At 39.2% G+C, this 53,924-nt stretch overlaps 1 protein-coding gene across 3 annotated transcripts; it reads left to right on the forward strand.

Moving 5' to 3' along the window:
- Window positions 1-2,375: 2,375 nt before the first annotated feature.
- dock5 (dedicator of cytokinesis 5) lies at window positions 2,376-51,995 on the forward strand. Of its 3 annotated transcripts, none has more exons than XM_042487931.2 (51): window positions 2,376-2,560; window positions 12,458-12,541; window positions 12,782-12,822; window positions 12,905-12,960; window positions 13,235-13,331; window positions 13,481-13,629; window positions 13,771-13,906; window positions 15,137-15,294; window positions 17,435-17,516; window positions 18,109-18,238; window positions 19,442-19,514; window positions 24,711-24,826; window positions 24,990-25,115; window positions 25,252-25,376; window positions 27,130-27,228; window positions 27,435-27,507; window positions 27,609-27,712; window positions 27,940-28,120; window positions 28,438-28,535; window positions 28,644-28,733; window positions 30,164-30,264; window positions 30,408-30,542; window positions 30,628-30,739; window positions 31,169-31,239; window positions 31,474-31,580; window positions 31,754-31,890; window positions 33,670-33,765; window positions 33,977-34,075; window positions 35,945-36,115; window positions 36,240-36,340; window positions 36,425-36,483; window positions 36,738-36,892; window positions 37,022-37,107; window positions 37,493-37,649; window positions 37,784-37,824; window positions 37,909-37,999; window positions 39,489-39,608; window positions 39,948-40,037; window positions 40,575-40,679; window positions 40,940-41,081; window positions 43,327-43,408; window positions 43,521-43,605; window positions 43,793-43,879; window positions 43,989-44,165; window positions 46,073-46,156; window positions 46,244-46,381; window positions 46,615-46,787; window positions 46,951-47,095; window positions 48,512-48,671; window positions 48,923-49,041; window positions 49,163-51,995. In XM_042487931.2, the coding sequence occupies exons 1-51, from the start codon at window positions 2,518-2,520 to the stop codon at window positions 49,262-49,264; spliced, it is 5,589 nt and encodes a 1,862-aa protein (XP_042343865.1). In that variant the 5' UTR covers window positions 2,376-2,517; the 3' UTR covers window positions 49,265-51,995. The 3 variants fall into 3 exon arrangements, with proteins under 3 accessions (XP_042343865.1, XP_087933194.1, XP_087933195.1); XM_088077068.1 differs by having other exon boundaries at window positions 46,972-47,095; XM_088077069.1 differs by lacking the exon at window positions 2,376-2,560 and having other exon boundaries at window positions 12,526-12,541; window positions 13,239-13,331.
- The last annotated feature ends 1,929 nt before the right edge of the window (window positions 51,996-53,924 follow it).

Consider the following 53,924-nt stretch of genomic DNA (forward strand, 5'->3'; position numbering starts at 1 on the left):
GGACTACCAGATCTCAGCCAGCAGCTGTAAATTACTTTACTGGGAAGGGGAGGTGGGTGGTGGGCGTTATTTGTGATATACTGGCTGTGCTGAAATGACTTGTAATTGAAGTCAGTAGCCTCAATGAAGGACAAGTTTAATACATTGTTTAGATCAGACTTCCATTTTCCTGTCTAAACAATTATAGTATACGCAGTTATTTCAAACATAACCTTATGTCAGTATATAGTCCTAACTCCCAGCTCTAGTCCATTTATGACTCAGACCAGGGTGAAGTTGGGTAATGTGCAGCATCAGGTAAAGTGGGACAAATAAGGTTTTACATCTGGGGTTCTTTATTAAATAACAGCAGACAATCATCAAACTTAGTGAAACATTGTTGCTACTAATGTATTTTTCACATAACTTTGATTGGTCTAAAACAACCTAGGATGGGTAAAGCAAATATATATAAAAAAATATGCTGGTCCTAGAACTTGCAAGGTAAAACGTGAGGCATGATTTTTTCATTTTTGCAATAATACTGTAATATTACTATAAGCAAAAAAAGTGTAAGGGGCAATTAAGTCAATTAAATAAGGGGCATTTAATTAACTGTTTCATATATTATCAAAATATTTTCACAAAACATTTGAAAATTTTATGAAAAGAGGTTTTGGGTGAGTAGCCTCCTAAAAGTATTTAGGTAAAATGGGACAAAAAAAGAAAGCTAAATGGGGCTTTTTTCTAAAGCAATTCTGAAACTAGCACGTTTTAGGCTACCATGTGCCATAAGATCATGACTTATGCTATTGTGTGCCATGCGGTCGTATTATTAAAATATTTTTAGTATTTTTGTCACTTAAAAAAATATTAAAAATGATACAGTGAGTCCATCATAGCCACAGTAGTCCAAAATTAGCCATCATTGCACTGAAACATGCAGGAAAAGAACAGGGAACCAAGGCAGAAAAGTTGGACCATATTTTTGAATGAATCATAAGGTTACATTTATGATCTAATGACTAAATTGATAAATGGATTTAATCATTTAAAAAACAAACATGACTATCCTGCTTTGCCTGAAGATAGCATTGGAGGGGAAATTTGAGGTACCTTTACTTTATTTGAGTATTTTAATCTCATGCCACTTTTTACTTCTGTATGTTTAACTTCACTTTAATTAGTCGATAACTTCAGTTGCTACTTTATTACTACTTTATTTTTTCACACAAACCATATGAAATGCACAAGTGAAGCTCAAACTATAGTCGATTGATTAGAAAATGAACTGGCATTGGTAAAAATGTCAGGGTTACTGCTCCTCAGATATAACTCGCTGCTTTTCCTTTTAATTAATTAGATTTATTAAATTGATCAAATTCTTTCTGCATCTAGTACTTTAACTTTTAATGCTTTCATTTTCCTGATTGTAGGCTACGTACATACTTGAGTTAAGTCATATTTTCAATGCAGGCATTTTTCTATTTTTTTTTTTTTTTTACATTGTGGTAGCCTATTAGTACTTTTACTTAATAAACAGATCTACCACCATTGGTTTTAAGGTCCAAAGTATTTTACATGATGATGATGATGACACAGCAGATACATAACACACCTTTAAACTAACACTTGAGCTTCAGAATTGTTAATGTGTAATTTTTTTATGTGTTAATAATGTGTGTGTTTTAACGTTGTGTGTATTTTAGTGTGTATTTTGTGCACTGTATTTTCTGATCTTATGTAAAGTGTCTTGGAGCAGGCCTACCATTAAAAGCACTAATAAATAAGATGTATTATTATTATGATTATCGTTGTTATTATATTATATTATATTATATTATATTACGTTGTTAATTATTATTATTATTATTACTTGAGCTTCAGAATTGTTGTTTTTTTCCTGGTAATCCACCAAAAAAGTCCCACTTCACCTGACTTCACCCTAATGTAGTTCTCATTTAAACCAGCTAATGTGAGCAGCAGCATGGAGTTTGCAATTCAATCTCATTTTAAATTAAAAACAATAACCTGGTGATAATTTATTTATAACACGCCGGTGATTTATAACTCTGGTCTCAATTAATTATTCTCCTCTAGATTGTCAAACTGTGTGCCGGTGGTTCTTAAACTGAGAGTGCAGACACCATCAGGAGTCCTTGAAGCCAAACGAGGGACAGGTCAGTCTCATTATAATTTCCCTCAATTCAATTTGACTTCATTTGAGGATTTATGGGGAATGGCTACAGTTATCGACTGACTGATGTCTGGGGCTCCTCGGACGAGGTTCCTGGAGAGGAAAAGAGTATCTGTGGTGCAGTGTGGACTTGTTGTTGTTGTGGGGGTAGTTTGGGAAGGTTCACGCCTCTCCTCCACTCTTCTCTCCCAGCAGTGTGTGCCCTCCTCTCCCCTCCCCGTTTACAAGTCATGATGGCGGAACTGTAGAGCTCGGGACGAGCAGGAGTGCACCGCCCGTCCTCGTTTACCACTTGTATATAGTTATTTATTTATTCAGCCAACTCCACGTCTTCCCCCGAAATGACCCGCTGGATTCCTACTAAAAAAGAGAAGTACGGAGTCGGTAAGTTCGTAAATAAACGTAGCTACGTGTGTTTTGCTAGTGGAAAACTCACCGAGTGAACTCCCAGCTAAGTTCAAGGGAAAAGGGACTGAAGTTGGGAAACACAAATTATTGGCGACTTTGTTGTTGTTGGTACATGGCGGGAGTTGGCACCATAACCCAATGAGGTTCCACAAGCTTTTTTTTTTTTGTTTACACAGTGCTCGATATTTCCCCTCCTTTTTACTCTTGATATTTGGTTGCAGTAAGAAATTACTCGTATAACTGTCCATACTAGGTGGTGAGGAAGGAATGGAAAAGAGCCAAGAGTTCAATGAGCATACCAGTCATTCTTGTACTTAACCTCGCTGAGCTGACGTGTGGAAGTTGCAGTGAACTTAAATGAATCCTCATTTTGCTGAAAGGTCCCTTGAAGCCCCCCTCAAGGACTCCTGTAGGGCCCCACATGGGAGCTGTGACTGTACAGTATGCATGTCAGATAAGAGAGAAGAATTTGCATAGACACTGGATTTGTCTGTGTGACTTGGCTACACTTAACCTAGCTATAGGGCTTAAGTGTGTCTGCCTTTTGAGGCTATTCAGCACTCTGCTGTGTTTCTTTCAACTTCATTGTTTGGACTGCAGTGGCTTACAGCAAGGTGTGGTCCTGTCAGGGATAGGCTACATGTGTGTGTTTGCGGGCTTACTGTGCATGCATGTTCATGCTATCAAGTCCACACCCTCAAGGTAAATCAGGATTACTACACTGAAAAATCTTAAGACTTGATTCAGCAACTTCGGTAAACCAAGTATAAATAACTGTATTAATTCTATTTATGAATTAAGCTAGTCAGTTGTATTTGTATATGCTTAAACATGTTAAGAAAACAGAACTCGCAGATTATCATTTGCTAAATCCTCTTTGTCATGATCAAGTTAAGTCAGATTTACCTGGTTCATTGAAGTTGCTAACACAAGGTAATCTCACTTTCACTCTCAAGTAAATAATTAAAGTAATCAAGTAAATGCAGCTAAATTTGAGTAAACTTAACAATTAGACATAAAGATAAGATAAATTAAGATTGGTAGTTATATTTATTTTGTTTCTAATGTTTCTAAGATTATTTTATGTAAGATTAACTTGTCAGATTTAACAGTGTAGTAGGATACATGAGACATTTCTTTGATGTTAAATGTAATAGCTTAATTGTCAGCACAGGTTGGCTGGTCATTGCTACTGACTCACTGCTAAATCTTTATTTTTTTCAATGTTTATTTTACTGTCATCACATCATTTTATGTATCTTACTCATCACACAGCTCATGTATTGATGAGATTTCTTTTTTTTAATGAAAAATGATGTGAATAGGTGTGTCACCCAGTGGTACATTAGAATAACAAAAAAAAAATCTCTATATAAAGATAAATAATGACAGAAGTTACAGTGCAAGTTTACTTTTTTTTAGAGTGTGATTTTGAAATCGGAAAAAAAATATCTCTGATCCCATTCTATATTTAAAATTCTGCCTGCTATTTCATAAGTCCATTTTTTTTTTCTCTATCATAATTTCAACCTCCCTGTACAGCGACGAAGGGTTAAAAAAAAAAGACAAACAAAACAGAACAAGTAGTAGGAATCACGGGAAATTCCTCTCAGCCTTACTGTAAAGGCTTAATTGTCTGCACAGGTTGGCTGGCCATTGGTACTGACTCAGTGCTAAATCTGTGCTGAAGGCTACAGACACTTTTGCAGACAGTCGTGTGCGGCAGATGTGTTACACAAGAGGAAAACCCTGCTTGTGTGCACAGTGAATACCCCGAGTCTATAGCCTCTCTGTGTGAATCATATCCCAGGACTGAAAATACCTAACCTGGATCCTCTCACCGATTTTTATCTTTAGAGAAAGTGTGTTCTGTTGCTGTTGCGACTAAAAACATTTTTAAGCCACAAACGCAGGTGGGAACGCTCTGCTGCATAAACACTACACACTTGGTTATATATGACCTTGTTTTAGCAGCTGATGTTGAGGAATTTTTTTTGTGTGTTAATCCTTTTAGATCCCAGTATGGCGTTCAAAAGTGTTGCTCTGCGTGATTGTGTAGATGGTGCCATTCTCCTGCCATTCGCCTCAGAGACGGGGCAGGAGTCACTAACACTGTACTTAATCCTTAAAATGCCATCGGACCCTGTACAAGGTTTTACAGTTTTAATCCGATTAGTCAACCCAGGCTGTGCCCCAATACAGGCAACTACATTTTGAGATGAAAGAGGAGTCGCAAGGTTTCTGATAATATCTATTATATCATGCTAGCTAACAGGAAAATGTGGATAATATGGGGCTTAAGATATCACCATCTTTAATGGTGAATTTGTGACAACATCATTATGGGGTAGCTCCTTAATTTTTATATCCTGAAGAAGAGCACCGCGCTGGAGACTCAAATGAAGGATGGGGATCAGCAGGGGAAGAGCATGTTAGTTAAATTCTAACATGCTGTCTCTGTTTTGACATTATTTGCATCCATAATGACATCCCTTGGCTTTATTAGATTTCAGGGCGAGTGAACGATCACATAAATGTGTGCCAGACAGTGCTGGCTGTTTTCATTGACACCCTCCATGAAAATCATTACACATTTGTGGCCAGCTGATGCCGTTGCTGAATTACAGTAATCCAGGAAGTTAAAGGGGAACTTCACTGTTTTTACACACTGGTCATGTCTGTCAACAGGTGTTGCGAAACTCGGGTGTGGTAAATTATATGTGTGAGAAAAGCTGTGTAAAGCTTTTAAAGGCTGCAAAGGGAGCTGCACAAAATCTGATGAATCGCCTCAAGTGATGTCATTATAGGAAGGCAGTGTTATATGCAGGAAATCAAATATATCACAATATTTTGGAAAAGATACCTTGATGTCGATATTGAAACAATATTGTTGGGTTGACTGTTGGTGCTTTCTCAAAGACTTAACACAATGAGATTTTTGATAAATAATCATCAGTAAAGTGGATATAGTGACTAAGTGAGTAAAGGCAAATAATAGAACAGGTAACAGTGTGGTGAATAGAAAAAATACATTAATTTACTGTTCTGCAGCCTTTAAAACCTGAAAAAGACAACACTTCCGATATAACGATATCTAAGTTCAAAGGAAATATCTAGTCTCGTATTACAATAAAGATATAATGACACTATATTGCCCACCACTACATTAGAGTCAACATTGGCTGGTGCTGAAGACTACAAGTGTGAGAATGAAAGCGATTGTGGGACACACCGTGGTTAACAGACCTCTTTAGTCTCATTCTCACTCTCACGTTTAAGGCTACCCTATATGCAACTAGAATAACACACCCAAAACTCTTACGTAACTGACAGGGGTTAAGTTGCAATGTGGGTAATGTAGGCACCAGATTTTGTCGAGGAGGAATAATACGCAGAATGAAAAAGAAAATATCTGTGGTTGTGCTGCAGAGATTTTGATTCTGCTTTTCTTCTCTTTAAAGACAATCTTCTAAAATATTTGAATGTATATTAAAAAGCAATGTTTTGGAGAATAATTTGTCTGTAATAAAAAAAAATCAAACGTCAAAAATGCAGCTTTTTCTTCCCTGAAAACTCCATATCTTGAATTTGCAATTATGTTTCATTTTTAAAGTTAAGCAGCTGGATGCATAATGTCTCCTGGTTGCCTGACAAGCACACTCTCAGTATACCTGCACTGGAGACGTCAGGTGTCCACATCACACTTTTGTAACTTGCATATTGGGCCATGATTCGCTTCCAAACAAGTTGTGTCATAAATCATGTATGTGCACTTTATGATGTCAGATCCAAGGTGAGCACGCTGTGAAAACAGCCTTCTAGTGTCAGACATAGCACAGTAAAGCTCAGACATCCAAGTTAAGTAACAATAAGCAAAAGACATTTTTGAGTGGAGGGGGACTTTAATATATGTCATTTGTTATGATGACTACACTTGGTCCATTGCAGCAAGCCCCTGGAGTAAACGTGTTGCGCATTCTTATAAATATTATATAATAATGCGGCCATACTGATTATAATGCCTTACAATTGCTTACAAGCTGCACTACTCGCTTCTATAATTACCTTGAGTATTCTTTAGGGAACTGCCATTCAAGCGACTGAAGTCATAAAGAGCGACTTATGTTTGCACTCACTGTGGTCGTGTGAAAAGAGAGTACTACTCAGCCACAAGCTCCACTTGGTAATATTATGCAATAAATAAATAAGTTTCCTCAAAATGCTCAAGAGCTAAAAGTTGTTTGCTCTGCTGGTGTTATGTGTCGCGTGGGCGTTTTATGAGCAAAACAAATTTACATCTGCCTCCATAGATTGCAATCAAAACATCACAGTTTGCTCATCCCGCAGTGTCAAACCTGATTACTGCCGGTCAGATGAGTGTTGACCTTGTTCTCAGTTTTGATGGACTGACCAGCTGGTTGGACGGTCAGTCCTGACTTTTATAACTCTGAAATGATTTTAGAGTAGCTCTTGAGAAACCTGGAGAAAGACATTGGTGCTTTTTTTCTCCATCAGAGAAAGCAATTGTAATTTTCTTTGAAGCAGAGTATTCAACCAGAATTAAAAAAATGAACCCATAGTGGTTTAATTCTATCCCTTTTTTCGCTATTTGCTTTGAACTCCAGAATTAGATTTCTGATTTATGGATAACCTAACAGGACTTATTAGCTGAAGCACAGTTTTTAGAGACACAGATCGTCTCTGGCTGTCTAGACGGTAGGCAGGAGGCAAAAGGGTTTTCTACCGAGGCCTTGATGTTTTGAAACATCCTGCCTGAAGAGAATTGGCTCAAAAACAAACTTTAATAGACTTGCTTTTACCTAATGACTTCTTGTAGATATACTGTATCTCTCCCTACTTTGGTAGCTTTTTGAAATATGTACGCTTGAATACAAGTTTTAGAAGAGATTAATGATACATCAAGGAATGGAAGCTAAGACCTTTGCAAATTCCTAGCTTACTAATTAGGAGTGTAATGCTACACAGAAGTCACTGTTCGGTTCATATGTACGGTTTAGGAGTCACAGTTCGGTCCAAGTTCAGTACAGCAGAAAAAAAATCCCCCCATGAATAAGGATTTGTTTATTTTCATTTATCTTGGACAGTAGTGCAAGTGTCAAAGACAGACACAATCCTCCTGCTGGGGACTGAGGTAACATTTTGCCCGCTGGCATTTTTGTTCAAATGTTTTCATTATAAAATAAGAAACATTTCAAACACTTCTGTGTCACACTGTACAAAAACAGATCAAACACTTTCCCAGAAGACAACAGGTCGCAATAGCTACAAGACTGAAAAGCAGCTCTTATGCTATGAAATTGGGAAAAAACAAAACAAAACCCAGGAATAATAAAAAGTAAAATTTGTGCATTTGTAGAAGAGATTCAGTTAGTTCCACCATGGCTATATTTAAATATTCAAAGGACCCAAACATTTATCATCCCAGCGATTGGCACATGTTGATGATGCTGTCCAATATGCCTCAGCATGTTGAATGTGTTTCCATTCACTCTCTCCGTTGCTGTTTTTGCTGACCGGGAACCCGCAGGCGGGTCATCTAGCTCTGCATTTCATTTGCACTTGTCACAGTGTGACTGATTTGCATGGCAATCACTTGTTGAAAATACTTTAATATATTGTACGTTGCCAACAATGTGTGGCATAAAACCTTTTGGAGGCACTCGTATTTGTGAACTTTGGTTCTACAAAAAGTGCATTAATCTATGCATTAATCTGTATTCTGCATGCACTGAACCGTGATCTACGTAACATGAGCGAATCTTTTTTTCCCAGGATGGCAAAGGCGTGATCTGCCCTACTCTGCCTCTGATTAGGCTGTAGGCTGCCATGACATCCTTACTTTAACACTAACCAGCCATGGCTTAACCTAACCAATCCAGCCAACGAAAGAAGCCACTCACGGAGAAATTACATGCCTTCGCCATCCCAGGAAAAAAGACCGTGTCGGTTTGGTACAAATACATGAATCGTCACAAACCTGTAATACATATTTAATCTTATTCCTTTTTCAGCACTTAAAAGCTAAAATACTACCTTTTCAATTGTGATGATTCTTTTATTATATCTTTTATTTTATATATTTTGCATACAAGCTCTTCTGTACAAGTTAAAGTGATGGTTTTTATTTTTGTCAAAGTCAGTGTGTCGAGCATGACTTTCGTCTGGTCCTTTTCTGTCTTTGTGATTTCATTTTTTTCCCCTGTGTTTGATTGAAGGATTTTCCTGCTGAGAGTCAGAATGAATTCAGTGGACCTGCCTATCTGTATGTTCAAGGATTGATTGCCAGACTCTTGTATCTTGCCTCATATTTTTTTGTCTATGTGTGTGTGTGTGTGTTTTTTTTTTTTATTAGGGCCATAGCTTGCAATAGTTTCACGCCCAGTCAGTGACGAGAACGATGGATTCTCACTGAAACGTGGTAACTGTGGTGAGCTGCCAGCAGCTGCTCAGACTGTTCAGCCGTGGTGTTCTTTAATTGTTGGCTAATCCACTTCTATGATAAATCATTTAGAGTGAATCAGGCCGACTTTGATTTAACATTAGTATGCACATTAACTTGAACCTACACAGATTGAGGCTTTATTGGAATTTACTACAGCAGCTTCAGGCTAAGCATTTCAAGTTAAAGAGGAGGAGAGTGTGTCTCAGAGTTGTACAGATGAGCCGTGCTGCCAGGGCCCAGACTGTTGCCTTTACTTTAGACAGTGTGGCATCACAACACGCTCAGCTGGGCTCCTGCCACTGGCACACCGCCATGCTGTTGCCAGGCCTGGACACTGTGTCAAGTTGGTGAATGGACCATTGTCACTCTCAGCATGACCAGAGGCAGATGTCATTTCTTTAGTGCGCATTTCATTTGATATTGTTCTGACTGCACAAATAATTTCCTCGTGAAAACAAATACCCTTTTTTCATGAAAATTCACAGCGTGTCAGTAACTTCTTTTTGAATAAAAAAGCACAGCATGTTACTGGTCTAATGGCCTGAGCTTTTTGCTCATAATATGAGACATTCCAAAAACTATGATGTGAGGAAATGGAAATTTTGATTTAAAGGTACCGTGTTATGCATATTTTTCAGGTACCTTGGCCTTGTACCAGAACACGTTTACATGCTTCAATGTAAAAAAAAAAAAAAACAACACAGTTTTTTTCATACCGGGCTTTGATACCTGTCTCTATGAGACAGTCTTCTGAAAAATCCCAGTCTGCTCTGATTGGTCAGTGCTTCCAAGTATTCTGCTTCTCAGCTCTTGGCATCTCTGCACTGTCATTGCAGCAGAATTGGCCATAACAGCGCTGTAGCGGCACTTTTACCCATATGGAAGAAATCACAATGTTTATATACAATAACTTTAAGGTAGAAAGTCCATAAGTGCATAAACTCAAACGGTGTAGAGCAAACTCTGCCTCGGTTGGTTAGTTTTTATCCACCTAAAAAAAGGCCTATCAAAAAAATCTCTATCAGTTTAAGTGTATGTTATATTTAGAACATTTTCACCGCTTCACCTTGCCGTCAGACAGCCGTACCCAACAGGGAATGGAAGTCATTATATCAAAGCCACCGGATATTGATTTTTTTTTAAGGTGTTTGAAATATGTTTTGCCACAGCCCCTATTCACAGCAGTAAATTGTTTTGCTTCCGAGCTGGTAGATTTGGTTTATCAAGAAAATAGAAAAGCAGTTTAACTACATATCTTTCCGAACTAGTAATCAGTTGCCAATTTTCTACCAGGAAGTGATTGTTGTTGTTAGCGAAACGTCATGGTGATTTGGTCTATAGCGCAATGCATCATACCCCTGAAACCACACCCACATGTGGGGAAAACTCTCAGCGCCACAGTATGCAAACAAGGGCTGAAATGCTAACAAAATGCCTGTAGCTAGCTAGAAACATCAGATATCAGCATGGCAAATGTATATTTTGATACCTTATGTCTCCCAGAGAGAGAGAGCAACAGTTAGCTTCAACCTCTACAGTTTGTGTGGTCAGATTAGCAAATTAGTTACTGCTCACGGTACACTAGGTGTCAGGATCCCACACTTGGGTCCCTTTCTCTCAACTGATCCCTCATGTGGATCCAATTTTGTCCTTTTAACCAAAAGCTCAGTTTTTCAGTTCGGCAGCTTGTCAAAACATAGTTCTGGGTTCTTTACGTTGTTTGCAGTGCATGGCATCACACAGCAGCTTTTAGGTATTTTTATGTCGTTATCTAGCAGATGGAAAAGACACGGAGGCACCTTCACTCAATACAAAGTCAATGGAGAGCGATTGTTTTCCTACCTGGTGGGGGCGGGACCTAAATGCACTCTGTCACTATATTATAGTTGTGACATCAAAACTGTACAGCAGTCCTAATGGCTCGTTTAAAGGCCTAGTTTCTGAAAAAGGACTGTGCATTTCTCTGTGGACTGAGTATTTTTTTTTGTTGTTCATTTTTTTTTTACATTATTTATATAACACCTTTGCCTGCTTTATAAAAAAAAAGACATGGAAATCATTTTTTTTGCAATGTTGGACCTTTGAGGTGGAAAAAAAAGTAAGAAAAATGCAGTGTTTCTGAACTCAGCTGGGTTTCACTGTTTGTTTTCCTTTTTGATGACCGGATGAGGGATCTCACTGTGTGGCGCCATTCATGTTAACCTGTGCAGGGGATAGCCGGCATGGGTCTGACCTAATATTTTAAGAGCTCATGAGCTGGTTACACAAACACAGCCTTAACCTAAAAACTGATTCCCTGTGGAGATGTCAGTTTGGACAAATGTGTGCAAATATCTATCAGTAAGAAGGATGTCATGGAGAGAGAAGGGTAGCCACATTCACTGTTTCGTCAAGTTTTGGTATTCAGACTGAGGTGTGATAAGCCGAGCCAGTTGAAGCGTGCTGTGAAATCTAGCCTCCAGCAACAAGCATTATCACCATGCAAGTCAGGGCACAGCTCGGCTCATAGTTCCTCTATCTGACTATAAGAGCGACTGCTCACTATTGCAGCTCCCTCAAGTCATGACAAAGACCTTTGCTACAGTACTGTTTGCCAAGGTTTCTCTTTTGCAACTCCTGTCTGATTTTGTGTGTGTGTATGTATGTGCACGTGCATGTGTGCGCGCGTCAGGATGTGTTGTTCTTGTGTGATGTCTCCGTTGGTGTCCTGGTTGGAGAGGTAAAAAGGAAAGACAGGAGTCCCCTCCAGGAAAGCTGTTAGGTTAATAAACTGACTGAAGGGAAGGGCAGGGCTCATAGGTGAGTCAGTTGGCTGACGCTCAACCTGCAGAATTTAACTATTGACCAAAGGCCAAAGTGGTACAATGATATCAGAAAACTATAGAGGATGTAATGCCATCACCATTTTTTTTCTTTAGCTCCACTCGTATTTTCTTTAAACTCTGAGGATACCTGCCCCAGCACAGTCCATTTCCTGGAACGTTAAACACAGCCTCAGGGAATCTGTTTCAATTAAGAATAGTCAAAAAGCTTTAAAGGTTTGAGTCACACACAGGCCTGCTGCACAACCATACAGCCCGCTGGTAGAAAGAGCAGTAAGATGAGGAATAAATCAAAGATCAAGATACTCTATGCTTGCGAATCCAAGTTCTGCAACAAGGAGGGTGAATTGGTTTCTTTTTCCTGGGAGAAACTGCAAACCTCTGATCCAGAACTTTTTTTTAAAAAACAGACTTTCTCCACTGTGCAATGAGTGATTGAAAAGGGATTTGGGGTTTTTCTTAATCCACTGGACCTTGAGTAGGAACAAAACTTGTCAGTCAAACTGTCGGCCCTTTAGATCTTTTCTTTGTTAACATTATTTATTAAATGTTGTGTTCCTCATAATGAGACCCTCTTTTGTCCTTTAGCAATCTACAACTATGAGCCCAGTGGAGAGCAGGAGCTGTGTCTACAGGTGGGGGACACGGTGCACATACTTGAGAAATTGGAAGGTGAGCGAGCTCCAACGCACAACAGGCCCTGACACATCCCTCTCTCCCTTCTCTAAAGCAAGCTGACACAGGAACTTAAATGAAATGTTGAACTAAGCTGGCGCTCGATATGCTATGCATAATAATGTAAACCACTCTAGCACATTGTCCTCCTGACAGGGTGGACTGTCATCACTCCTGTCTCATCCACTGCCTCTCCCTCACTGTAACACGTTTCTCTGTTAATTAATATTTCCCCAGGCTGGTATAGGGGCTACACGCTTCGCAAGAAATCCCAGAAGGTAAGAGCATCATTAGCACTCTATTACCCTATAACCAATGCTGTGATGTATATATGCTGATTTTACCTCATTGTTTCCTCAGGGCATTTTCCCAGCCTCCTACATCCACTTAAAGGAGGCTACGGTTGAGGGACTAGGGTGAGATCACATATCAGTAAACATATCATCATGATGATAATACACTTTGCTTTTAGTTTGCCGCCCTGCCTTGTCATTTGCCAATAACATATCAGTGCACTTGTAATTAGCATAAGTGAAGATTCAGTAATGCTTCTCTTGGCTGCGTAAGGAAACCATCCGACTATTTATCATGTATAGAAATGCACTTGAGTCTGTCCGAATTATGTGGCATGATCTGTGAGTGATGAGCCACTTTTCCAATATCTTATTCTTCTCTCCTTGTGGCTGGTAGCCAGCAAGAAATAATTATTCCGGCAGATTTACCCCTGGTGCTGGAGCTCGGGGCGACTCTGAGGGAATGGGCACAGATATGGCACAAGCTCTACGTGGTACGTGCAGATTGCCTCTCTCTTATCGGCCTCTCTGTTTCTAGCACACACAGTGCTACTGTGATTCACACCACTTTGACTCTCTTTTTGTTTTGTTTCATACCTCTGCAGGATGTGTTGTTATAAGTGTATACATCTTTATCTGACAGGCGAACAAGACAACTTTGTTCAGAGGTGTTCAGCAGATGGCGTACAGCCTCATCGAGTATCGATCTCAGATAGTGTCGGGAACGCTGCCTAAGGATGACCTTGTGGAACTCAAAAAGAAAGTCACAGCAAAGATTGATTATGGGAACCGGTATGAGTCCTGCTGCCTTTTTGTACTGCAATGAATTGCCTTGTGACATGAACACCACTGTAAAGTTTTATGCTTTAGTCATAGCTTTCAGATTGTTTCTGTAAACTCAGCTGGTGCTGTGTGATTCTCTGTGCTGTTCAGGATTCTGGGGTTGGACTTGGTGGTACGAGATGAAGCAGGGAACACTCTGGATCCTGACTGGACCAGTACAGTCAGTCTGTTCCGGGCACATGAGACTGCTTCCCGCAGTGTTGACGACAGGATACAAGAGGAAAAGGCAAGATTTAAAACTGTTTATCCCATCATTTCCTTTTTTCCACAGTCGATGTACATTAGGGTTGGGTCGGTGTAAAAATGTCGGTTTGATATTAAGCCAAACACAGGACAGGACTGTTATACTGAATGATACCACAAGGTGTCGCTGTTTGCTTACCAGCAATTCCTGAATGGAAAATAATGATAGTGTGTTCTAACCACAGGCAAGCATCCGATTATCACGTAGGATCGCAAAACACCGGAGCTCTCTGTTCAAAATATGCACGTTTGTGACTTCATGTAAACAAAAAACACATAAACTACTCTTAGCTTTGCACTTGAAATCAGACAGACATAACCGTTTAAAAGCTGGGTCTAACTAAAACTGTCTATCTAACTACATTTGAACTTTTTATAAGGAAGAAAGAAAATACACATTTTGTACCATAATACTTTCTGGAACTTAAATACAGTATTGCCAAAAGCAAGTAGGTTGTTATGAGCGATGATCATTTATCAGAAATGTTATGCTCCTTGGCGATCTTTCTTCAGCCAGCAGCCACCATATTTTTTGTTTTTTTTTTACAGTGAAATAAGAAGAAATCATATATGTAAATCCTCATTTCAACTACATCAATCAGCCATTCCTTTATCCATTGCGACACTGAAAAAGAAATTGACAGGAAAAAATAGAAACAGGGAATCTAACAAAAGTTCAGCTCAAAACGGCAGGCGCAAAACCACCTCTTTTGTCAGCTTCAAATCCAAAATGACGCAATTTTAGTTTCCTTGAGAGACTTACTCTGCCATTCCTTGTCCTGTCACCCCCAAAAACACATGACATTTCTAGTAAACAAACACAACGTTCACAACTCTTACCACCTAGCACTTCTACTGAACTTTGATCCCTTTTATGTTGCTGGCAGCCCAGCAGTGAATTGCACACGGCATGTCAGACACTAGTGGCTCCTTTGGTCCACTTATAAACAAACATATTATCATAAAAATCACATTGTCATATCACTTATAATTAGCCAATACAAGTTGGACTTAGCACTTTGACACCATCAGCACAGGTTGTTTATGGAGGCTTATTTTTAATTTGCCAGAATGTGTCATAAAGATAAATGCTGGTTTAGCAGGTTTGTTAAAAATTACACTGGTTTCGACTCGTACACCTGACTGGCAAAACCAGTAGACCCAACTCTAATAACTGTTCCAATGTACTGCCTGCGGCCTTGATTTTCTGCAGACGCGGCTACAAAACCTGGAGATGAGGCGTCAGACCCTGTTCAGTACGGTGCACACCTACAGTCTACTCATGAACCTGAAGAACTTTGTGTGCAACATTGGAGAAGATTCTGAGCTGCTTATGTCTCTGTATGACCCTGACCAGTCCGAATTCATCAGGTTTGTTCCTCACTTTTCACTAAACTTACACTTAAGTAAGTAACTTCCACTCATGCTGAAGGGTTTGTTGAATTTAAAAACTAAAAGAAAACAACACTAATGCTGCTACTTTGACACTCCAGTGTCCAAAGTTACAAAGTGAAGAATTAAGAATTATAATGAGTTATACTATATGGAGAATAGTAATGAAGGGCTCAAGGTTGCGCATTATTGTCACATAATTCTGCACAGCTCTGATGTAGCAGCTTCAGCAGTGTTTTAAATTAATACTCAAGGCTGGAAGGCTACTAGTTTTAGGCGCTATGAAGCTGCTGCCTCTTCTGCTTGCTGGTGTAGAAAACTAACGTCTCTATTCTAAGCTTGGCAAAAATGGTGCCAGCATAAATAATGGAGGTGATTTTAAAGAGCCTCTAAAACAAAAAAAATCAAAGTGACTACAAAGTAAGTTCATCTTTATAAATGTTAATGGTGTGAAACCTGAAAACTAAAAGCACTACAAACCCTCCAGCTCCCAGCAGACAGCTCTGCTGCTGACCCTGACCTTCAACCCCTCAAGAGAGGGCCATTGTAGAGACAGAGGGGCTGCGGTGGAATAGTGTTTTTTGCTTAGGAGGGTTCATAACTGAGTGAAATAAGCCAGAATTATCTAAAGTGGCAGCCCTGATTAGAGTTGGTCACATTCTCTAAAGACACAGGAAAGGTGCTTCAGTGCTTTGTTTCTTTTTTACTTTAGTAATGGGTACACTGGGCAGTCTTTCATGAAAAGAACAGCGATAGTTATGTAGACTACTGCAGGTGCAGTCTGCAGTGCAGTGCAGGAAACTCTTTGCACTGGGGTTGTCCTTATGAATTCTCCTTCACATCTTTCATGATGTTTTCCATCAAGGTCAAGGAAAGCATACAGGAAAAGCCATAGGATGTCGTTTTTTCAGGGTTGCCATGGTCATGGAAAACCTAGAAAAGTGGAAATCACATTTTCCAGGCAGCAAAAAGTTGAAGTTGAAACTCATGAAAGTGTGTCATGTATATTACTTTAAATTACAGTAATGTAACATGACAGTGATTTATTTTCTGCAGCTGACGACAGAGCGTCGCTTTAAAATGTGTTGATGTGTGGTGTTTTGGTTGTTTTTATTGTATTTCTTCATCATGAAAGTTTCTTAATTTTATCAATGCATTCCTTCTTTCCCTTTGTGTATGCTCACGAGGTATGTCAAGCAATTTTTTAAGCCCTTTTGGCTTTGGGGAGGGGCATGCAACTGTAAATGTCCATAACTTGTATTTAATTTACAGTTGATTAAAAAATGTCTTGCAAACACATTTTTGTTAAACATTTTTGGCATTTTTTTCTTCTTTTTTGGGGCATTTTTTATAGGAAATTTGAAAAAAATAGGAAATTTTTGTATTAACTTTTTTTCTAAGAAAACAAGTTTGGAAGGCAAAATATCTTTTTAAGTTTTTTTCCCTTTTTACAAAAATATTTTTTTTCTTTCATTTTTGAAAGGTAGATGTCTTTACAAATCGCCAGAATTACACTATTTATAATAGACAGAGACTGTTAAAACATAAATTATTTTTGGATTTTAAAATTTACAGTGGTCCTTGTACACACAATGCGAAATGCTGAAATTATGTTAAATAGACTTTGAATCTATATATGTTTGCAAATCGCATGGAAAAGTGAGAAAAGAAAAAAAGGAGTCCATGAAAATACATGGAAAAGTTTTGAAATTTTGTCCATGACAATGTGTGGGGACTCTTTTTTTTTTGAGTATTCCACTGCAGCAGCCAGCGGACATTTTGGCTTTTCATAGTAGTAACATTGCAGGGGTAACTAATACCATTAATGGTGGCTGTGTTCCTTTTAGTTATGACGGTAAGCCAGGTCTTTCTGCCATTACCTGTGTTTGGCAAATACAAATGTCTGCTATAAAAACAGTCTATAGGGAACAATATATAATCACATTGTTACTATTCAAAATGCAGGAGTCTTAGAATTTTCTTGACACTTAAGGTTTTATCTGGTGAGACTGCTTAAATAATGCAACATTTTGCACGAGATATTTTCTGTTTTTCTATTTCTCCAGATGCCTATGGATAACGTGATATCTAACTGTGATTCTTATTTAAATTCATGCAGCGAGAACTTCCTGGTGCGCTGGGACAGTATGGGGATGCCTAAAGAAATTGAAAAACTCAACAACCTGCCAGCGCTATTCACGGTAACTGAATCCCAGCCCACTGACTGTATTCCCTCTGCTTCGGATTTCAACAATCCAAACGCCGCCTGAAATCTGTAACAAAGAAGACAATTTGCTCCTGGACCGCTCTTAATTTGCTGAAAGTTTCGCTGAATGGCTCACATTCACGGCGCATCTTTGAAAATTTGAATACATTTGCCTCCATTATATCGCTGCTGTTTATGTTAATGACACAGTCAGCAGTTGCCTGCAAACAAGCCGCTGTGTTAACCTACATGTGGGCCATGAGGAGATAGTGGTTCAGAAACTACATTCATCAAGGCAAAGAAGTGAAATTTAATTATTATATTTACTTCCTCAATGCACACAAGTCAAGACTCTTTGGCCTTGAAAAACCTCCAGAAAAATAAATACACAAAGATGCTGGAGAGCAATATGTTTGAGCCTTTTACTGCATGCTTTTATCCTGTAAAACCTGCCATCTGGTCTGCAGCTCAGGCCATATGAATGCATACAGTAACAAGGGTAGTGATACACACAGCCTGCTGTCTTTTGTATGTAATCACTTAACATGCCGTAATAAATCATTTTTATGGTTGTCCTCTGCGTCCAGGACCTGAGCAGCAGTGACTTGATGAGGCAGCGTCTCTTCCTGGTGTGCCAGATCATCAGAGTAGGCAGCATGGAGCTCAGAGAGGGCAAAAAACAAACCGGAGGACTGAGGAGACCATTTGGTGTGGCTGGTGAGCTGCTAATATTTGTTTAGGCAATACAAAAGTCAGGTTAAAAAAACGCCCAAAACAAATGCCACTCCTCGCTGGTGCAATAGTTGCATGAATAGTTCTGTGGAGGTGTAAAAATGAAGGATCCATGTGCTGAATGAAATGGGAACACCTGCTTCCTGACCTAGAAAATGCTTCCATTCTGCCTTGGCAAAGGAGTCGGTGGAAATTGGTTTAGCACCCGTCTTTTTGTTTTTGGCCAGATGATTAGTGGATTTGATGAGGAATGGTTTCCTCTGGTGTTCCAGCAAATGGACTGAAACCAGAAGTCAGAAAGAACGTTTCACTCAGAAGTCACATTATTCTTAGCCAGGGGAAAAAAATCACTTTAGGAAAAGAGCTGGGTGGAATGAGCCATTCAGAGGCATTTGGAGATTGAGGACCCTCAATCTGTTTTACTATGCTGGCTGTCTGCCGCGCCAGGCAACAGGTGATTGTGATCCAACACCTGGCTCAGATTCTGTTTTAGAAGTAGAAAATACAGAGTTAGAGGAGTTAATGAACTTTAAAAGCTATTAACCATTTAAACCCTGGATCGATGTCAGTTTTCTTGTGCTTCATTCAGACACGTATTACTGGCATTTTAACCCCTTGAATCTGAGAAAATTGGTTTGATTTCTTTTACAAAAAAAAATGGAAAAACATCATGAGCAACCTGGCAAGAAATGTCCAGCAAACTGCAAAAAAAAAAAAAAAAAGTAAAAGATGACAAGGAAATTATCTGAAAATTAGCCTGGGGAGATTATTAGATATTATCAAAACATGAGGGAGAAATGTCCAGAAAAATATATATTTAATTTATTTTATTATCTATTTAAAATTAAGTTAAAGAAAAAAAACGTAATTTAATCTTTATATCATTTTCTTGAGGTTGTTTACTTTCCTTTTTTTTTTTTTTTAACTGTCCCTCCATATTTTCAGGTAAAGTTCTTGTTTCTTTTTACTAATTTCTTGCTATTTTTTGGGCTATTTCTTGTGAAGTTGCTCGTTGTCCTCTTGTTTTTGAAAGAAATCAAGCCAATTTGGGTTTTCAAGGGTTAAAACAAGTAAATTCCTGCTTTTTTTTCTTTTTAAAATAATAATAAAAAGAATTTCCTCTGGTAAATGAGCTTATCCTTGACAACATTCTGCTGCCTCACTCTGATACTCCCTTTGTCATTGCAGTGATGGACATTACAGATACCGCTCATGGCAAAACAGACGATGAGGACAAACAGCATTTCATCCCCTTTCAGCAGTGAGTCTTTTTTTTGATGTTGTCACACTTCTCATTCGGTTAACAGGCTCAGCCTTGTTTGTCACAAAATAATAATGGAAAAGAATTGGAACAGGTCTCGAGTTATATTTGCTTACTGCGCTCCATCACAGCTGTTTCAAGGATGCAATTCAACTTTTCCTGTGTTGCATTTTCAAGGACAAATGCATAAAAACAAACTTCCTGAGTGTTAGTACTTCTCAAAGGCGGGCTTCAAGGCCACATTTTCATAGCACCCGCACAATAAGGGGATGAGGACGATGATGCGTTCACAGGGTTCCTAGATGGAAGAGCGCCAAAAATATCTTGACTGATTCTTGACATCTAAACCCAAATTTTCTAGTGGCTTTACATTTTTTTGTGGTGTCTCACTGTGTCACAGTTCACTGTGTCTTCTTGGGGAGGTACAGACCAAAAAACATGTTTCTGTGGGGTAGAATAGTTATCAGGGCTCATCAAATGCTTGGATAACTATTAAAAATACTAAATGTAGATTTATATGACAGTATTCTAACATGAAAGACAGAAGCATTTTACAGTTTGTATATGCTAATTCAGAATAAAGGGGACCTATGAGGCTCATTTCCAGGCTCATACTTGTTTTTGCTTTTCTACTAGAACATGTTAACATGCTTTAACATTCACAAAACACATTATTTTGTGTTGGTAAGGTAACTCTTTAAATGTTATAGGTTACAAAACACTAGTTATCCTGTTAAAACTACTGTAGAAATGAGTAAAAATGTAACTATTTTAATTACTTTATCAAAGTAATTTGAACTATAATATTTTATTACTTTTTGAATACTTTTCTTTTGTGAATGATTGCAGTTAAAGTAACTAGGCCATAGATCAGGTTTGACATCTAGCAATTCAATGCTGACAGCATTTTCAGGGCTGATAAACAAGCTTTACACTGTCATGTTAGAACATTTTTTTATATTCAGAAGGAAGATATTGTTGAATTTCCAGCAGTGAAAGGCGTTTTGTCCGAGGATTTTGCCACTCACCTCGGTGCAGCTGGCCTGTTGCAGCACAGCATGGCAGACTCAGGTTGCTAGGAGCAGTGTGCATGATTTGATTGGAAGATAAGAGGCAGTGCAGATTCCAACAAGAGAACCAATCAAAAACAACAATTGAAAGTTGAATGTATACTACAAAATGAATCGATGCTGTCTGCATGTAGTGACAACTCTTTGTAAGCCAGCTTTGTTGACCCTGTTGTCCGGAAATATGCCAAAAGAGGGCCTTCTATACGGTGAAAAAATGCAAAGCAATAAAATAAATGTTATTTTCTACATATAATTAAGAAAAAAATGTTTTTAATTAGTTTTTTTAATTTTTATTTTATTTTAAATCCCTTTGTATTCACCAACATTTAATTAGTAATTGAAACTTAAATACATATTTTTCCTCAGCAAGTGTAACAGATTACAGTTACATTTATTTTGTAATTTAATTACATAACAATTATTTAGGTAACAAGTTATTCCCCAACAGTGGTGTTGGAAAACCTGTGTTCACCCTCCGTCTGAAAACGCTCCGTTTTAGCACGTGTCTGTTAAAGCCCACCTCCTGAAAAAGCTCAGTCTGCTCTGACAGGCCGGTGTTTGCAGGTCTTCTGCACCTGCGCTCTTGATGTCTTTGTACCGTCAATGTCGAATATAGGGGCACTTTCTGTCATGACAAATCAACAATAAAAGATTTTTAAACCAAAATCTTCATAACCAGACATGTTCCAGCAGGAAATCAATCCGAAATTGGGAAGAAATCAACAACATCAGCAACAAAGGTTACATGTTTCCCTGACGTTACCATGAAGCTACACGTAGCAGTGTAGCCTGGGTGATGTAAACACTTGCAGTGTACACTTGACCTCCGTTTGTCGTGAAAATAGAAAAAATGCTGGAAACAAAGTATACAGAACAGTGTAAAACCTCATGAGGTTTTTGTTCACAGAGATTACTTTTACATACATTTACTTCATTATTTCATTTTCATTATTTTATTTAATATGAACATCATTTATATGACAGAAAAATAATTCAGTTAAATCATTTTTATTTATAAAGCCCACTATCACAAATCATAATTTGCCACAGAGGGCTTTACAGCATAAGACCTCCTCCTGTCCTTAGACCTTCACAGCAACTAAATAAGGGAAAGCATAATAGGTTTCCTTCAAGCACAGTTTGTTTTCTCAGTAAAAACGACAAAATGTTTCCAGGACATGCACTTCTCTGCTCGTAAATAAACACTAACTCTCTAAGCGTGTTCCTCACAAAAGACAAACTATACCACAGAACCACCTGTTAATCTTTCCAGCCGTGATGAGTGCATCCGTACTGAGTGACAATTTGTGAATATTCATCATAAACTAGATAATTACAAACTAATAACAACAATGTCTAAATGGAATGGTATGGAAAAGTGTATATTTCCTAGATTAAAATAACAACACGGCCCTGATATTTATTTTGACAGTTTTTCTCAGCTGCTTAAGCACATTTTCTGAAACACTGTTGCATTTCCTAAAATAAGTACAATTACCAATTCAAACCATGCAGTGCAGTACAAAACTTAATTTGTAATTTGCAAAAGGCCATCAAAACATTTAACTTGTGAGTCAGAAGTAATTAATATCATCTGCAGGTTCGTGATCGCCCCTGAAATGACATGTCCATTTTTATCACTGCTTAATCATGACTGTCATTTGTCTAAGGAGCTGTGTCACTGACATTTCGTTTCTGTATTTTACACCTACAAAGAGTGAGCCAAATAGTGGAGTCCAATAATCACAACAGCCAACTGATGGTGTTATTTAAAACTCTGATTAAATGTCAGTTTCAGCATTGTTCCTGCAGTGTTTACATCTGTTCATAGAAACCTCATTAGTTCAGCAGTAATGTAAAATGTAAAAAGTAAGAAGCTAATTTCACAGTGAGGAATATATTATATAAGTAAAAACAGTTATGGCCCAATTAGACAGAGAGCATTTTAGCTGCTTTCTTAACTGATTTCTGTGAGAGTGAAGCATCTTTTACGTTTTTTCCACACATTGTGCTCTGTGCCCTTGACAGCTTGAGCTGAAAAAGCTTGAACTCAGTTTAAAAGCATCTGATGCAATTGGCTGCGGCGAGGACACAGCATCTGTACATGGGGCGTCCGCTCAACTAACTGAGCTACTTGCCGCATTTACTGTTAGCTCTTTCAACATTATCACAGGCGAGCTGCTGGACATATCTGATCAAATTGTCTCCTCAACTAATTTCTAACATTTCATACTGTAATCAACTGTAATTAGGCCCAATGATTGACAGCAGATTGGCAAACTGCTCCCGATTCATCCTAAAATACGCCTTGATTTGATTTTTGATTTGTTTTTCATTAGGAATTTTAAAAGTACAACAACTTAAAACATTACAAAAAAACACTTCTTATGTGGTCCTCGGTGGAAATGGCAAACAATACTTTGGAACATACACATAACTGCAAACAAACAAGTAACATGATAAACCTGCTCATCCCCCTTGCAAGTCCACATTCATAGTTGGGCTTTTGGATTTTCGATCATAGAATTTACCCCCCTCAAGGGTGAAAAGACCATCATCCAGGTAAAGCTCCTGGAGCAGCTGGTGATAATCCTTGGGTTTTCTTTCCTTTTAGAGGGTCCTACATAATGTTACCTACACGAATCCCCATTTCCATGTGACCAAAATTCTGTATGTTAACAGCCTCTCAGCCTCAATCAGTGCCCTCCACCTCTCCATGTTTTATGCAGATTTCTAAGTACAGGTCTGTGAGTTAACATCACAGCAAAACAATGGCAAAGCTAATGACAGGTGATTCTGTGGTTTCCTAGCAACAATTTTAAAAAGATGCAGCAAGCTGTAAAAAGTGCTCTGTCTGAATGGGGCAGGCTTCAACAAAAAAAAAGGCAGTGTGGCACGTCTTGCTTTTTGCAACCTGTAGAAATGTCCTTGCAATACATAACAATCTTTTAACATGACGGAACCTTCCCCCTGCTGTTATGTCCATACAGGCTACATGTAAACTCTGTCCTACCTGTATGTCCACCTGACCAAACTGCTACGGTATGCTGAGAGTCCCTTCTACATGATTGACCTATTGTTCCTCTATGACATTTTATCTCAACCATACTCAGTAACAGTGGTACAGAAAAACAGGATGACTAAAAAAGAGGCATAATACAAATACTATGGTATATCAAGCATATCCAATACTACAGTGATACTTAACATACAGTCCGCGGGCCAAAGTGATTCACACTGAGAATTGTTTTTGTAATTTTAGTATACACAAGGTACCAGAGTGTTTAAAAAAGCAACAAAATAGAGCTTGTTTGTCAAAAAAAGTGCCAGTGAAGGATCCCCCGCACCTCCCAACAGAGGTCTTACCCTCTAATGTCCTAGTGTCCCAAAATCCTAGAAATGTCCTAAAATCCTACAAAATGTCCTACAAAATGTCCTAAAATTTTAGAAATGTTCTAAAATCCAAGAAAAATCCTAGAATACTAGTACTGTCCTAAAATCCTAGAAACATGTATGGGGCTGCCTCGACTGGCTCTTGGTCTCCTGTCGTTTTGCAGAAGTCAGTTCGAGTGAACTGACTGAAAGGGAGCTCAGTTTCACCCCACGTAGTCTACTATTGTTCGAGTTGTACCTTTAAATTGAATGTATAAAGGTGATAAGTCACAAAAATTCAAGGATGGACACATTGTCCCTTGCGCTGTAATTGAATTTGTCATGTCTAAGAGTTACACAGTTCATTAGAAAAGCCGTGTAATCCAATTTGGTAACCATGACTCACTGATGCACCACTTGATCAAGATATTTGTGCTTACACGATGCAGTTATTATCTGTATGGATACATCAGGAAGTACATATACTGTGGTGAGAACATGAACTGTGCATTTGAGGCTTGCACAGTGTTTTTGAGTAACATGTTTTTCATTTGACACATGTGAGAAAGCACTCTGTGTTACTTTGGTAGCCACTTCAGGTGAGTTGTGTGTGGGGAAGGATAATGGTGCATCTTGTCAAGAGATCCAAAAAGCCTCACGTTGCCTCTGCAGCTCCTCTGTCCATTTGTTTGTCACCTGTCAGACATGCTGTCAGCTGCTTTCTCTCACACGCCTCCCGATGCTTTTCTCCCAGGATAGCTATGGAAACCTACATCCGTCAGAGGTCTCGAGTCATAGGAGAGAACGAGCCGTTCACTGCTGTCTTCAACAAAGTCATCGCGACGCGGGAGGTCAATCACAAAGGCCAGGGTAAAATGAAGTGCTCACAGACAGTGTGTTCCCCTGTGATTTTAGAGGGCCGCTCTAAATTGACCTTTCTGTTTTTTGGAGAAATAAATGATGTGTGAGGGGTCTACAGGGTGGGTCCTTTTGGTGTCTGCCTCATTGAATTTCTTTACATGTTTGCTGGCAGGGCTGTTTGTGACCCTGAAGCTCCTCCCGGGGGACCTCGTCCAAGTCAGGAAAGACTACCCCCACTTTGTCGACCGCAGCACAGCTATCGTGAGGAAAATGGGCTTTCCAGAAATTATCCTCCCAGGTGGATTAAAGTCTTTGTTGCTGGGCATTGCTCCACATACGCCATGGTCATGTTCATTTTAATTGCTTACAGAGCCGTGAGAGGGGTTCATAAATTCTCAGCACATCCACCTGATCATCTGTTGTCCTTTCTCCAGGAAACGTGAGGAATGATATTTACGTAACCTTGCTGCAGGGAGAGTTTGACCGTGGTAAAAAGAAGACCCCGAAAAATGTAGAAGTCATCCTGAGTGTGCACGATGATGAAGGCAATTCCATGGAGGTAAATAGACCAGTAAATGCAACAAATTATCTTTTGTTTCCAATTAAGCATTGTCTGACTACACTTGCTTCTTATAACAGCTCTTGTAACTGCTGTCAGTGTTGTACAGTTTAGCCGTGCCATTCATGGCCCCTAGATTATAAATCCTCCTGACTTATCCTCCAGCTCTTCCATTATGTTGACATTAGGGGTTTTAACTCTAAAAATCCCCAAAACTAATCTCTGTTCATTAAAATAACATATTTAGAAGATTATTCCTTAAAAAAACCCTTCAAAGCCTTAAAATGGGTTAGATGTAACTCTACACCTTTGTCTCATTAAGTATGCATGAATGTATGAATATGCAAATTAGCCCCACCCCTCAGCTGCACGCCTGCAGCATGAGCGTACCTGCTCACCTTTGACTCTACTCATTAAACACACAAAGCTCTGCTTATGAACTGTAAATAATATGAGCCCTCATCTCGACTACATTATTAAACATCTAATAACGTGTTGCTGATATTAGACAAACCTTGTTCTTGGCTGAATCCATGTGCTGGGAAACGTCATTGGTACACCATAGTTCCAAGGAAAAAATGCGCAGCCACACCTACTTGACTACTTATTTTGCTCATCATTTGTCTTGTATCATATAAAAAACACCATATGGACATATTAACAAGGTCCAAAACTTGAATATCCGAGGAGGGGGTCTTTTAGTGAAATCTCTCAACAATATTCCCGTCCCTCTTTGAATTGTGGTAAATCCGATTATTTCCAGATTTTTCCTCTTGTGCGACTATCAGATCAGTATTTCTACTTGTCTGATAGTTGAGGTTATGACCAGATACCTGCAAAAGTAACAAAACAACATCAGCCTCAGTTTTACATTGCATTTAGTGCTCAAGTTCTGATCATGTGAACCAAGGATATTCAATAAAAAGTTCAATTGGGCTTTTGGATTTTAGAACTAGCAAATGTGGATCGACCAGGCATTTTCAGCAGCCTCATTAAAGTCTGTTTCTTTTAGCTTTCGGGAATGACAATTTTTAACAAATAAAAGATGAATGTAGCAAAAAAATAGCAGATTATAGTTTCATTTTTAATCACACATCAGACACATCACAAAGTGCAGAAGCAGAAAAAAAGAGCTGTTAGTGCACAGAACAATAACAAGTGGCAATTACAGTAATCAATAACACACTCTGTCTCTCTTTACTGGTATCTCTGTCAAGTGTTCAAGAAATATGATGTAGGGGCACCCAGTAGCTCACCTGGTAGAGCAGGCGCCCCATGTACAAAGGCTTTGTCCATGCTGCAGTGGTTGCGGGTTAGATTCTAACTTGTTCCCTCTATCTTTCCCTCTCTTAAAAAAATACATAAATTAGTTAATAAAAAAGAAATAGGATGTATTTTCCGACTTGTTGAACACAGCCCCAATGATTTACAAAGACTACATATAGATGGTACTGTGTCACATGGGAAAAAGCTGATTTGTGAAAGACATATTGCCATTGTCTCTATACCAAAATGTACATCTGGTCTCATCAGTATTTCACATGTGTAACTCAACAGAGATGAGAGGAAAGTTAGATGACTCACTCATCAGCTGCTTCCAGACACTATATGTAGTTTACATATTTTTTCATACAGTAAATCAAATATATGTATGCTGAGCCACTCTGAGGTTGCTTTGGGCTGAATGTGGCCCGCAGGCTGCCAGTTGAATAGGCTTGATGTGAACTAATCTCCTTCCTTCATTTTTCGATAGAAAGTGATATTCCCTGGGGCCGGTTATGATGGCATCACAGAGTACAAGTCTGTCATCTACTACCAGGTGAAGCAGCCTTGTTGGAATGAAACGGTGAAGGTAAGCTCATGTCAAGCACCCACATGTGCAGCTCAGTGGTTCCCAACATGATATCTCATGTTCTTTAATTAGTTCTTCAATGAATTAATCCTCAAGGGAAGATATTGACACAGGACGTGCTATTCATACAAATCTCCCGGCAGATAGCAATTTTTCCATATGCATAATCCCGTGTTCACATTAATTCCCCCTCTGCTTCCTCCAAGGTGACAATCCCCATTGAAGACGTCTGCCGCTGTCACCTGAGGGTGATGTTTCGACACCGATCCTCCCAGGACTGTGAGTGACTGTGTCTTATTTGTATGACAAGCACCCACATGTAATCCTGTCACCATGTTAAATACAACCACAGTGACTGTTGGCGGGTGTGTATCCTTCAGCTAGGGACAAATCGGAGAAGCCCTTCGGTATGGCCTTCGTCCGGCTCATGAGAGGAGACGGGACCACACTAAGAGACGGCAGGCATGAACTCGTCGTCTACAAGGTACCGTTGCGGGATTTGTGGTTTTGCATGAAATTGAATTCCCCGCATTTATCTTTAAAATGCGCAGGGAATTGTTTTGATCTAATTACACCAAATTCGCTGTCTTGAATAGCTGACAGTGGGTGGATGGATTATGCATGAGTCTCCCCTCAATCAATAAATATGAAATTAGATCTCCATCGATCAATATGCTTCATGATTCATTCCCCATTTCATGAATTTCCTAGGTTGATGTGAAAAAGGCAGAGGATGCAAAGGTTTATCTCACTTTGCCAGCGACTTGGGCTGAAGTGGAGGAGAAGGAGAAGCAAACAGGGAAACCGTTCCACCATTCAGGAGTGATTCCCGTGACTAAGGACAGCTTCCAGATCGCCACGCTCACCTGCTCCACCAAACTCACTCAGAACGGTACTGCAGGGCACCACTTCTATTTTTCCTCCCTATTCTTCCAGGCTCCATCCCTGTGATAATTAAAAGATGTTCTGTCACAAGTCAGCTTAAAGAAATGAAACAGATTCTACAGCGGATAGAGGTGCTCTGATGCCCCCCCCAAGATTGACTTGAAATTAATTAAACTGATCTGTGTTGCTAATATTTTGCTGATGTGTTGATGTTGATTGACGTTGATCTAATTAGGTTTACATTGAAATTCCAGGGTTTTAACGTGATTATCGAGGAGATGTTACTTTAACTCCATGTATCCTGATTTGTTAATGTTGTCTCAGTGGATTTGCTCGGCCTGCTGAACTGGAGGTCAAACCCTGAGGATCTGGACCAGAATCTGCAGAGGCTGATGGAGGTCGAGGGAGGGGAGATTGTTAAAGTGAGTCATCCGCTGCACTAAACATGTGATATGCCGCCATATTTTATAGATGTTGTGTAATGTCCTTTTTAATGACACTTTTGTAACAAGTTTCTGGTTTATACACAGTTTCTGCAGGACACTCTCGATGCCCTGTTCAACATCATGATGGAGACCTCAGAAAAGGAAACTTATGATACGCTGGTGTTCAATGCCTTGGTTAGTGTTTCTGTCTGGCCACAAAGTCAGTGGTTGATAACTTTAACCATGCAGTGTAGAGCTGTTAATTACAGATCAGTCAACATGACATTAGAGATCAGTGTTGTTAGGATTTTATTGATGCAACATCTTTACTGATACTGCTTATGGATACCAATACCTATCAGTAGTCTTATTGATACTATTCTCCATAATTTTGTAAGAAAATAAGACATGACATGAAAAAGATGTCATCACTTTTTTTCCCCAGAAATAACTAGTTAAAATATTGCCTGAGATTCCTGTACAAAAATTAAGGAAGAAGCGAATGCTACAAATGTTGGTGGTGCCCTTAATGCTGCTTCATGACCAGAAGCTAAACTTAAACGATACTACCAAAGAGCTATAGTCCTTGAGCTTCCCAGAAGCAAACAGACAAAGACAACAAAGAAAAATAACATAAGCATGGATTTTGAAAATGCATGGTATGTTTTAATGAATTAGTGTTACATAAACAACAGTAGCAACACTTTTTGTCCAGGAGCTTATTGATATTTTGGGACAGACCGGTCAAGAACTGCTGCCAATTTAGTACCGTTTCTAAATGCCTATCCACACATGTCGAACAAACCAGTAATTCTGTGGCTTAACCCAGCCCTTAAAGGTCCAGTGTGTAGGAATTAGGGGTATCTGCTGTTAGAAATTGTATAGAATAATCACTATGTTTTGCATTGGTGTATAATCACCTCAAATAAGAATTGTGTGTTCGTTTTATTAGAATGAACCTTTCACATTAACAAATGGAGTGGGTCCTTATCCACAAAGTCCATCATGTTGTTTCTACAGTATCCCAGAACGGACAAATCAAACATTGGCTCTAGATAGGGACATTCCCATTTTCACATCAGCCACCGTAGTTCTCACATGGGAGAATTTGCAGTTCTGCAACCTCACTGTTAACATTAAATCCTACTCACAGGACCTTTCAGGTGAAGCAACGGCAGTGTGATGTTCAGTTTCCATTAGCAGTTTCCCAATACAGCTCGGATAAATAATTATAAGAGTGAACATTAATCAGTGAGGTATGTGATATCATTAAGATAAAAAGATAAACATCAACACCGGATCATATATACTGAGTGTTTTCTGTAAATCCTTTGTGCACGTGAAGGTATATTGAATCTGCTGTGGGAATGGCGGACTCTGCCACTAGATATTCAAACTCTTATATGGAGAGGTAATAACACAATAACAATAACACATTGACTTACTTTTGCTGAGAAACTGCACATCATAGCAAGCATCAGAAAAAGAGGTTTGTTTTCAATAGAAAGTTCGGGATTTGAATTTGAAGGGGCCACATGAATCACTGATATTCTGCGTATATATGTTCTGTCAATTTGGACTTGGACTTTGCTCTGAATTTGCTCTCTCCTCTTTTCTGTAACCAGGTATTTATAATTACACTTATTGGCGACATCAAATTCCAGCACTTCAACCCGGTCCTGGAAACCTACATCAACAAGCACTTCAGTGCCACTTTAGCTTACATGTGAGTCTCTATTCTGTATTTCCAAACCTTTGATCGCTTACACCTCTTCACACTGTTTATTTTTAGCACGTCTGTTGCTCTTCCTCTCCACCCACACCCAAATTAACAGCAGACCTTGATGTCTGACTCATTCACTTTCTCAGGAAGCTCACCCGGGTGCTTAACTACTACGTGGGCCACGCCGAGGAGCCCGCCCTGTCCGAGAGGCTCTACGCAGCCCTCAAAGCCCTCAAGTACCTGTTCAGGTTTATTGTACAGTCCCGGGTCCTCTATCTCAGGTATTAAGAGCCGCAAAAATCCACTTTTCACTCTCTTGTTCTATGGATGACCTCTTCTGATCTAATGCCAGGCTTTGATTTTCAGATTCTACGGGAACAGTGAGGATGGGGACGCTTTCTTTAACTCCATTCGCACCCTTTTCCTGTCTTTCAACACTCTAATGGACAGACCGCTGGACGAGGGAGTGAAGATAAAGGTAAGTTGAAGAGGAATTGTTAATGTGCCCAGTAGACATTCTTTGTTTAATGTATTCTATTCTTGCATTATAGAACTGAAAATCACGTGGAAACATTTCAAAATTGATCATTTTTCTAGCTTGCAAATAAAAGTATAATACCACCGGACAGAATCTGGAAAGTGCTGTAAAGTGCTGTAAATGCTTTTATTTTCAGGCATAGCATTTTATAGTGTTGCATGCAAATGACTGCAGCCGTCCAGCTGTGAAAATGTGTCATGGACAAGTTACTGAAAAGTTTTACAAATTACCTGTAAAATGAGTATGGGCTCCCTGTTGGCATTCTCAGCGAGGTGAGGACAAGTGGTGGTAAAAAGCTTGTTTTACTAGAGAATAAAAAACATCCCTGTGCTTCAGCCTGATGAGACCTGATTCTTTGCTTTTTTCCAGGGAGCAATATTGAAATACCTCCCCAGCATCATTAATGACATCCAGACTGTGTTTGATCCAGTGGAGCTCAGGTAACTCTCCAGAGGGTTTGCACAGCAGGCAATGATAATTGCTTGACTCACTGCAAATTATCATATTTACTTCTGAGTAAAGGAGGCGTTATTCTCAATTTTTGCTGCTGTAAAATCAACCTGTCATGTGTGCTGCTCATTAGTCCTCTGTGACAATAATTACTGGATATGAAATTTGAATAGCATTCCAATTGTCACAGCTGCTCTGGGTCTTTTCTTTCATTCTCTTCTTAGTGTTCTCCTCGCGAAGTTCATTGAGAGCATTCCCGACTCGCAGCTCGTGCGTCAGAAGCTTGGCTGCATGTGTAAAATGGTGGAGAGTGACCTTTTCAGACAGCCAGGTAGGAGTCCTCGAGGCTTGAAAACCACATAATGACATTTCACACAAGATGAAGGTGAAGAAAAAAACCAAACTGCATCACACTTACATGCAAGTTTGTCAGGTCAGCTCCATTTAACAGAAATGTTCTGTGCGATCAAATGAGCTCGGTCTATCACTGTTCCATCGCCACAGATTGTCGAGATGTGCTCCTGCCACTTGTTACCGATCAGCTTAGTGGGCAGCTGGACGACCACTCTAGCAAACCGGACCACGAGGCCTGCGCCCAACTGCTCAGCACAGTGTTGGACAACCTGGACCGCAAGGACGTGGTGAGGAGGCAGAACTCACCTTTAGACACACAGAGATTACAAATTTTATGGGTCGGTAAACACAAATTACAGAAAAACACATTTAGTCGGCGTGAGTAAATGGGTGTAAACAGCCAAGTGAGTTTTCTCCACAGGGCGGCTGTGCTCGCCCTGACAGACAGGGTAAAGAGCTCAGACATCTGTGGGGACCTCAGAGTAAAACTGCTGCTGTTTTGCATAGAAAGGAGCCAATTGAGGTGATTCTGGGCTCTCTTTAGAGGCTTTCTGGGCACGTCCAACTGGAAGGAAGCCCCGGGGCAGACCCACAGCATGCTGGAGGAATTACATATCCCATCTGGCCTGGTAGCACCTAGTTGTCCCCCAGGAGGAGCTGGAGGACGAAGATGTGTAGAGGAACATCTGGGCTACCCTGTTTAGTGGTTTAAAATGGATGGATTGTAGGAACATCTAGTCACGCAGATTGTTTGTTTTACTTGCTCTAAGTTTTAAGATATTTGTCTTTAAGTCCTCTGCTAATGCCCCAACATGATGGAGGTAACTGGAGTTTTTTTGGTTATGCACACAGCATCGAAAAATCGCAACAACATCTTTTTCCACAAGGATGTCCCAGTTTAGGGTGATTCATAGTTTTTGCAGCTCCCATTTTTTTGCGTTGGTGTGTTTGTGTCACTGTGCAATTACACCATCAAAACATTAGTTGGTGGTGGGGTATTGTGCTGCTGTGTTGTGTTTCTGTCAAGGCAGTTAAGTTTGATTGCTGTAACTAATACACTTAAAACACAAATAAAACATGGCTTATAGGCGACAATATAAAACAAAAGTACAAAATTCAACTCTGTTATAAATTACAAGGTTAACAGACAAAATAGTCCTTTTGCAAGAAAGATTGCCCCGCAAATATAACATACTAACATTATTAGCATAAGCCTATGACATTTTACATTACAGAGTTTTCTTTTACTAATATGAAGCCAGGAAAAACAGCAGCAACTAACAAAGGTAACATTAAAAAAATACAGCTCCATTATAAGGTTCGCTGACAAAACAGTTGTCTTTTGCTAGGCATGTTTTCTCCACATATACAGCATGCTAACATTATAAGCACAAGCTTATGACATTTCCTGTTGCATAAATTAGCCTAGAGGCTAGCAGAGGTCTTCTCTTCAGTCAGGCTATATTGTCAATTCAAGGCAGAAGTGTAAACCCACTTTTTTCTCTTGATAATATCACTTAGAGGCTTTTCTTCAAAGAAAATGTTGACAAATGTCCTTCACAGTTTCGTAAAGCCTGAGGTGACATCTTCAAATTCTTTTGGTCCAAAAGTTAAATATAATTAACGAAAAGTAAAAGCAGCAAATCCTCACAATTGAGAGGCTGATATCATGAAATGTTTGGCATTTTTATTGAAACAGTCAGTTATCACAAAATAGCTCAGCTATAGTTTGCTACTTGTTTCTACTGAAGATTGAGTCCGAAAGAAATCATTTATGTCTGATTTCCATGCCGCTGTTGAATTTTTTAAAATGTGTTATTTTTTTCAATACTCTGAGTGCAACACAAAAGTAATTTCATTCACCTCTGCTGCAGTATGGTAGGAAGAAATCTTAAAATCTAGGGAAAACAAAGCCTGTGCTCTCCAAATGAGCGAGAGTTATTTTTTTTCCCCCTTTTTGTGTAATTTGAGTGAAGTGACCCTTTGATACGTGCAACACTTTGCAGCATGTCTGTGTCACTGTGTTTCAGCTGGTAATTGTACCTGAGGCTATTCTGTCTGTGCAGGGTCCAACCAGAGGCCACGTTCAGCTGATAATGGAGCGGCTTCTTCGCAGGGTTAATCGCACTGTCATCAGCATGGAGAGATCCTCCCCTCTCATTGTAAGACATGCTGCACTGTTACAGAGGAAATATGTCCTTGATCGCTATGTCCTCTGCATTCATTTCAAATATACTGATATACTAATACATAAGCAATTAAGTAGTTCAAATGACACAAATACAGCATGCGGTGTGCTGCACATGCAGTTTCTGTTTGTACAAATGCTTCACAGTGAAATTATGTGAGTAATATCTGACTTCTCTGTGGCAGGGCCACTATCTTGCCTGCATGACGGCCATACTGAAACAAATGGATGACATGCATTACGCCCACTACATCAGCACCTTCAAGACCAGACAGGATATCATTGTAAGTGTCCTGGTTCCTCCCCTGTTGGCTACATCTTGTCCTGAAGCATCTCATCAATAACAGGCATTAAACCACCCAGGCCACTTACTGCTCCTTAAGGGAATATTGATTATAGACATTTCGTGCAATGGATTGGACTGACATGATGAGGATGTCAGTGGGTCTCCATTATGCCGCAGGAGCATTGTGTGTGCCTGACATGTAGCAGCACTGCTGTGGATCTGCTTAGTTTGGATATTTTCCATTGTATTTCTTTAAGGGGATAGTGCAGAATTTTTAAGTAAGGTTATATGAGGTTCTTATTCATAGTCAGAGTATTACATGCAGTAGATAGTGGCCTGCACACCCCCAGTTTTAAGAAGTAGGCAAGAGTACGGCCACAGAAGCTAAGCAACATACAGTATTTGAGACACCTGAAAAACTATAAATGTTAGTATACATGATATTAAGAATATTTCATCATTTAACCTTGCCAGCACACAGCTTTTTCTGACGGGGGACTGAAGTAATGGAAGTAGCTAACACTAGATCAAAAAGCCGTTAAATGTCACCAAATGATATCACACACTCCTGGTGACATTGTCTAATTAATGGAAGCATTACATCTTCAATAAATTGGATTCAATTGAAAAATAAAACCAAATATTTGAATGGCAGGAGAACTATGGCATAGATACTATAGTGCACTACTTTCTCAAGCTTCGATTTTAGAGATTGAGAGTGTCAACCTAACCACAGAAACTTGCTACAACTGAACTCCAAAGGTGAGCAGAATCTCCTTTCCTCCAGCCAGTCCCACACCTGCTGCATGGTGCAAGAGGAGAGCAAAGGAGATAACTGGGCTGATAGTGGAGGAGCCATGGGCTGTGATTACTGTGAGAAAAAAGCATGAGTATTAATTGCAATATCACATATTGCTCTCTTTTTTCCTGACGGTCTGAATAAGTTGCTAAATTTGCACCCCAGGCTCAAGTTCAAAATGGTAAAAAAAAAAAAAAAGTCCAGAATTTTTTTGTTTAGTTTCGACTGAAGCTGCTCCTGGCTAAGTTTGACATTTGTGACGGTCTGAATAAGCCGCTTAATTTGTCCCCTGCTTTTTAGTAAAAAAGTAGTAAAGAAGGTCTCAGAATTTGCTGCCAAGTTGCAACACTGCTGAAGCTGTTATTAGTGCTGTCTTAAAAAACACCAGACTCCTTTGGCAAAAACAGTAATTTTACCTCGCTGAACACTGAAGTTCCTGGTCCAACAACACTGCCTCAATCAGTTTTTTTGTTTAATTTTGTGAGTTTAGTGAATCTTACCTAACCCTTCAAAACACCAGATTCACACAGTCACACACAAGTGAAATGATCAAGGCAGAGGTTGACGAGGAACTCCAGTGTTCTGTGAGGTAAAATTACTGTTTTTGTCAAAGGAGTCAGGTGGCTTTGGCAGCAGCATAGATGGATATTTTGGTTTCAGTTCCCCCATTGGAAAGGGCTGTCTAACAACAGGTAAAGCTGTGAAAATGCTCTTAGTATAGCATGCACTTAAACTTAACAGCCCAGTTGAAATACGTATTCCGAATGAGCTGCATACATGTCTTAAGAATACTCATAAAACCTGAATAATACTGGCATAAGCCACGTCTTAATTGGAAAATGCTGCACTCGCAAAAAATCCTAATTCAAATGGAATATGCTGTTTAAATGACCCATATCACATTCTGAATACTGTCACATTCTGAATAATAGTGTGCAGGGAAACGTAGTGAATCACTAAGGATAAGTACCTCATACAACCCCACATCAAAAAAAACCAAACTGTCCCTTTAAAGCGCCAATGTGCATACACTTTGCAGTAAAGATTTTATCTCTCTGCTGCACTCAGGACTTCCTCATGGAGACATTCATCATGTTTAAAGACCTCATGGGAAACATCTTCCCTTCTGACTGGATGGTCATGAACCTGGTGCAGATGCAGGTCTTCCTGAGGGCCATCAACCAGTACTCAGACGTCCTCAACATGTACTTCTTGGACGAGGTGCATTTTGAACACCAGGTGTGTCTTTGTCCTCCCTCGCCTGGGTAGAGGTTACATTTTTTATTTAACACAAAATCAAAAGCCAGTGTTATGAGAAGGTAATTATGGTATTAATATTTGAAAACCCTGCTTCCCCTCGCAGCTGTGGAATAACTACTTTCATTTGACCGTGGCGTTCCTCACCCATAAGACACTGCAGCTGGAATCTTTCTCTCAAGAGAAACGAAATAAGATACTGAACAAGTGAGATCATTTACAATTCATCAAAAAGATAATTTAAATGGAGAAAACTTAATTTAACAGTCCTTTGATTTAAATTTGCCACAGATATGGAGACATGAGGAAGACTATTGGGTTTAAGATCAGAGATATGTGGTACAATATTGGTGAGTATTTTGCTCTGTCCGATAATGCTGCTATTATCATAGAGTTTCTGGCATTGTTTATTCGATGCCTGCCAGTAATGCAAGAGGGATAACGAGACAATATTTTTTTATTGTCCAGTTTCAGAGTGTGTTGTTGTTTTGTTTACCACGTTATTAGATTTGTCCCCTGTTTGTCAAGAAATGAAGATGCAGCTTATTGCCTCCTCCAATCACACTATGATATTTCTGTGAGATAATGTTTTGTTGTCCCTCAGGCCCCCACAAAATGAAGTTCATCCCAGCCATGGTCGGACCCATTCTGAAGGTCACACTGGTACCTGAGCCCGAACTGAGGAAAGCCACCATCCCCATCTTCTTCGATATGATGCAGTGTGAGCACAACTTCAACCCCGGACGCACATTTGAAACGGTAAAAAAAATCGACCAAAGAAGTTCAAAACTTTTTCGTTTGGATCCGACTGAAGCCGCTCCTGGCTAAGTATGACATTTGTGATGTGTATGATGGTGTGTGTTTTTAATTCCCCTCTTATCTTCGCAGTTTGAGAACGAACTGATAACAAAATTGGATCAAGAGGTAGAAGGAGGCCGAGGGGATGAGCAGTACAAAGTCCTGCTGGAGAAAACGTAAGGCAGAGGAGCAGATCAAACAGAAAATATTTCTTTTGCTCTGAAAGTTCTTTAAGTGGTACAACGTACCGATCAAAAATCCTTTTATTCTGTGTGATAGGGAATTCACATAGGACTGCTTCTAAAATACAACAAAGGCATTTATGATTGTGTTTTTGAAAAAGTCCTCAAGGAGGCAGAAGGACAAGACAGTCTGTTAGAATTGTAAGCAACCTCTAATCAATAGAAACCCCCTCGGGGACAGAAAGTACGATCTCAAAGAATTGCAAAAACAGATTTTAATGTGCTTGTCAGTAGGAAAGGCAAAGCTTTGGCATGCTGATAAACTAGAAATAGCCCTTTACAGCTAAAGAGAAGCTAAAGAGTTTGTTTGTGTGTGCAGGTTGCTGGAGCACTGCAGGCGCCACAGATACCTGTCACAGTCAGGAGAGGAGCTGGCTCTGCTGCTGAGCAGCCTGCTGGAGAATCTCCTGGCGTACCGCACCATCACACATGATGAAAGTCCTGAGCACCGCATGAGCTGCACCGTCAATGTGCTGGTACGTCCTGTGCCTATATTTACAAAAGGGTTAACACTGTTTGTACATGTACATAAATCGGTTGCCTGTGCTGTTCTGCAAATTGGATCAGAGAAAATGTTGTTGAGAATGCAATTAAGCTTTTTCTCTTGCAGAATTTCTACAAAGAAAAAAAGAGGGAGGACATTTACATCCGGTGAGTCATGAGAGAGAGACACAGAGCATGTGGTTCTTGGAGCAAAGGGTTAATTGTGTCTAACTAATGTGTTCTTGTGACCAGGTACTTGTACAAGCTGCGAGATTTGCACCTGGACTGTGAGAACTACACAGAGGCGTCCTACACTCTGCTCTTACATGCAGAATTACTGGAGGTCTCTGATATGTCACTGTCTTTTTTTTTTCTTTTTTTTTTTTTTATATTTGAGCTGTTTAACCTTTGCTCAGTGGTGGAATTAGTATTCAGAGCTTTTACTTGAACAAAAGTAGCAATACTTTAGTGTGAAAATACTCTATTACTAGTAAAAGCATAAAATATACTTACCAAAAATGAAAGTACCTACTACTACTACTTTGCAGAACCCCCCATTTGAGAATCATATCTTATTGAATTATAACTATGAATGCATCAATATGTACATCATCTTACTGTTGCAGATGGGGAAAGTGAGGCTACATCAATTGTATACATATTGCTGCAGGGCGTTACGCAGAACTCTGTAACTAGTAACTAACAATGGTTAATTAAATGAGTGTAAAATTTCGTTGTTCAAGTTCAAAATATTACTTACTAAAGAAAAAATACAAAATTACAAAAGTAGGCTAACACTATCAGAACATACTTAACTGAAAGCAAAAACAAAAATTTTACTGGATCGTGATAAGTGATTGCAGCTGGTAAATGAGGAGCTAATTGTAATTGTATACACTTGAATAGTCTAATCATTAACAATATATGAATGTATAAGTTGCTCTATTTTTGTATCAATATTCTGAATCTGCAAAGTAACTAAAGCTGTTAAGTAAATGTAGCTGAGCGAATAATTACATTATTTGTCACTGAAATGTGGTGTAGTAGTATTAAGTAGCAGAAAATTTAAATACTCTAAAGTACAAGTATCTCAACATTGTGAGTAAAAGAATACTTCACCCGCAAGTGTGTACAATATGTATGTCAATTACTCACTGCATGTTATGTTGAATTTGTGATTTATTTTTCTCTCATGTCCCCATGGTAAACAAAGAATCCAAAAGGGGATTTTCAATTCTTTGTGAATTGTAGTAAACAGGGACCACGTTTAACAACAGCAAACTATACCAAAACATCAGTTAAACAAACTCTTACACCACTCAGACATTCCTCATTTTATGATCAATATTTCCCAAATGCTTGCATTTTCACTAAAACATCGTGATTTAAAACACTTTGGCCTACTAGAGGCAGCCCCTCTGAGCGTGCCTGAGCATGTGCGTTTGTATGAGAGCCACTTGAAATGTTTTTTTCAACGTGTATAAAATCGTAATGATTTAGCGAAAATGCATGCGTTTGGGAAATACTGAGCATATGACTGGATACTGGCACTTGAATTGTTATTGTCTTGATACAGTTTTATTGAACAAGGTCCCTGTGAACTTAAATTCATCTAGAATGTTTGCCTTTTTGGATTCTCCGTTTACCGTGGAGGCATGGAAGAAAAACAGTTTTCTTTCACAAATTCAAGATAACACACCAGTTATGTAACTAATGTTCATAGTCATTCTGTGAGTGAAGTACTCCCTCAAGTTCACTACTAGAATAAATATACTTGCTTATGTTTTCATGCTTCTTAATGTTTACCTGAATGATGATTTATGGCTCCCCAGTGGTCTGACAAGCCTTGCGCGCCTCATCTGATAACTGGAGACGGGAATCATGTCTGGACCCAACAAGAGCTGAAAGAGAGGCTCTTCCAGGAGATCATATGTTATTTGGACAAGGGCAAGGTGAGTATTAACTGCTCTGCATGTGAGCTACTCTCAAAAGTTCAGATTCTAGTTTTTGCATAATGCATAAGTTACCCAAAGAAAAGTCTGAAATCTCCCTCCCCATGTGCCAGTGTTGTGAAACTAGTGGGGAAGTTACTTAAGCTCTGTGCTGTGTCAGTATTTAAATCTCTCTCTGGCTGCCACCTATCAACTGTCTTCCCTCAAAGCCACGGCGAGGTGGGGGCTTCACAGAGGACAGCCGTGGGAGCCAGATGGCGGAGTCTAGCTTGTGCTCCTGTGTCTTTATGTTTTTGTTTTATGTCCCCTTTTAACTGAGCGATGCACATGTCTTCTCAGATGTGGGAGAAGGCCATTGAGCTGGGCAAGCAGCTGGCCAAGATGCATGAGAGCCACATGTTTGACTTCATGGAGCTGAGCCAGCTGCTGGTAAGAGGACGAGTGCATTGTCATTCTGCCTTACAGACAAAATTCTCCCAAAAAACCTCAGAAAAGGCAGCTTTATAAACTGATATATATACAACCTAAATCTAGGTGATTTTATTGTTATTGTCTCAAAAGACTATTGAAATTAGTCTACTAAATAGTGGACAGGACTTGTTTTCCAGCTTTTTCAAGGCTGAGTGAAATTGGATGAGAAGATAGAAAAGAGATAAATGTGTTGTCTTGTTTACAGAACTCATTTTCACCCAGATAGCGTCAGCTGATGCTGTGGAGTTTGAATGTATTATGAAGAATCTATTTATAAAGTCTCTCAGCGTTAGTAGTTTGGTACGATTGTGCTCCAATAAGCTTTTCTCATAATTACATAAAAGCAAATGAGAGTAACCACATTCTCTTTTTGAATATGTTATTTGAATTCATTTATTATGAGTGCTTTTATTTTGTAACCACTTTCTAAGCAGACTAATTACAACACTTGGTGTATGCACTGCAGCCTTACGTCTTCTTTTTTCTCCGTCATAGAAAAAACAAGCCCAGTTCTATGAAAACATAATGCATGCTATGCGGCCACAGCCGGAGTACTTCGCTGTGGGATATTATGGCCTTGGATTCCCTTCTTTCCTCAGGGTAAGGAAATGATTACCTGTTTCAATAAATAAAGAAGCCATCATGCACCGAGCTTATGCAGTGATCTGGCTTTTTTGCGGGGCAATGTGTAATAATGTCGATAAAGGTTATTGGCTTTTTGATGACACAAGAGAATGTCAGTGTGAACACAGTCCTGTCACGGAGCTGCATAAGCTCACCTCTTATATATTATGGAAAGTAACCTCCGTCTTAGCTCTAGCTTCTTATTGAGTTTCATTTCTTGAAATTTTCTGCCACAGAACAAGATGTTCATCTATCGAGGCAAAGAGTACGAGTGGCTGGAAGACTTTAGCTTAAAGTTGCTATCCCAGTTCCCCAATGCAGTGAGGATGACCAGCACAGCGCCCCCTGGAGACAACATCAGCAACTCCCCTGGACAGTGTATCCTTTATATTAAGCTACAAGGTAGCCATGTGAGCAGCTTGGCTCCTGTGAAGGCAGTAAGGTACACCTTTGTGGTTTTATGGTTTTATGCGAAATATCTCAACAACTATTAGATGGATTGATTGATTGATTTAAATAAAATAAATACACATGTGAATATCCACTGTTGGATACATTTTAAACACTTATCTAAATATGGACATCATCCGGGCAATATTTAAAGAGGACCTATTATGTTTTTTCTTATTTTTTAGTCATATTAATTTAATGTTACAGTGTTCGATATATAATTACATGGCCAAAGTTTAAAATAATGAGGTAAACGTATGCAAAAGTAATCCCTGTGAGGAAAAAGGCTTCTTATCATTCTGAATGGTCTGTCTCCACCAGTTTTCTATGCCTCAGTGCTGGCGATTGCCATGACTGGAGGGAATTCTGATTTTTGGCTATTCATCTGTCCATTGTACATCTGTCCGTCCCATTCATTTGAACACAATATCTCAAGAAGAATCATTTTTAATACTAAAACATTCACTTTAAGTGAATCAAGGATGAACTGAATCGAATTTGGCGGTCAAAGGTCCCCGTGACCTCACAAAGCATGTTTTTGGCCATAACTTAGGAATTTATATACAAATTTTGAAAAAAATCCACACAAATGTCTAACAGAATATAATGATGGAGTGAGGACATGTTGTATCCAAAAGGTCAAAGGTTAACTTCTGTGTCACCAGGGGGAAGATGTGTGTGAAATATTCAAATTTGCATAGAAATTGATGCAAAATGTAACTGCAACTTAATGGGTTTGCGGAAGCATACAGCCATGAGACGGTAATTCTAGTTCTACTTGACGCTTGATTGTGATAGATTGCTTTATGGTTTGTTTGTTTTTTTCCAAATGCAAGTTATTTGCAGGTGTTTACATTAGGTAGCCTACACTGCTGCATGAAGCCAAATGCTAATGTCAGGGAAGCATGTTATCTTGGTTGCTTATGTTGCTGATTTCTCCCCGATTTTGGATCAGATACCTGCTGGAACATGTCTGGTTGAGAAGATTTTTGTTATGAAGTTTTAATTGCTGATGTTTCACAGTAGAAAGTGCTGCTATACTCCATTACAGTCATTTTCCTGGCGGCTGTGATGATGGTGCAGAGATGCTGAGAGCAGAGTGAGCTTTTTGGAGAGGGGGGCTTAAAGAGATGTGCTAAAATGGAGTGTCTCAGACACAGTGTGAAAACATGTGTTCCAGCCTAGACTGCATGAGGAAGATAAAGTGGTTTTTGAAAAGGCAATACTTTACCCAAAAAAGTGACCATTTGCAAATCAATTAGTCATGCTGTGTTACCTTGAATTTGTAAAGAAAACTTTGTTTTTCTCGCATGCCTCCTTGGGAGACTGCGAACATATTGATAAATTGATGGGGATCACATTTTTTACAACAGCAAAACTATATACAGTAAAACATCCATTTACAAACTCTCAAACAACTCGTGTGGTATAATCCAAGTCTCATTTATCCACTCAGATGCTCAGTACTTTGCAAACACATACATTTTCATTAAAACAAACATAGTTTTGTAGTCTGGCTTGCAAGAGAGACTAGATAAGTTTCACCTTTAGTTCAGCTTGAAATAGCAATGATTTAGAAAAAAATCCATGTTTGAGAAGAGCCGTGAATAAGACTGGAAAAATGAGACATTATACTGCACGTTTGTTTTCATATGGTTTTGCTGTTTTTAAACATGGTCCCCCAAATAAAAAAAAAAACCTTTTCTGAAGAGGCGTGCAAGAAAATCAAATTTTTCTGCATGGATACAAGGTGACACGGCATGATTAATTGATATAGTAATGATCAGTTTTTGGCTGTAGAATTTCTTTAAAGCATGTACATATGTTCATGTAGAAATCCAAAATACGAACCTGAAAATGAGCATAAAATCATCCCTTTAAATGTGTCTGATGCTTTGTTTTTTGTCCTTTGTGTCTATTGCTTGTCAGCAAGTGTTAGCATGTCACACAGAAGTGGTGAACATGGATAACGTCTGTTTAATGTGAGCACGTAGGCATGTTTGCAGTTAAGCTCAAAGCACTGCTGTGTGCTGAGTGCAGCCTCACAGAGCTGCAAGCGTGGCTGTAGACTTGTTTGACATTCACTGATTTAAAAATAATCTGATTCAATGCAATGTTGCTTTGTCTGCTCCTCCACAATATTCTTGCTCTTATCCTCAGCTGAACTTCACAGACATCCAGTGCTTTACTGTCAAGCCTGTTCTCACCGTGCCGCACCAGTTTAAAGACAAGGGGGTTCCAGAGCAGATATTAAAGTGCGTAACAGAACACTTAAAGGCTGATTTATCTTCTCGTGAATACCTTGGGATTTATAGTTCTCTGGTCAAACAGCTAACTCACCGCTGTCCTTCCCTGTTCTTTTCGCAGCTATTACAGAACCAATGAAGTGGACCAGTTCCAGTATTCCAGGCCCTTCAGGAAAGGTGAAAAGGACCCAGACAATGAATTTGCAGTAAGCATTTTTAAAATTTCCTTCAAAGCAGTGAGCTCATATGTATAAGCACACAGCCATAAATAATAATAATAAAAAAAGAAGCATAAACAATCCTGTGTGTATGTGCGTACCTCACTCTGAAGATTAATAAAGACATAAAAATGTCACTCTTTAATATTGTATTGATATTTATTCTGCCCTACAGACCATGTGGATTGAGAGAACAACATACATTACAGCCTATCGCTTCCCGGGGATTCTCAAATGGTTTGAAGTCAAATCTGTCTCAGTGGTAAGAAGCAACCGTGATGCTTAAACTTTATTGATTGTTTCTTTTTTCCTGTCACTTTAAAAATCCCTTAAATTCACATCATTCTTCATGTAATCCTCCCCATGCGCAGGAGGAGATCAGTCCTTTGGAGAATGCCGTAGAGACCATGGAGATGGCCAATGAGAAGCTGAGTAACCTCGTACAGCAGCAAGCCTGCGATCGCTCACTGTCCATCAACCCATTGTCCATGATGCTCAGCGGCATTGTCGACCCTGCTGTCATGGGCGGATTCTCCAACTATGAGAAGGTTTGACTTTTTGGTTTAACTGGACAGTTTTTCATCAGTGTGCACAGATGCACATTTGAAGTAAGACAGTCACTATGTAAGAGTATAGAGCCCCCCAAAATGTTCCACTAGCTGCGTTTACACGGACGCTAATATTCCACTAATTATCAGAATATAAATGCCTCATCTTACTACCGCAACTGGAAGAGACTGGCATGATTGGAAGGAACTTTTAATTGGGTTGAGAGGGGTGGTGCAAACCCTCAATAATCCGTTCAGTAGCAAAATATAAGCACCAAATAGCCATGTCAATGCCTGTATTTGATTTTTTTCTCTCCGTTAGGCATGACTATATTTTCTGCAGGTATTTTGCCTGACATAGGGGTAACATTGGGTGACGTAGGGGGTGCTTGTGCTGTTTTAACATCCCTTCTGACTTTGACAGCGAATTGTTCATAAATTCAAAAAATATTTAGTGCTTTGCAAGTGCCACATTCTTATGCGTGTGCCCTTTTTTTTTTTTTTTTTTTTAAGTTTTTTTAAATTTTAAAACAGTTTTAGAACAGTTTTTATGTTATGCTTTTGTTACAAGGTGCAGTGTGGAGATATAACAATGGTCTATTGTTACCTGGAGCAGTAGCCTGCAGATGAGACGTTTAGGGAACATTAGTAAAGACCATCTGTAATTTATAGAGAGAAAATGCTACTGAAATAAGGTGTTACAGAAAATAACCTGGGTTACGCTTATATTCCTAACTACGAAAATGCATTAATGGGCGAAACCATACACTGTATATAAAGATGGAGGGCGCGTTTCCACTTACCCCCAAAATGAAGCCAAAATTTCCCAGATACAGCAGCTGCCATCTTGTGCTCGTAACATCATTTGGAGTCAGAGTCTGTGCAGTAGCGATCTTGTGTTCCTTGCAATACACTTGTCTCACCAATCGAGAGCAGCACCACTGATCTGAGCATGCTGATTGGCACAAACTGCTGTCAGCCATGACCTCAAACCCCCGCTTTTTAGTATCAGCTAACTAATTAAAACCAAATTTATCAGAAAAACAATCACCTGAACAAACAGTTATAGCGTTATAAGAACTACCCAAAATGATAGGACCAATATTTGGGAAAAATGTATTCGACATGTAGGTTTTAGTTTGGTTCATGTCCTATTATTGTGAACTTGGAGGGGGCGGAGTTTATGACCTGTACTGCAGCCAGACACCAGGGGGCAACCGGGATGTTTTGGCTTCACTTTTGGGCAGCTGTCATGTTGTGTATCTTAATATACAGCCTTTGAGTGGAACCACTTCTTCTCATTCTATATTTTATGTATTGAAACAATTAGATTCTGTAAATGAAGATGGCAGTCTGTTATATTTCTGGCAGATTAGAACTACTTTGCACAAGTCAAAAAACTTGCATTCTGATTTACTGCTTCAGGGCGTATAAATGCACATTTTATTGGATCACTTTGTTTAGTGTCCATATTCATTTAGAATCACTAATCAGATTTTAATGGGACTGAAGAAATATTGTCCATGTAAGCACAGCTACTGTCTCACTGCTTCTGCACTGCACTGTATTTGTTAGATTTGAGCTGTTTACTAAATCCTATTCATGTTGTGTGCACAGTTGGCTCTAAAGTAATTAATTTGGAAGGGAATATACTGCCATCAAACATTGCCAAACTACACTAATAACAGATAAATCATACAAGTGTAAACATTAATATACATTTGTGAATCCCTTTTCATCATCATGACTTCCGGCTGGCCTCAAGCCTGTTCGAGCAACCAAGTTTTATTCATAAGGGATCTGCTGTGGCCTCTTTGTCATGCTGTGAAAACCTGTTCATTATTGCTTGCAGCTACATTTTAAGAGTTAAGCTGCCCAATTTTCATCACATTTTCATCCCTCTGTAGGCGTTCTTTACAGACACCTACATCCAAGAGCACCCAGAGGACCATGAGCGCATTGAAGTCCTTAAACATCTCATCGCCCTGCAGGTGAATCCTTCCACCATCATTGTCACTGACACTGGCCTCACAGCCGAGCACGTTTTGTAATACTTAAGTGCCCGTCTCCTCCTTCAGATCCCTGTCTTGGCAGATGGGATTCGCATCCACGGGGAAAAGGCGACGGAGCAGCTGAAGCCCTTACACAACCGTCTGGTTACTTGCTTCCAAGACCTTCGGGAGAAAGTGGAGAAGCATTATGGCGTCATAACCTTGGTGTGTTGCCAGCCGCAAACTCAATTTAATGTAAGAGGGTGCCAACTTAAGCTATTGGCCCTCTTGCCTTCCTATCAAACGCTTCTCATTCAAAGCAGAGTGTACGTTATATTTGCACAGGACCATAAATCTTCCTTTAGCCAGTCCATCGCCGACCCGAGTTTTGCCTGTCATTGTGCTCCTCCCCTGCCAAGATTCCCCCGATGATGCTTAATCCCATTTGTGTGTCCCAGCCCTGCTCTCTCACTGAGAGGAAGAAGAGCCGCGTGGGCTCGGTAGTGATGCCCTACATCCTGTCCTCCACCCTGCGTCGCATGTCTACTGTCTCAACCCTCTCCAACGCCTCCTCAGGCCTCTCCAGCGGCTCCGCATCCTCAGATGGACCCTCCTGCATTTCCTCCCAAGAGTCAGTCCCTGCATCCTCTCCCTGCTTCCTTTGTCTACCTTTTTCCCCCATCTGGTTTTGTCTGACAATGTGTTGCCATCACTTCAGAGACTGCTTTCTCTTTTTTCTCTTTTTCTCAAATAAAAATGTCTCCCTTTCTTTGCCCCTGGTTATTCACAAGCAGTTCCTTGTTGTGCCGTCCCAGCGATCGCAGGACTTCGGTTTTGTCCCGCTCGGAAGAAGACAACAGGATTGCTAGAAAGAACAGGAAGGAATGGAGCGTGAGCAAATCCCAGGTCCTACTGGAGAGGCCATCTGATGCAGATGAGGTAAGGCCTCATGAGAGGGTTAGGGATGCAGGGAGTTTGAAATTCTGGGCTGATATATTTATGTAAACATGAGTATTTATTTTAAAGAAAGAAATATAAATTATGAATAAATAACTCAACTGTTTTAAAGTCAGTCAGTTTTTCATAACACTATCTTGAGCACAAATTCAATTACACACATTTATGAAACAACCTTTTACATAACCTTCTTTCAAATAAAACCTTTAATTTTTACTTTTTCTTTTTAGATAAATGCTTCTAAAGTGTTTTTACAAGATAGAATGTCACCCATCAGTTTTATATAACTGTGAAACATAAAAATGTTTCTCCTTATAAAAAAAACTCTATTCAAGTGTTTCACTAAAATCTACATTTTAAAAGGTTACATTGAACATATTCATATGAATTCGCTCTTTACCACGTAGCATTATCAGGGAAAAGAACCTGGTGCGTCCTTTGTGATAGTGAGTTAGTGAGATAGTGAGTTAACTGCTTCTTTTGCAGAATGTGCACAAAGGCTGTTTTTCTTATTAGTACAATATAGCAAATGCAATTTAAAAGCTATTTATAAGTTCACTGCACAAAAAGCAAAAAAAAAAAAAGAGACAAAATGTGTAATATTTTTGGTTTTCAAAAGAATTGTTTACAACATTATTTTTGAGGGTAACAAGTCTAAATGATTACTTTTTATTCTTGAAATGGTATTTTAAATTGAAAAGAACAAAGGGTAGGCATATATATGCTTTTGCTTCTGCCTGAGCCTTTACAGTCACTTTATTCATAGACAGTTGATTTTGTTTATACAGTTTGTATTGTTTGTACTTATTGTGTTATGGGTGATGACTGAATATAAAAAAACACTGCACTTCACTATCGTACCTAAGGCGTCTTGGGGAAGATCTCTGTTCGTCCCAAACACCTTTTCTCTTTTCCCTGAGGCGACCGGATGCCGGCTGCTACTAGCCATCTCATCACACAAGAGTGAGATCACAGAGTACACACATTGTATTCCTCTCGTATCTGCTCATTGATTTAAGTTTGTGGCCATTAGTCTTGAGTCCTGCTTTTTAGCCTGCACAACACTGACATGACAAAACAGAAAAACATCAGCCTCTGCCATCTGTCATTGTCATCTTATTTGCTGATAGGCCAGTATAAGGTAGATATCAGCCGATACTGTTGTTCAGCCGATGAATCCCTGCATCCCAAATTCAGGTGCTATCTTGGTATAAATGTAATGCCATTTTCATTTCTGTGACATCACACCTCCGCTCAGGTGATTATATAAGCTGTTTACAAAACCATATCATCCTAATATTGAGTTTGTGTTACTCAGCTGTGGATTGGGAGTTGCTCCATTATGCTCGGCTGCTTTACATGGAAGCCTATGTCTTTGTTTTCTGCTGTTTATTCCAGACTCCTCCAGAGAAGCAGCAGAGACCCAAGAGTTTACAATTAGGGGACCGGCGGCTTACCCTCTCCCTGTTCCAGGGTGTTTCATCCCAGCTCAGCCTGTCGAACCCTCTCAGCCCACTACCTGCCTCTCCACACACACCTCGCACACCACGCAGCTCCAGTATGTAACTACAGCTCTGACAAACACTGCACTGCATGCCATCATTTTATATTCTTTTTAAAAAAATATGCCTTGCACACAGAAAAAGGAAGAATACCATGCCTGCTAACCTTGTGTAAGCACATTCTGGTCTATAGCCCTAATCAGGTCACACACACACACACACACACACACACACACACACACACACACACACACACACACAGACAAATGTGGTCTGAAGTGCTTTTATTTCTTCTCTCCTGTGGTAGGTTTTTCGTCGCTTCTCAGTGACAATGATGTCAATAGCATTGACACCCCAGGGACCCCCCCACCCATGCCTCCAAAGAAACACCCGCACGAGATTGACAACCTCGGGTTCTCTTCAGAGGTACATCTGCTTGGAGAAAATAGCACCCCCTCACTAATGCATATTTAATGACGTGTAAACGTTAAAATATTCTGTTTTTATTTTTATTTAAAGTCCTAACGTGAACCCGCTCTCCCCACAGTTCACTCCTCCGCTGCCAATGAAAATTGAGAGCAAGCCTCCCCCGCCTCCTCCGAAGACGCGGAAGTCTATGTTCCCCACATATGAGCACACCCCCCACTAGGGCTACACCTACGCACAGGCTTTAAAGTTCTACTAATACTCTGATTTGGCTGTGATGAAAGAGCAGTTTCATCCATAGCATTGTGGAGAAGCCGCAGTAGGGTACAGATGCAGGACCATCTTCGTGGCGTGTGTGGAAGATTTTTTAGCCGAAGCAAATTCTTTCTGATGCAAGTCACTAATAATTCCAAGCAGTCCCTTTGATCTCGAGTTTTAGCCGATGTTTTGTTTTTAAGCCGCGAGGAGGAATGTGGGGTTATTGTCGTAAGAGGGTACTACTGCGCAGAAATGGATATATGACTTTGGGTACATGAGGTCACTGCAGCCTTTGATTCAGTGTGATTTTTAATGAAACAGTGATTAGTTTTTTTTTGTGTTTTTTTTTAAGAAAATTTAGTATGTTGTACAGACTTTATCACTCGCAGGGAAAAGGAATGACCAATGCTGCATTGTAATATTTAGCTTATATGTGCTGGAGTGACACTGGATGATTTCTTCCCCCCTCATTTGCTGTTAGCCAGCGTTCTATATGAGCTGGAAAAGCTGTGTTAGATACATGTCGAACTTGATCAAGAGCAGGGAATAAAATGTACAGAATGTAACAGTTTGAAATGTAGTTGTTTTGTGTCCGATAAGGGTGTTCAGTAATGTTATGATCAAACCCATTTCCCCAATGTTTTAGAGACACTGGATGGCATTAATGAATGTGTTGTTTTGATGTTTATGATGAACTGAAAACTGTAACTGATGCTTTCAAACTGCATCCCGCTAATGATGATGTTAAGTGGAAGTACTTTTTTCGTTAAAGGGATAGTTTGACATTTTGCAGATTACACTGTCTTGCTGATATTAAGTTGTGAATATCGACGCTTTTCTCACATCTCTATGATGAATACGGAGCTGGAGCTGATAGCCAGTTAACTTAGGCTTGCATAAAAACTGGGAACAGGGGGAAACAACTAGCCTGCAAAAGTAACAAAATCGTCCCACAAGCACCTCTAAAGCTCATTAACACATTTTATCTGATTTGTATCATATTTAAATTACATTTGTAGTTTTGCAAGGGTTAATGTGCAATTGCCAGGCAACAAGAGAAAATATCAGGAAATCCCTGCTCCACAATAAAAAAGTACTCCAGCACTTAAACCTTCCATTAATCTGCTGATGCTTTGTTTTTTTTGTAAACAAGTGAGATTTAACGTGTTGAAAAATGAGCTTTAGGTGGATGTATGCAAATTTTTTTTACCTTCACGCAGAGCTTGGCTAGCTGTTCCCCCTTGTGTCCCAGTCATAGACTATAAACAATGGACGAAGCTACCGAGGGCCTTAACACAATGTAAACGGGTGTTTTATATGAAAATGCACACCCTTGCATACAGTTGTCATTACCATTGAAATATAGAGACCAAAACCATTTTCATACCAGGCTGTAAACATGTTAATTTCTGTTTTAGAGTCTAACATACATAGGTGTCTGTGGGGATTTACTCTGTTTTGAAGCCAGTCTCAAGTGGCAATTTAGTGAATAGCAGTTTTTGACACTTGCACATTTTCTTCATTTTTTCTTGTAGGCTGCCTCTTGGTCCAAGTTCCAGGAAACAGTGCTGGGCTTTGAAGCCAATTAATATACTTGGTGGAATTACAGCTTCCTGGTCCACCACATGATGCCATGGGGTGCAAAGAGTTTCACACAGGCTAACGTTGTGAAATAGATGTCTGCAATTGGACATTCTTTTAGCAGCACACCCTGTAAAATGACTCATTTCACTTTGGGATTTGAAAGTCCAGAAGTGCCGCACATTTAAATTATTTTGTCCCCGTTCAACTTAGCGGAGAGCTAACCAATGCTAGCTGCTCATTCTGCGAAAAGTCTGTAGTGCTTGTAGTGCCCAACGATGCGGAAAATGTGGGTATTTTATGCCCAGGAATCCATATTTCTGAGCTTCATGCGCCACTGAGAAACTTTTACAGTGAATGAACAGGGCCCTGCGTCCAACGCTGTATCCAGTGCTCTTGATACATCCATGCCTTGTCTCCAGTCTTTACTCTAAGCTAAGCTAACTGGTGGCTAGCTCCGGCTACGTCTTTACAGGACAGACATAAGAATGTCCTTCATCTTCTCATTTAACTCTCTTCAAGAAAGTAAAAAGCGTGCTGGTAACATGTCAAACTGGTCCCATAAAGAACCCTAAACGCTGTATGGTACAAACATAAGTGCCTTTGAAGGTCACTTTAGTTATATATTTCAGGTCTTGGCAGATGTTTTTTTTTTTTATCAGTTCATTTTTGTAACTTAAATTATTGCTTTTCATTGAGTTTCAATATTCCCATCATTTTGCACACACAGTGTGTACACGTTTTTTGTTTTTTTTTACGCTGCATAAATTCAGTCAAATTTCAACAGACTGCTTTAACTGTGCGCTGATTGAATCTTTTTTTCAAAGAAGCAATATAATGTGTCTTCAGAGTGCTAAATCTATGCATGCAAGCTGTTTTATAAAATGATCAAATTTCATTGATAATTAAGTTGTCAGTATTGTAGTTTCAAATGTTTTTTTTTTTTTTTTAGATTTTAAATTGTTCTACAAGGGATTCACTTTTTGTACAGTACACATTTCCAAGCAACAAAGAAATTTTATACAAACAACGCCTCAAGAGATATATAATGATCCTTTTTTATAAACAAGCTGATGTTGACTGAACAAAAATAAAGACTTATTAAAAGAGCAGCATATCCCTAGTTTTTGGTGACATTTATTATTTCAGAAAGGCATCTTTCTCATCTCTTGACCACAATCCTGTTTACACGGTGAATACAGATTACTCTCCTTGCTCTCACTGGAAACTGCGCTCGCACAAACAGTCATTTGGACGCTGCTGATAGCACGAAAAATTACCCTTTTGAGCTTCCATCTAACAAACTGGCATGGAACTGGTAATTTATGCATTTCACACACAATTAAAGCCGCAGGCAGCATTTATCGGTGTCTGAGCAGATTGCAAGCATTTGAAAGCATGTTACTTTTTAATTGACAAGAAGCTTAACTCATGATGTTCTTCTTCCTTTTGGTCATCACTATATGCCAGTGCTCTTTTGATGTATATTCATCTACTTTCACAAACATGACGTGCTTCACATAATGATATTTGTGTTCAGTTTTTATTCTGTTCAAGATCTGCAATGCATACTATGTACATATGTATACATAAATCATGCTACTATGTGAAAAGTGTCAAAAATTGTTCTGGAAGAGGCAAAGATTCAAACCACCTGCAGAATGGCTCAAGCAGGAATTAAACTCCCAACCTTTTAAATGAATGAGACAACCACCTTACCACTCAACCAATGAACAAATCAGCTGATGATAGTTTTTCAGAGTAGGTTTTGACAGGATGAATTGACTGAGGTGTTCTTAAGATTATCTGCAAAAAAGTAATGTTGATTGTCACAATGCAACCTTGAGGTCATCGGATGTAAGTTTTTTGTGCCTGAGTGGTGGTCGCAATTTGCAGCCAGTCTGCCACTTATGAGTTTTGTCTGAAGGTATTGCTCTGCAGATACACTTTCAGCAGAGAAGAATAATAAGAAGAAGAAAGGAAGAATTTCATGAGCAAAAACAAAAGGCTCGCCGCTCGGACCCCTGTCCCCTTGTGTGTCATACCATAGTATGTCATCCATACTAGCCCAAAAAATTCATAGGATAGTATGTCGTTGATAGTATGATTGTATGTTGTCCAAAAGATACATTAGTATGTTGTTGTTTTTTAAAAATTGTATTATTAATTTTTTTAAATTTTTAATTTATGTTTTTAAAATCCTCATTCTCCCCCTACAAAAACTCATCAAACACTCATCACCCTGATCTCTCTCTCTCTATCACACACACACACACACACATACACACACTCACAAACTCACATACTCATCCATCTACATACATGTTTTTGTTATATCTCTGTAATTTTTTGTTTGTTTGTTTTATTTTGTTTTCACCACATTTCCTATACCGATACAAGTCTGTTCTGTATCCCTGTTTTGTTAAGCAATGTTTTGTTTTGCTGTCTTTAGTTTAAATCTATGTGTTGTTGTTGGTCTCTGTTAACTGTTTGTGGTTGTGGTTGTTTTCACGTGTTTTGTTGTTAGTGCATCTCACAATACACATACTATGGTATATTGTTCAAAATAGCATAAAATGCCACAATACAGTATGTTGTTCAAGATAGCGAAAAGAAAGTCATACTATCGTATGTCGTGAAACCGTAAAAAAAAAGTCATAATATACTTTGTAGACAAAAATATCCCCAAAACGTCATACCACAGTATGTGGTTCGAAATTAGCACAAAAAGTCATACAATAGAAAAAGGTAAAAAATAGCTAAAGAAAATCATACTTTAGTATGTCTTCCAAAATATGATAAAAAAGCCATACTGTAGTATGTCGTGCAAAATATGATTAAAAGTCATAATACTGTGTCGTCCAAAATGGCGTAAAAAAGTAATACTAGCATATCATCCAAAATATCATAAAAAGTCAAACTTAAGGATGTCCAAAATACAATAAAAAAGTAATGTTGTCCAAAATATGATTAAAAGTCATACTGTAGTACAGTGGCTCTCAAATTTTTTTCTGTAATGAACCCCCTTTAAAATATCTTTTGAT

The sequence above is a fragment of the Plectropomus leopardus genome, chromosome 4 (genome assembly GCF_026936395.1).
Source record: "Plectropomus leopardus strain MGB_pleo_1.0 chromosome 4, ASM2693639v1, whole genome shotgun sequence".
Lineage (NCBI taxonomy): Eukaryota > Metazoa > Chordata > Actinopteri > Perciformes > Serranidae > Plectropomus > Plectropomus leopardus.

Excerpts from the sequence above, each read along its gene's own strand:
- dock5 (XM_042487931.2), top strand. The coding sequence starts at position 2,518 with ATGACCCGCTGGATTCCTACTAAAAAAGAGAAGTACGGAGTCG. Across the intron at positions 18,239-19,441 it reads GAGACCATTTGGTGTGGCTG|TGATGGACATTACAGATACC; the intron begins GTGAGCTGCTAA and ends TTGTCATTGCAG. Across the intron at positions 30,740-31,168 it reads ACGAGGGAGTGAAGATAAAG|GGAGCAATATTGAAATACCT; the intron begins GTAAGTTGAAGA and ends GCTTTTTTCCAG.